Source organism: Papio anubis, chromosome 4, assembly GCF_008728515.1.
Source record: "Papio anubis isolate 15944 chromosome 4, Panubis1.0, whole genome shotgun sequence".
NCBI lineage: Eukaryota > Metazoa > Chordata > Mammalia > Primates > Cercopithecidae > Papio > Papio anubis.
This window is the reverse complement of record NC_044979.1, coordinates 114,679,097-114,749,435: the sequence shown is the minus strand read 5'-3', so window position 1 is coordinate 114,749,435 and position 70,339 is coordinate 114,679,097. Positions and strand designations below refer to the sequence as shown.

Genomic DNA, 70,339 nt, shown 5'->3' with positions numbered 1-70,339 from the left:
ATTACAGGCATGCACCACCACACCAGGCAAATTTTTTTTGTTTGTTTTTTTGAGATGGAGTCTTACTCTGCTGTCCAGGCTGTAGTGCAGTGGCACAGTCTCAACTCACTGCAACATCCACCCCCTGGTTTCAAGCGATTCTCCTGCCTCTGGAGTAGCTGGAATTACAGGCGCCCACTACCACGCCCAGCTAATTTGTGTATTTTTAGTAGAGACAGGGTTTTGCCATGTTGCCCAAGCTGGTCTTGAACTCCTGGCCTCATGTGATCTGCCCACCTCAGCCTCCCAAACTGCCGGGATTACAGGCATGAGCCACTGCACCTGGCCAAAATGCATGTGATATTTTGATACATGCATATGATGTGTAATAATAAAATCAGGGTATTTAGGATATTTGTCACCTGAACACTTATTTCTTTGTGTTGGGGACATTTCAAATCTCAGCTATTTTGAAATATACCATACATTGTTGTTAACTATAGTCACCTTATTCTGCTATGGAACATTAGAATTTAGGCTGGGTGCAGTGGCTCAAACCTGTAATCCTAGCACTTGGAGAGGCTAAGTTGGGAAGATCACTTGAACCCAGGAGTTGGAGACCAGCCCGGGCAATATAGTGAGATCCTGTTTCTACAAAAAATACAATTAGCTGGGCATAGTGGTGTGCACCTGTGGTCCCAGCTACTCAGGGGGCTGAAGTGGGGTCCTTGAGCCCAGGAGGTCGAGGCTGCAGTGAGCTGTCATTGCACCACTGCACTCCAGCCTGGGCAACAAACAAGATCTGTCTCACACACACATACCACACATTAGAAATTATTCCTTCTATTTTTTTTTTTTTTTTTTGAGACGGAGTCTTGCTCTGTCACCCAGGCTGGAGTGCAGTGGCCGGATCTCAGCTCACTGCAAGCTCCTCCTCTCGGGTTCACGCCATTCTCCTGCCTCAGCCTCCCGAGTAGCTGGGACTACAGGCGCCCGCCACTTCGCCCGGCTAGTTTTTTGTATTTTTTAGTAGAGACGGGGTTTCACCGTATTAACCAGGATGGTCTCGATCTCCTGACCTCATGATCCGCCCGTCTCGGCCTCCCAAAGTGCTGGGATTACAGGCTTGAGCCACCGCGCCCGGCCTATTCCTTCTATTTAGCTGTATGTTTGTGCACACTGACCAACCTCTCTTCAGCCCCCTACTTTCCCCCAACACACACCCTTCCCAGCCTCTGGTGTCGACCATCCCAGTCTCCATCTCAGTGAGATGAACAGTTGTTTAGTTCCCACATATGAGTGAGTAAATGCAATACTTGTCTTTGTTTTTTTGTCTTAAAAAAAATTTATGGGGATGAGGTCACTATGTTGCCCAGGCTGGTCTCCAACTCCTAAGCTCAAGCCATCCTCCCACCTCAGCCTCCCAAGTATTGGGATTACAGGCTTACATAATGACCTCTAGCTCTATTTATGTCGCTGCAAAAGACATTTTCATTTTTTTTCCTATGGCCAAATAGTATTCTATTGTGTATATATACTAACTTTTTTTTTGACATGGGATCTTACTCTGTCACCCAGGCTGGAGTGCAGTGGTATGCCAACTGCTCACTGCAGCCTTGATCTCACAGACTCAAGAGATCCTCCCACCTCAGCCTCCCCAGTAGCTGGAACCACAGGTGCCTGCTATCACACCTGGCTATTTTTTTTTACTTTTTGTAGAGATGAGGTCTCTATGTTGCCCAGGCTGGTCTCAATCCTCATGCCTCAGCCTCCCGAAGTGCTGGGATTATAGGCTTGAGCCACCATGCCCAGCCTTATTTTCTGTCTTTTGTTTATTTATTATTTTTTTTTTTAGAGACCGGGTTTCCCTCTGTTACCCAGGCTGGAGTGCAGTGGTGTGATCATAGCTCACTGCAGCCTTGAACTCCTGGGCTCAATGGATCCTCCCACCTCAGCCTCCTAAGTAGCTGGGACTGCAGGTGCGCCACCATGCTCAACTCTTATTTTTTGCCTTTTTGATAATAGCCATTCTAAATGCGGTGAAATAGTATCTCATTGTGGTTTTGATTTGCATTTCCCTGATGATTATGATATTGAGTATTTTTTTATATATACCTGTTGGTCATTTGTACATCTTCTTTTGAGAAATGTCTATACAGATTCTTCATCCACTTTTTCATGGGATTATTTGTGGTTTTTTGCTGTCAAGTTGTTTGAGTTCCTTGTATATTCTGGATATTAGTCCCTTGCCGAATAAATAGTTTGCAAACATTTTCTCCCATTCTACAGGTTGTCTTTTCACTCAGTTGATTGTTTCCATTGCTGTGCAGAAGCTTTTTAGTTTCACTTAATATAGTCCCATTTGTCTATTTTTGGTTTTGTTGCCTATGCTTTTGAAATTTTAGCCATAAAATCTTTGCCTGGATCAATGTCTTGAAGCATTTCCCCTATGTTTTCTTCTAGTAGTTTTGTAGTTTCAGGTTTTATGTTTAAGTCTTTAATCCATTTTAAGTTGATTTTTGTACCTGGTGAGAGAAAGGGTGCCAGTTACTAATTAAGTCCTGGCCTTTTGGGGCTGTTACAAAAGTTACTCCTGGATTGTCACTAGAGATAACACCTGGCTTCCTGGAAGTATGACTTATAGCAGGCTTGTTTCCTGGGCTGGTTGCTGCAGATAACAAATTGGTTTCCTGAAGAGGTTGCTGCAGGTTGTAGGTCAGAGTTCTAGTAGTACAAATGGTCCAGCCATTGTCTATTTGTATATTCAGTCTCTCATAACTGACACCAATGAGACCATTATAATGTAAAACAATCTTTTCTTCCTCTCCAGGTCACACCTTGGCTGTAAAATGTCCTAACAGCCACCTACTTCTGATTACTGCTTGCTTATCAATAACCTCCCCAGCTGTTTTGTAGCTCCTACATCTTGAACAAAAGCGACTGAGGTACCCAATTACTAAACTGCCCACACTTCATGAAAGCAACTTTATAACCATGATACTCACTTCCCCTTCTCCCCTCTTCAGAATTACTCAGTGCCAGCCCAAACCTTACAAAATCCTCTTCCTAGTCCCTCATAATGAGAAGTAGCCCTTCTTCCTCTGGGGTGCTCTCCCTGGTCATGGTAGGTTAGTAAACCCAAATCTTTCTGCCCAGCTAATTTTTGTATTTTAGTAGAGACGGGGTTTCACCATATTGGCCAGGATGGTCTCGATCTCTTGACCTTGTGATCTGCCTGCTTCAGCCTCCCAAAGTGCTGGGATTACAGGTGTGAGCCACCACACCTGGCTTAAACCCAAGTCTTTTAGATTGCTGGTGAATTTGGCTGTTGAGCTTTGTGACCCAGCTCAATAATCACATCTTTCACTACATTTCTGGATGCAATTTTTCCCTCCTCCAGTTTCCAGGTAACCTTATCTGTATGTCTGTGATGCTAGAGTTAACCATGTTTAGGACATTTCCTCTACCAGAATAAGCTCCTTTGGAGGTACGGACTGTGTGGGATTCCTCCTTGTATCTGAGAGAAACTCTAATAAGGGAAATTATGTACACCGAGCCAGACTGAGGTGGAGAGGCACTGGCAACATTACCTGAACATAGTTTCGCATAGATGCTTCCTAGCTAGGCCCTTGAGTTTTCAGAAAGCCCCTAAACACTGAAAATTTACACTTAATTGGCCTATTCAAAGACAGTGTTCCCAGATTTGCATTTTTGCTAGATTTCGGCCAATTTTTTTTTTTTTTTTTTTTTTTGAGAAAGGGTCTCACTCTGTCACCCAGGCTAGAATGTAGTGGAACCATCTCGACTCACTGCACCCTCAACCTCCCAGGCTCCAGCTATCCTCCCACCTCAGCCTCCCAAGTAGCTGGGACTACAGATGCACGCCACCACACTGGCTAATTTTTGTATTTTGTAGAGACAGAGTTTCGCCATGTTGCCCAGGCTGGTCTTGAATGCATGGACTCAAGCAATCTATATGTCTTGGCCTTCCAAAGTGCTAAAACAGGCACGAGCTTTTTTTTTTTTTTGTGAGACACGAGTCTTGCTCTGTCACCTAGGCTGGAGTGCAGTGGTGTGATCTTAGCTCACCGCAACCTCCACCTCCTGGGTTCAAGCAACTCCTGCCTCAGCTTCCCGAGTAGCTGGGATTACAGGCATGTGCCACCACACCCAGCCAATTTTTGTATTTTTAGTAGAGACAGAGTTTCACCACGTTGGCCAGGTTGGTCTCGAACTCCTGACCTCAGCTGATCCAGCAGCCTCAGCCTCCTAGAGTATCGTGATCACAGGTGTGAGCCACTGTGGCCAACCAACCAGCCAATTTTTTTAAGTGAATCTTTTCACTGTTCTTGAAGCTGACTGCAGTTTTTTTCTTATTGTGCCTCTCAGTCATCTGTCCTTGAGTCTATCAATTGTCTCCCTCATATGAGAACTAACTGACTTGCAAATAACTAACTAGATGTCTCTGAGTTATTCTTTTTTTTTTTTTTTTTTTTTTTTGAGACACAGTCTTGCTCTGTGGCCCAGCCTGGAGTGTGGTAGCACAATCTTGGCTCACTGCAACCTCCACCTCCTGGGTTCAAGCGATTCTTCTGCCTCAGCCTCCCAAGTAGCTGGGACTACAGGTACGTGCCACCACGCCCAGCTAATTTTTGTGTTTTTCGTAGAGACAGGTTTCACCATATTGGCCTGGCTGGTCTCAAACTCCTGATCCCATTTGTGATCCACCCACCTTGGCATCCCAAAGTGTTGGGATTACAGGTGTGAACCACCACGCCTGGCCTTCTCTTGAGTTATTCTTTGACGTATGACATGCAACACTTCGACTGTTGTGCATGTGATAAAACCATATAGACTTCATTAGTGAAGGAAAGACATTTTAGAGTTGATTAGAGTGAATTATCAGTGAATTTTAATACCCAGTTTCCAGGCCTATAAATCATGAAGGACCAAATCAACTCTGGATCAGAATGACCCCTCAGAAATACAGCCACACTGTGTGGCCCCCAACGGAAGCAACCTTGCAAGTTCCACTTTGACATCTCATTAACTAACACTGTTTATTCTTCTAGAGCCAAATTGCTAATTTTCTTTTCAGGCATACATCTGTAGGAGACCAGAATATGCCACCCCAAAATATGCCTCATTGGCATGAGGATTATTTTGAGCTGATAATTTTGAGAAACAGAAGCTATGAAAACAGCATAAGCTACCCCTTTGAAAGATAAATTTAGTCTTAGAAGAAATCGCTTACACTCTTCATAAGGGTGTCTCCCTCTCTGTACCAGGAAGAGAAAGATGACTCTAAATCACCAGAGACCCTTATCAATGGAGAAGGCAGCAACTTGTTTTCTGTGCTTCTTCGGGTCTTTTTCCCAAAACTGGCCTTCCTCGCTCCCTTATTTGTTTTTAGCTGAAGATGGTACTTAAACCTGAATTCTTTTTTTTTTTTTTTGAGACGGAGTCTCACTGTGTCTCCCAGGCTGGAGTGCAGTGGCGCGATCTCGGCTCACTGCAAGCTCCGCCCCCCGGGTTCACGCCATTCTCCCGCCTCAGCCTCCCAAGTAGCTGGGACTACAGGCGCCCGCTACCGCGCCCGGCTAGTTTTTTGTATTTTTAGTAGAGACGGGGTTTCACCATGTTAGCCAGGATAGTCTCGATCTCCTGACCTTGTGATCCACCCGCCTCGGCCTCCCAAAGTGCTGGGATTACAGGCTTGAGCCACCGCGCCCGGCCTTAAACCTGAATTCTAAGCCACTCCTTTGAGAATTACTCATTTTCTTGGGCATCTCACAGGTATATGCAAAGTATACATGTTAATATAGCTCCATTTGTTTTTCTCTTGTTAATCTTTTGGGCTGGGCATGGTGGCTCCCGCCTGTAATCCCAACATTGTGGGAGGCCGAGGCAAGAGGATTGCTTGAACCCAGGAGCTGGAGATCAGCCTGGGCAACAGGACAGGACCCCGTCTCTACAAAATAAAAAATTAAAAAATTAGGGCGAGGTGCAGTGGCTCACGCTTGTAATCTCAGCACTTTGGGAAGCTGAGGCAGGTGGATCACGAGGTCAAGAGTTCAAGACCAGCCTGGCCAAGATGGTGAAACCCTGCCTCAACTAAAAATACAAAAATTAACCAGGCATGGTGACAGGTGCCTGTAATCCTAGCTACTTAGGTGGCTGAGGCAGGAGAATTGCATGAACCTGGGAGGCAGAAGTTGCAGTGAGCCGAGATCACGCCACTGCACTCCAGCCTGGGCGACAGAGCAAGACTCTGTCTCAGAAAAATAAACAAACAAATAAATAAATAGCCAGGTGTGGTGGCAAGCTCCTGTGGTCCCAGCTATTTGGGAGGCTGAGGTGGGAGGATCACTTGATCCTGGGGGTGTGGAGGTTGCAGTGAGCCATGATAGCACCACTGTGCTCTAGCCTGGGAGACACAGTGAGATCCTGTCTCAAAAAAAAAAAATCTATCTTTTGTTACAAGGGCTCTAGCTGAGAATTTAGAAGGGTAGCAAGAAAATTCATCTTTTCTCCCCTAAATATGCTACTGATAGAGAAAGGAGACAGCCAAATGCCATCCAGATCATTATGTGCAGAGGGCTTGCCTAAACATGCCTATGCTGAAAAATTCCATCCCTTAACATATGTGTAGTAAGGGAAATAAATCAGCGTGGAGTGGCTCAGACTAGGGGCCCACGTGTGCACTGGGGGAATGGGGTGGAGCCACCAGGTATTCACGCTTTATGCAGGGGAGGAGCCGGACCTCTTCAGCTCCGGTGTGGTGGCCTGGTATTCAATCTGTGGAGTGGGAGACTGTTGGCAGGACTGCCTGTTTGCTAAGGGCTTTCTTTTCACTTAATAAATTCTGACCCTTCAACGTGTCCATGTGCCTAATTTTTCCTGATTGGGAGACAAGAACCCAGATTTTAGCTGAACTAAAGAAAAATATCCTGCGTCACTACTTGGCCTGGAAGAACAATGGAATTACTCATTTGAGATGTGGGTTTGAAGAAAGTTATTTTTAGTATTCTGATAAGCAGTTAACATACTGCTGTCATGTTTCTCTCTTTGTGCCAGTCTCATGTAGTTTCCCAGCATAATCACAATTAAACTGATTATGTGATTTTTGTGTTAGCATCCTTTCTAATTAGTTTTTTTTGTTTTTTTGTTTTGTTTTTGTTTTTGTTTTTGAGACGGGATCTTGGTCTGTCACCTAAGCTGGAATGCATTGCCACGATCACAGCTCATTGCGGCCTCAACCTCTGGGGCTCAAGTGATCTACCCACCACCTCAGCCTCCTGAGCAGCTGGCACTATCAGCGGACACCACCATGACTGGCTAATTTTTTAAGCTTTTTGTAGAGACGGGTTTTGTGATGTTGCTCAAGCTGGTCTTGAACTCCTGGGCTAAAGCGATCCTCCTGTCTGGGCCTCCTGAAGCACTGGGATTACAGGCCACCAAGTCTGGCCTCTAATTACTTTGATAATAAGTAAGCATCTCCCCTTCTCTTTTCTTTCTGAGACAGTCTCGCTCTGTTGCCCAGGCTGGAGTGCAATGGCACAATCTCGGCTCACTGCAACCTCCGCCTCCCGGGTTCAAGCAATTCACCTGCCTCAGCCTCCCAAGTAGCTGGGATCACAGGTGTGTGCCACCACACCTGACTAATTTTTTGTATTTTTAGTACAGATTGGGGTTTCACCATGTTGCTCACCCTGTTCTTGAACTCCTGACCTCAGGTGAACCACCAGCCTTGGCCTCCCAAAGTGTTGAGATTACAGGCATGAGCCACCACGCCTGGCTCTTTTTTGGTTGTTTCTGAGCCGGAGTCTCACTCTGTCACCCAGGCTGGAATACAGTGGTGCCATCTCGGCTCACTGCCACCTCCACCTCCTGAGTTCAAGCGATTCCCCTGTCTCAGCCTCCTGAGAGGCATGCACTACCACACCTGGCTATTTTTTGTATTTTTAGTAGAGAAGGGGTTTCACCATGTTGGCCAGGTTGGTCTTGAACTCCTGACCTCAAGTGATCCTCCCACCTCAGCCTCCCAAAGTGCTGGGATTACAGGCGTGAGCCACCGCGCCCAGCCGCATCCCCTCTTCTCTAGTGAATTTTTTGGGGTTATCACTCTGTTAAAAAGCACTTCTCTTTCAGTTCCTTAGGTGAGCCCACTTTTTTCAGTAACACACATTCTCTGGCCCTTCGTAACTATTTACTTTCCCAGTTCTCTTTCATCTTGAAACCACCATTGCAAAATTATAACTGCAACAGTGACAGGGATCTGATCGAACCAAGTCCATCTTGTTTCTAACTTCCAAGCTGTCCTTGTTCATTCCTGAGTGTAGGCTGAACTAACTTTGGGAAAAACTTATAGTTTAAAAGAAAGATAATAATAGCCCTTTGCCAAAACAAACCCCGATCTTGCCTGGGGACCAGACTGCCTTTGTAGGGGTAACAAATTAGCCAAAAGATTAGAAATTATGGTTTAGGAATCATGCAGCTGGAGGCTACAAGATTCTGACCCTCCCCAAATTGCTCCTGGGGATAACATCACTAAAGTCTAAGATCAGTGCTTGAGATATTTTGCAGACCTTGCACTGGATGGATCAGCTGGCACCACCCAGATCAATAAACTGGCTCATCAGATCTTGTGGCCCCTACCCAGGAACTCAGTCAAGCACAAGACAGCTTCAACTCCCTATGATTTCATCTCTGACCCAATCAATCAGCACTCCTGACTCATTGGCTGCCGCCCACCCTCCAAATTATCCTTAAAAACTGTGACCTCCTTGGCCGGGCGCGGTGGCTCAAGCCTGTAATCCCAGCACTTTGGGAGGCCGAGACGGGCGGATCACGAGGTCAGGAGATCGAGACCATCCTGGCTGACACGGTGAAACCCCATCTCTACTAAAAAATACAAAAAAACTAGCCGGGCGAGGTGGCGGGCGCCTGTAGTCCCAGCTACTCGGGAGGCTGAGGCAGGAGAATGGCATGAACCCGGGAGGCGGAGCTTGCAGTGAGCCAAGATCACGCCACTGCACTCCAGCCTGGGCGGCAGAGCGAGACTCTGTCTCAAAAAAAAAACAACAAACAAACAAACAAAAAAACTGTGACCTCCAAATGCTTGGGGAGACTGATTTGAGTAATAAAAGAAGTCCCAGTTTCCCGCACAGCTGGCTCTGCATGAATTATTCTTTCTCTATTGCAATTCCCCTGTCTTGATAAATGGGTTCAGCCTAGGCAGCAGGCAAGGTGAACCTGTTGGGCCATTACAATCTCATAGCGGAGTGGCAGAATGGACAGACCAGAGAACCCTGTGCTAGGACAATCTGCACCAGGCCCTGGCTGTTGTAGGAGGTCTTGAACAAACCACTTAACTTGTTTGGGTGAGCCTTAGTTTCCATGTTAGTAATCTGGAAGTAATAGTTCTGCCTTATCTGTCCGTTAGGGTTTTGACATTTAGTGAAGTATGGAATTTGTATACTGTAAGGTGATTGAATGTATTTAGTAGGTGCTATACGTAAAATACAAGTTTCAAGCACTACTCTGCTTTTACTTATAGAACCACGTTCTCACTTTTCTAGCCTGAACATTCAAGACCCTTGAACACATAGTCCTTATCTCCCGCTCCTCACTGAGACCCTTCCAGAACACTACAAACTGTAATACTTAGCTGTATCACCAGCAAACCATGTCCTTCCCAATTTCAGGACCTTTCAATGTGCTTTCCTCTGCCTGGGGGTGGGTGGGGGTGGACGGCAGTTTCCTCCCAACCCATGAAACTTCTCCACAAACGTAGAAGAGACAGAAAACCATTATTGAATAAGTATTAAACCAGATTGTGATGCCGTACATCACATGCAACCTGCTAAAGGCAACACAAAGACAGAAACTCACTTTTTGTATACAGCTAAGTGGAGATAGCCCATCGCATTATGTAGGTTTTGCAATTTGGAGTCAGGGGACAAGTTAAGGCTTTGTCCTCCTAAGAAACCGGACTCTGGGCCCTTTCGTCCCTTAACAATTACATTTCTTTCTTTCCTTTTCTTTTCTTTTTGTTTGTTTGTTTTTGAAACGGAGTCTCGCTCTGTCTCCTGGCTGGAGTGCAGTGGCGCGATCTCGGCTCACTGCAACCTCCGTCTCCCGGGTTCAAGCGATTCTCCTGCCTCAGCCTCCTGAGTAGCTGGAACTACAGGCACGCTTCACCATGCCCAGCTAATTTTTGTACTTTTAGTAGGGACAGAGTTTCACCATGTTGGCCAAGATGGTCTCGATCTCTTGACCTTGTAATCCGCCCGCCTCGGCCTCCCAAAGTGTTGGGATTGCAGGCGTGAGTCACCGCACCCGGCCAACAATTACACTTCAAGGAGATGGCTCCCAAGAAACATTCCTGAGTTGAACCTAGCCATAGAAGAAAAAGACTTGAGTACATTTGGAAAGGAGAGATGCTGAAATTTTGAAAGAAAAAGGGAGGGGGGATGGTTTCTCGTCCCTTATTTTCCGCAGGGAAAATTAAACCCTATGTATAATTTGTATTTGCCCTTCCACCTGCATCATCTTTCCCACCGGCAGGCTCCTGTTCATTCCCAAGGCTCCACATCCACTTCGTGCTTGGATTCCGCCCGGCCCTTCCTGTGCGGCCGCATCAGGAAGGCACCACCCATTAGGGGCTCAACGCGCCCCTCCAGGCCACGGAGTCAGACCTCCGTCCTTTCAGCGGCAGGGGCAGATTACGTAACTCCAGTCTTCTGGTCACTAAAGGAGGATAACAGAGGGCGGTCGAGAGACTCCGCTGACGCCTCAGGACGCAGCGCGGTCGAGCCCCAGGACCCTAAAGTCTACGGCCCAGCGCACCCCACCAAGCGAGCGCCCGCGGCAGCGTGACGTAATCTGCCCCAAACGCTGTGGCCCGGGCCGCGCACGGCTTCGGGGCGGGACTATGCGGTGACGTCGAGGTGCGCGGCGCAGCGCGCGGCGTCAGTTTTGGCTGTGGGCGTCTGTACTCCATAGTCCGTACTCGCCGCGGCGCGGTGTTCTGCAGCATAGTCATCCACCGCAATCCTGGGCCTCACGTGTTGCCTGACCATTCCTGAGCCCAGGTAGGGGTCGTGGGGGATCGGGTTGAGTGGCGGGCGGCGTGGGAGGCTGGGCCGCAGTGAGTGGGGGCACCAGTAGTTCTTGGAACCCAAGCCTTCACTACACGTGCTACTTCCTCGCAAGACGGGGTTGAGCGCGTTCGGAACATTTTCCCCGGAGGAGACTCGGGGGTTACATGATAAGTAACCTCGTGCTTCTCTTTCAGCAGAGAAATGGGGCTTCTCCTGCATGACGTGGGTGGACCCCAGTGGGCGGTATGAGACGTGTGGTCTGGAGGGACCTCACGGGAAGGCATGGGGTTGTGTGTAGACCTGCCTCAAGAGAGGCTGTAGAGTGGGCCAGGCGTTGCATGGAGCCAGAGCTGAATAATGGTTCAGAGGCACAAGCTGGAGCTAACTACATTTGTTCCCTTCTAGGTGGGAGCCTTGGCTGAGGTGATGGTCTCAAAGTGGAAGAGCTTACTGTCACAGCAACTGTTTTGCAAGATGCCCCGGTAAATCACGTTGCAAAGACCCCAACTCTGCCTTCCTGGAACTAGGCCTGCGTTTTCTCTGAACCATTATTTCATGGGGAAAATGAAATCTACTTCATGTGTCCTGTCTTACTCGTTCAGAAGTGATTTCTGAGCCGTAAGATACATGACAGAAAAATAAAGGGGAAAAGGCTGCATTTATATTAACTACATGATGATAAATAAGGACGTTTCTGGTCACAGTGAAGAGCCATGCTAGAATTGTAGTGTCATAGAATGTGGAAGTTTAGTTCGTGTTGTCTGATCTATTTAATAATTTAATAAGTTTATCTCTTCCAAGACACCTTCCCTTCTTCCTTAGCCAGAAATGATCTTTCCCTGAGAGTCATCAGTAGCTCTGGGCTCCTGGAACCAAGCTTAGGTGCCTAATTGAACTCTGTTCTCTTCCCACAGCCTCCAGCAGGGACTGGTGCTTAGTGAGAGTGGGCTGCCAGATTCCTTGAGTGTGGGGGATTTGGGTGAATGAGGGTAGCAAGCCTCCAGCGTGCTTGGGTCTGCGGTGACCCTATGCATTCCTTAAGTGCTTGCTAGAACAGTTTTGAAACGGTTTGAGGCCTTGCCCTGCTCCATCCAGAGCAAGGTTATAGAAATTTCAGACAATGACTGGCTCCCTCCTGGATCTGGTGTCTTGTATAGAGCTGGGCCTTATATAGATCTGCCCCATCTAATGTGGCAGCCACTTGGTATGCGTGATTAAATTACATTTAATTTTCACACTAACCACATTTCAGGCGGTCAGTAGCCACAGGTGGCCAGTGGCTACCATATTGGGCCGCACTGATTAGATGGCATTTCTGTCGCTGTGGAAGTTGTTTTGGACGATGCTAGTGTGAAAGGTAAAGGGAATTCTGAGTGTTTGCTATGCTCCAGGCTCAGTACAAATTTTATTTTATTATACACTTAAAGCAAAAGTCTTTTAAAAGTTGAGAATGAAGCCAAGAGAGGTGGTAAGGGTAGGAGTTGAAACAGTGGAGAGGAATAACAGGGAAGAGTCCTGCCCTGAGAGACTCATGAACAGGATATTTACAAGGCAAAGCAAAGAGAACCAAAGTCTCAGTTCTGCAGAGGGGCTGAGTGCCCCAGGAGCTAGTGGAGGGTGAGGTCAATGTGTACTCATCTTAAAGGAAAAACTCATGGAAGAGGAAGGTGCTAATGTTGAACACCTATTTTGTGCCAAATCTCTTAATTCTTGTTTTAAATATTTGAGGTATCACCATGAGGTTGTGTTTAAATTCAGTACACATGAGGGGCCCAAGGTCAGAATTATGTGTCCAGGGTTGCCCAGCCACAAACCAGCAGATCAGGTTTGATGCCAGGCCTCTCTCATCCTGCAGCCTGAGTGGAATATAGAAGCCGGTGGGAAGGAGATGGATGCCTTCAAGTTCTTGTCTTGGTGTTAGGTGTGTTAAAGAATTGACTGGGGGGGCCGGGCGCGGTGGCTCAAGCCTGTAATCCCAGCACTTTGGGAGGCCGAGACGGGTGGATCACGAGGTCAGGAGATCGAGACCATCCTGGGTAACACAATGAAACCCCGTCTCTACTGAAAAATACAAAAAAAAAAAAAAAAAAAAAAAAAACTAGCTGGGCGAGGTGGCGGGCGCCTGTAGTCCCAGCTACTCTGGAGGCTGAGGCAGGAGAATGGTGTGGACCCGGGAGGCGGAGCTTGCAGTGAGCTGAGATCCGGCCACTGCACTCCAGCCTGGGCTACAGAGCGAGACTCCGTCTCAAAAAAAAAAAAAAAAAAAAGAATTGACTGGGATGGGAAGAGTGTTGCTGGCTTGGGCATAGCACAAGCAGCACAGCTGTGTTCCTTTGGGTGGTGGGGTCGCCTCTCTTAAAGGTAGAGGCTTCCAGCTGATTCTGTCTTTTCAGGCCAGGAACAGTTGCTGAACACCCCAGGCCTGCTGAGGTCCCTCCTTGAGTCTCATGTTCAAGCAATCTTGTGAGTAAAGCACTGGCTACCCCTTTTCCTTATTATCTTTTCAAGGATGTTTGTGCAGCAGACAGCCTTGGAACATACGAGGTAGTACCTTCTTCCAGAGCAGAGAGCAGGCATTTTTTTTTTTTTTGAGACGGAGTCTCGCTCTGTCGCCCAGGCTGGAGTGCAGTGGCGCGATCTCGGCTCACTGCAAGCTCCGCGAGAGCAGGCATTCTTGCTGTGCGTTATGAAAGGGTAGAGTCCTGCACTCCTTTCCTGTAGTAGTCCAATGGCCTAGGCAGGTGCCTCTGACTTCCCTATGGGAACTGGGGCTTGGGAGGGTGGTAGAAAATGCTGATGCTCTGGCTATTGCTATTGCTTTGAATAATCAATGGTCCCTTGTCCCTAATCGAGGAATTTTGTATTTTCTACCAGTGTCCATGAAACTGGGAGGCGACCTTGTTAGCTGCCAGTTCCTGACAGCCACCTCTCACCAGTGGCTCCACTCTGTGTCCCTGACCCAGCACATGGCACAAGAGTACCTGCCATCCCTCAGTGTTTCTACAGCAGCAATCCTGAGATGCCGGAGCTAGAGGGGACCTGACCTGAGAGAAGATACCTTCAGTGGCTGCTAGGCTGTTCCTTGGAACCTGTGCAGGGGTAAGTGTGCAGGAAGGTCTCACCTAGCAAGTCACTTCACTCCTGTTTTATTTAGAATCACCTGGCTAGAAAAAGTTCAAAAACCATCACCTTATTTTGACCTTCCCGTATTGTAAGTCAGGTTATTGAATCCCAGAAAGGTTCATTGTCTTTGAGCTCACAAGACTATTTTGGGACAAACAGTTGTCTAGTGTTTGGACTCGTGAACCCTGATTCTTGGGGGTGGTATTTTACTGCTTTTGTGATTTGGTTTCAACATACATAGTCTTTTCTCTGGAGTAACCTTAGGTCAGTGGCCAGTGTTTCAGCCCCTGGAAAGGGCATGGGCTGCCACTGAGGTTGGTCACAGGCCTCTCAGCTCATGGTGGGAGTGGGTTCAGGAGTTGGTAAGTAGGGTTCAGTTCTGTTGTTGCCGCTGATGGCAATAGGGGTTTGTAATAATCCCTAGTTGTGTCAATTATGTCACTTAATTTTCACAACAGGTCTGTGAAGTGTTTCTCATTTTTACAGATGAGGCCTGCCTGTGTTAATACATCTGCTGATGAGTGGAGCTGAATTTGAATGCAAGTCTTGGCACCTTAATTGAGCAAGTTTGAAACCTTGTTTGCTGCCCTTCTGGAAGGAGTCAGGAATTTCCAGTTCTGGGCCTGGCCTATGGGTCTGACAGACCTCTGGCCCTAGGTTTGGGTGCCAGGTTCTCTGCTTCCAGAATGAGAAGCTTTGCTGTGCACCAGGACCTGGGCCCTTCTGGTATCTCCTAAATGAAAAACAAGGGCTATTTAATAAATATGGATTTAAATATGTGATTTAGACCTGCCTCTTCTTTCCGTAAGCAAAGATAAGGAAGACCCTGTGTCTTCTTGAAGGAGTTGTCAGCTAAGTCCAAGGGATCGCCAAATATTTCACCATTCTCAATGCTCATGCTTGTAGATAGCCACTTGGAACTCTGATCACCTTATGTGCATGTGCCACCAGTTTCAACTGACAGTGGCAAACTGTGGTGAGAGTTCACAAGCCAAGGCCAACTGCATTCTGCAGTAGGGTGGTGGTGCACAAAGGCACTGTCATCAGGAGCTTTACCTTGAGATCCTGAGTGGTTTCCAGGAACATTTGATGGTTGGCTCGATAAGACATTCTGTCTCTTTAGATCGTCTTAGGTATTGACCTAAGCATTCAAACAAGTTACAGAAGTAATACCCTTAATATGTGTGATGTGCCCCAGGTTGGTGTTGGTGATGTTGTCAAGGAATGTTGCAGCAGGCCAAGGCCTGACAAATAGAGCCATTAAAGTACCAGTGACTTTTTTTTTAATCTGAGACAGAGTCTGTTGTCCAGGCTGGAGTGCAGTGGCATGATCTCAGCTCATTGCAACATTCGCCTCCCAGGTCAAATGATTCTCCTTCCTCAGCCTCCCAAGTAGCTAGGATTATAGGCGCCCACCACCATGCCCAGCTAGTTTTGTATTTTTAGTAGAGACAGGGTTTCACCATCTTGGCCAGGCTGGTCTTGGAACTCCTGACCTCGTGCTCCACCCACTCAGCCTCCCAAAGTGCTAGGATTACAGGCGTGAGCCACTGCACCGAGCCCTTTTTTTTTTTTTTTTTTTGAGATGAAGTCTTGCTCTGTCATCCAGGCTAGAATGCAGTGACATGATCTTAGCTCACTATAACCTCCGCCTCCTGGGTTCAAGCGATTCTCCTGTCCCAACCTCTCAAGTAGCTGGGATTACAGGCATATGCCACCACACTTAGCTAATTTTTGCATTTTTAGTAGAAATGGGGTTTTACCATGTTGGTCAGGCTGGTCTCAAACTTCTGATCTCAGGTGATCCATCTGCCTTGGCCTCCCAAAGTGCTGGGATTATAGGCGTGAGCCACCACACCCAGCCTCCAGTGACTTACATTCAATTTACTACTGACAGTGAATGGAAAAGCACCCAAAGGGGCCTGCAACAGGAGGCACAGCATCTACCCTTGTTGAGGAGCCAATTCTAGACTGCAGCTGAGCAGATTGTCTAGTCTGCAGCTATACCATGGGAGGAGTGGGGTATGAACCGGAAGCCTCACATCCCTGCTTAGAAAAAAATCCCAGGAGACAGCAATTCCTGATAGCCTCCCAAAGGGATGGAACAGGGAGTGGAGCTGGCCTTATGGCAGTGCCTCCCAGGCCTCCACCCTCAGTTCCAGAAGGTTTTGGGAAACCCTTCAAAAGCACCAGCCCAACAGCCTGGAGGTGGAGAGGAGACCACACTTGTCAGAGCTTGGAAGGACTGAATGTGAATTTGCCTAAGAGGAGCCCCAGGTCTGGCCCAGGGTGGAGCCAGAGGCTGCCCACTTACAAATTTGGGGATTTTTCAGGCTCAGTTGAGCTGTGTGGCCTGTGGCCTCTGAGAGTATGCGCCTTGGTAGAGCCATTCCCCTACAACTAGCCCAATGGTAGCACCTCAGATGAGGTAAAAAAATTTTAAATACAAATACTAAGTTATGGTACATTGTGTAGAGCTGAAAAAGCAACTCCCCTGAAAGGGGACATTTTTCTGGGGCTGGGGATTTGCTGCAAGGTCAGCACCAACAGAGCACGCCTGGGATGTGAAGATTGCATCGTGGAGGGTGAGGGCAAGGGGACTGTAGATGCAGCAGTAGGAGCCTTGGTGTTGGGAGGTATCGTGAAACTGATCCGGATGAGATAATGAGAGTGAAACTCACCAGGGCCAGGATGGTTTCCTCAGCCCCCGCCAGGCTTGAGTTGGTGGTGGCCCCTCCTTGCTGTCCTTCCATTAGGAGCCTCTGCCTTTGTTTAGCTACCTGTTTTACCAGTCAGACCCTGTAAGGAGCATGCCCTGGGGATGCCCTAGCAGACAGAGCTACCACTTGTCCTGCCTTCTGAGGACCAGGCCGTGACTCTGACTGACTGGCTTTCCCTGGGGTTTGAGTAGGACCCACTGAATTCAGTGCTAGAAGGGCCCAGAGGTCTGTTGACCCAGGAGGGAACTTCCTTTGCAGTGATGTCATCTTGGCCTCAGTTTTTTTTTTTTTTTTTTTTTTTTTTTTGAGACGGAGTCTCGCTCTGTAGCCCAGGCTGGAGTGCAGTGGCCAGATCTCAGCTTACTACAAGCTCCGCCTCCCGGGTTCACGCCATTCTCCGGCCTCAGCCTCCCGAGTAGCTGGGACTACAGGCGCCCGCCACCTCGCCCGGCTATTTTTTGTATTTCTTAGTAGAGACGGGGTTTCACCGTGTTAGCCAGGATGGTCTCGATCTCCTGACCTCGTGATCCGCCCATCTCGGCCTCCCAAAGTGCTGGGATTACAGGCTTGAGCCACCGCGCCTGGCCGGCCTCAGTTTTAATAGATGTAAAACGAAAATAACAGTAACTCCTACAAGGGTCATGAGAATCAAATGAGGCAATGCATGGCAAATTTGTGCAAACTACCAAGGAAGGACCAGGGTCCCAGCAACCAGCAGCGTCTAAAGCAAGGGCGGGCAAACTCCTCCCGCCGGCGAAATCTCTGAGCTAGGAGTGGTCTTGACATTTTTAAGTCATTAGTGGCAGGGGGGAAACCCAAAATAGTATGATTACGTGACAGATGAAAAGTTTGCAAAGTTCACATTTCGGTGTCCTTAACGTTTTCCTGGAACACAGCCATGTTGGTTCCATTGGTTGGCTTGACTCCCTGGGGGTTGGGGAAGTGAAACTGAAAAGGGAGATGAGCTGGCAAGAGTCTGGGTGAGAATTCCCAGACTTGAGTGTAGGTTTGGGAAACCCTTCAAAAGCACCAGCCCAAGAGCCTGGGGGTGGAGAGGAGACCACACTTGTCAGAGCTTGGAAGGACTGAATTTGAATTTGCCTAAGAGGAGCCTCAGGTCTGGCCCAGGGTGGAGCCAGAGGCTGCCCACTTACAAATTTGGGGATTTTTCAGGCCAGTGGTCCCTTATCGCAGATGGTGCATGACTCAGTTTTATTAGGTACTTGGATACTTTCAGTTTTATCAGGAATACGTTCACTTTAAGGTATTTGAGAGAAAAAAATAACCTTAACTTGCCTATCCATTACTTCGAAGTTTGAAAAATGGGATGACTGAAAGACAATAGTTAAAATAGTGCTTACGAGTACAACAAATCTCAAAGGCATCATATGAATGACTGAAGTTTGGGAATTCTGGAGTCCAGTCTCTGACCTCCCTGTATGAGGGCAGGGGTAAAAGAGAAATGTTCCCAGTCTATTTGTAGGATGAGAGAGAACTGTGTCCATTGGACCTTTGATGAGAGAATTGCCCCAGTGTTCTTAGAGGACCTTTGATGAGAGAATTGCCCCAGTGTTCTTAGAGGATGGGTGTGACCTGCCCCAGTCTGTCCTGGGATGAGAAAGAACTTTCCCCAGTCTGCCTAGAGGCTAAGAGAACTGCACCCCTCCCACTTCTTCCAGGAGACGGGCACCGAGTGTCAGGAATGCAGTGTTTGGAGATTTTGGCCACTCCCCAAATGCAGCCACTCCCCAAATGCGCTGCCTCATCTTCAAAGCGCAGGGACAGCAGCTCTGAGATGAGGTCCCCAGGGCTCCAGGCACGTGCCTGGTCCTCACTGGGTTTATGGGGGATCAGCTGGATGCAAGTACAAGGCAGAGGACAGTTAGGGGTCCCACTGAAGGCCAGCCCTATGCAGAGGATGCTCTGGGGTCCTCCGTCCCTCCCCCGTGGTTGGGGTGGGGAACTGCAGTGCTAGGACCACTGGTCCTTGGCAGGTTACACAAGAAGCTTTGCTCATCTACACCCCAGTGTGGCCTTCACACTTCAAAGAAGGCTGTTGCCCCCACCCCAAAGGCCTGGATATTAGGATCTTTTTTCATTTTTGTATTAATGTACAATGTACATACAGTAAATTGCATCTAGTGTTCAGTTCTGACTTGACAGACACGCACAGCCGGGTAACCAAGATCACGTCAAGAAATCCTTCTTTAAACTCCCACAAGTGACTCTAACGTGCTACCAGGGTTGGAAACCAACCCACAGAGTCTTGTCTCCTGCTTGTGGGTGGAAGGGAGCTTCCGAAGGAGGCCAGCAAAGAACCCTCCAGAGCAGGGAGGACCCAGCATCCGGCCCCTCGGCCCTGGCGTGCAAGCGGGTCAGACCGTTAGGCACAGCCTCCCTGTGGGGCGCAGTGACAGGAAGCAGGGTTTAGAGCACCTCGAAAGGGAAGGAGTGGCAAGTGGGGAGGGCAGCCCCTCCCAGGACCAGAACCCACTTCCTACTTTACACCAGCACTGGAGGAGGCTGGTGAGGCAGGGCGGGGGCGGTGGGGCCTCCCCAAGCCTTCCCTTCCCCTTCCCCTCTCCTTCACTGTCCTGCCGGCAGGCACAGGAAGGTGAGGCAAGGTGTTTCCAGCCGGCAGGATGGAGGACGAGGAAGGCCCTGAGTGTGGCAAACCTGACTTTGTGCTTTTGGACCAAGTGACCATGGAGGACTTCATGAGGAACCTGCAGCTCAGGTAGGCCCAGGGCAGGAGGCGCTGGCTCCCCTCCTCCAGGGTCTCCCACCTTGCATCCTCACAGAGACCTGAGGGAAAAAGGAAGGCATGCTGCTGTCCAAGGGAGGGGGCAGTGGCACACACCCACCCAGACCCGATGGGGCCGAAATGAGCGCCTCAAAGCACGGCCCCAGGGGACGGGAACAGACAAGGAAGCAACTGTCCCTGTCAGGGCCGGCAAGTCAGCACTGGATCTGCCCACCACCCCAACCCACCCCTGCCTCCCACACAGTCCAGGTGTCTTCTGCCCCTTCTTTCCTGCCCGAAGGGGCCAGGGCATGACACTTCTTGGACAGATAGGTACCAGGCACTCTTTCCAGCAGGGACCAGGGGCACCTCTTTCCAGCCACTTCCCAGCCAGTTTTTGATGTTCCCTCAATGCATCTCATGGGGCCAGGCCATGGGGCCTGGCCTGAGCCCTGGGGACACTGAGATGAAGCAGGCAGCCTCCACCCTAGGGTCCAAACATTCCCACCAGGTTGAGGTGACATTCTTTTGGGGTGCATGGAGTATCACAGGACACAGTTGGTAGAAGCAGTATCAGAGCTCAATTTACCATCAAGGAGGGCAGGTGGAGGGCAGGGAGAAGCCCGGGAGGTGGGGGCATGGCACAGTAGGGTGGCCATGCAGGCAGCTGGGTCTCATGCCAGGACTCTCATGGAGGGGCAGAAGGCTGCCTGCTGTGTGCTCGGGAAGCTCCCTGGGGAGAGCCTGGGGACCAGGAGCCCCACTAAGCACAGAAGTCAAGAGACCATGAGCCTGGCCCAAAGAGAGGAGGGCCAGCCAGGAAATGAGCTAAGCCTTTGTGTGCATTGTTCTACCTCATTCTTATAAAATGAGCTTATGAAACACTGTCCTCTCCATTTTGGTGATGAGAACACTGAGCCCTGGAGATGTGGGTGACTTGTGCCCTCATCCCCAGCTTGTAGGAGGACAGGAGCTGGGCCCAGGAAAACCCATGTCAGAGGTGGTGAAGAAAGAGGAACCTCAGGACAGGCCCACCCAGGACAGGCTGCTGGGAGACAGGGCCATCCAGGGAAGGGTGGGTACCACACACAAAGGGGAGATGGGGCTGAGGGGCAAGCCTGCCAGTCCTCCTCCCAGGGGCAGAAAGGTCGAGAGAAGGGCAGACATCCACCCACACTGGTGACCAATTTTGTGAAGGGAAGGGTCAAGAAGTCTGAGGCTGTGCCAGGGGAGAGGCAGCAGCCACTGGCCACAGGCTTGGGGGTGGGGGGTGCAAAGACAATGACATCAGGTGCTGGGCACTGTTGCCCCAACCCCCTCCCTGTCATCTGGGTGGGGCTGGGTGGGGTCCCCTTTTGTCTCTGGGTTCCCGCCCAGGCCTTGAGACAGGAAACAGCCGAGGAGGCCCCTCCTTTCCCTCCCAGCCCAGTCACTCCTCAACCCCATCTCCCCATCTGCCCTGTGGGGTTCACCCCAGGAGCCAGCTCTGACTCACAGCGCCCAGTGCAGTCTTGGGCAAGTCTGTTTCCTTTGCAAAATGGGTGGTCATGTTTCCAGTGACCTTGGGACCCCTGGGGAGACCATTGTGGACTCTAAACTCTATACCACAATGGGGACAGTCTCTGAGTGGCTCAGCTCACCCAGGACGGCACCAGGGAGACACAAGGTCAACACCTGCTCCCTTCTTGCTTCTCCTCTCTCAGCCCCTTGGGGTGGGAGTGCTGGCCTACTGGGGCCAGGCCCTGATATGGGCTCTGGTGAGAGGCCTGTGGGTGCCTGTAAGCCTGTCAGTGCTGAGGCCTGTCTGCCCCTGCTGTGTCCAGGTTCGAGAAGGGCCGCATCTACACCTACATTGGTGAGGTGCTGGTATCCGTGAACCCCTACCAGGAGCTGCCCCTGTATGGGCCTGAGACCATTGCCAGGTACCAGGGCCGCGAGCTTTATGAGCGGCCACCCCATCTCTACGCTGTGGCCAATGCCACCTACAAGGCGATGAAGCACCGGTCCAGGGACACCTGCATCGTCATCTCAGGTACCTGTCCCTGCAGCCAGGCTCCCACCCTCAACATCTTCATTTGTGAACATTTGGGAGGGCCATTAGAGCATCTCCTGTGCCCTGTGTCCTGATGGGGGCCCTAGCACCCCATCTCACCAGTCTTAGGGGTGTGAGTGGGCATGGGGAGCTGGGCTAAGAGATCGAACCTGGCTGATTCTGTCAACTCTGGTCTTTCCGGCAGGTGAGAGTGGGGCAGGGAAGACAGAAGCCAGTAAGCACATCATGCAGTACATTGCTGCCGTCACCAACCCAAGCCAGAGGGCTGAGGTGGAGAGGTGAGCAGCAACGGGCAGCCCTGGGCCTCAGCATGGCAGGCCAGGGACCTTGGTGTGGCAGGAAGGACTGACCCTGGGGAGCGAGAGATGGCAACTGGAGTCTAGCTCAGGTCAAGTTCAGCGGGAACTTGGGAAGTTTCCAGATAACGCCAACACACCTGGAGGTGAGACAGGGTGACCCATGCCAAGGACCTCTCCTTGGGTGGATGAGACCCAGCCAAGGGACCCAGGCTACCAGCTGGGAGGAGGCAGCAGCCACAGGTAGGATAAGGAGAAGTGCAGCAGAACCCAGAGATGCTTGAAATGGCTCATGGACAGGGCAGCAGGCGGATTCCATGGAAACTTGGAGAAGCTGGCAGGCCCTGGCCAAGATGGCCAAGCATGCCAGGTGGCTGTGTGGGTGGTGGCCAGGAGCCTTGAAACCAGTAAACCTGTTCCTTATGGAAGCAGCTTCCTCTGTCAGCGCCTGTCTCTTCCTGTCAAGAGGCAGTGAGATGGGATTCAGGGGGACAAGCAATGTCGGTTCCTGAGCACATATGGCCAGCATCACTGCCCACCCCTGCAGCTGGAGGTCTAAGGCCCAGTGGTCAGAACGGCCCCTCCTCACCAGGCTGCAGCTGAGGCCTGGGAGGGGAAGAGGTGGCTGTGAGAAACAAGGACCTCAGTGCTACACAGACCATGCCAAACACAGCCAGCCTGGCAAGTGCATTTCCCAGCCTCTCAGAGGTGAAGTGACCATCATACAACCTCAGAGGCAACACTGGGCGAGGCCAGGCCATTGGCTCCCTCTCAGCAAGTTCAGAGGAACCTATCCTGAGATGCTGTGATTTCTGTTGGGAAGACTCGGGGGCAGGGACAGCCTTCCCCAGATAGGAAGTCTTTGCCTTGAGCCCCAGCCCCTCTGCCCCGACAGGGTCAAGGACGTGCTGCTCAAGTCCACTTGTGTGCTAGAGGCCTTCGGCAATGCCCGTACCAACCGCAATCACAACTCCAGCCGCTTTGGCAAGTACATGGACATCAACTTCGACTTCAAGGGGGACCCGATCGGAGGACACATCCACAGCTACCTACTGGAGAAGGTGGGCAGCTGGGCTGAGAAGACCTCCATGGGGAGCTCTGGCTGAGAACCATCCCAGGCCTGGGAAGGTACCCATCCCAACAGTGCAGCCTAGGAGGGCTGAGCTCTCTCTCCCTGTGGCCCTTCTCTGGGCCTCAGTGTCCTCATAGTCAGGACTCTCTGACCTCCACCTGGGAACGCTCAGATGGGGTCCCCAGGGTCAGACTCCTCCCCAGGCCTGAGTCCATCTGCCCCTCTCTCCTCAGTCTCGGGTCCTCAAGCAGCACGTGGGTGAAAGAAACTTCCACGCCTTCTACCAGGTAAGCCCTGAGGGTAGGGGGAGGAGGAACAATGGGGTGGGGAAAGGGAGGGCAGCAAGTTGGGCCAGCTTGTGATCCGTCTGTCACTACCCCAATTCCCCCTCTCTGCCCACTCAACCCCACCTAGCCCATCATCCTCACTCCCCACCACACTCACCCCAACTAGTACCCCACACCCCACAAACAAGAGGGTGTGAGCTTATGGGGAACGAAAGCAGGATGTCCCCTTTATCTGAAACACTTCCAGATGAGGGCTCTCTGGGGCCCATAAAGTGTCTCTGTGCACAATAAGCTCCCCACTGAGGTGGGCGTCCCCACAGGCAGTGTCTCTAGTGGTATCAGAGCTCAACACTGAAGTGATGCTCCTGGGGACACGGGTATTGACTCTGAGCACCTCTCTGAGATAAGTGCTCCCAGGGACTGTCTCCACAAACTCTGACACCCCACTGAGGTGGGAGCTCCCTGGAAACAAAGTGTCTCTGCAGTCTCAGAGCTTGACACTGAAGTGCAGCTCCCTGGCACACCAGTGGTGTGTTCACAAACTGTGGGCTGCCCACTGTGTCCTCTGGGACACTGGCAGTGTTTCCACAGATTCCGAACTCCCCCACTGAACTGGGAGCACCCTGGGACTGGGGCAGTGTCTCTAGGGACTTGGAGCTCCCCACTGAGTTAAGAGTTCCCTGCAGCACAGACATGGTCCCCACAAACTCTCAGCTCCCCAGTGCAGTGGGAGCCCTCTGGAACACAGCAGTTTCTCCACAGAATCTGGGCTACCTTCTGAGGCCCGAGCTCCCTGGTACACAGGCAGTGTTTCCATGGACTCTGAGCTTCTTACTGAGGTGGGAGCTCCCTGAGACAAGCACAGTATCTCATAGACTCTGTGCTCACCATGAGACAGGAACTCCCTGAGTGGCAGGCAGGGTATCCAGGGACTATGAACTGCCTGCTGAGGTGGGAGCTTCCTGGGATGCAAAGAGTGCCTTTAAGGACTCTGAGTTTCCATGGCGTGATGCTCCCTGGGACACAGCAATGTCTCCACGACTCTGACTTCCCACTGAAGTCACACTCTCTGGGACATGGCAGTGTCTCTAAGGACTCTGAGCTCCACTGAGGTGGGAGCGCCCTGGAAACTGCAGTGTTACCAGTGAGTCTGCGCTGAGGTGGGAGCTCACTGGGAAACCAGCAGTGTCTCTGTGGACTCTGAGCTTTCCTTGAGGTAAAAGCTCCCTGAGACACTGGCAGTGTCTCCACAGACTCTGAACATCCCCCTGGTGGGAGCCGCTGGGAACACAGAGGGCATCTCCACAGACTCTGAGCTCTCACTGAAATGAAGCTCCCTGGGACTCTGGCAGGATCTCCACAGACTCTTACCTCCCCACTGAAGTGGGAGATTTTGGGACATGGGCAGGGTCTCCATGGACCTGGAGTTCCCCCATTGAAGGGGAGGTTCAGTGGAACATGGGCAGTGTCTCTAATGACTCTGAGCTCCCTTGGACGTTGCCAGGGTCTCGGCAGACTCTGATCTCCCCATGAGATGGGAGCTCCATGGGATTTGGGCAGGGTCTCCATGAACTATAAAGTCACCACTGAGGTGGGAGCTCCCTGGGACACAGAGAGTTTTTTCAGACTCTGAACTCCCATGAAATGGAGCTCTTTGGAGCATGGACAGTGTCTTTAAGGACTCTGAGCTACCCACTGAGGTGGGAGCTCAGTGAGACACATGAAGCAGTTCTCCACAGACTCTGGAATACCCACTCAGGTGGGCCGTGTCTTGAACACAGGCAGTGTCTCTACCAACTCTGGGCTCTGCTCTGAGGTAAGAGCCCCCTGGGACAGGGGCAATATCTCCTTGGATTTTGAACTCCCACCAAAGTGAAGCTCACTGGGACAGTGGCAGCGTCACTCCACGGATTCTGAGCTCCCACTGAAGTGGAGCTCCCTGACCCACTGAACAGCTGAATGGGGAGCTCGCTGGCACACAGAAAGTGTTCACACTGTCTGACCTTCCCCCATGTTTGTTGGTTCAATGCTGGAAGGAAGCACAAGTCTGTTTGTTCTCCTGCCCCTGTGTGTGTACGGGGGAACATCTTGATAGCTTATTTGTCTAAAGGATGTCTGTGTCCTCTAGTTGCTGAGAGGCAGTGAGGACAAGCAGCTGCATAAACTGCACTTGGAGAGAAACCCTGCTGTATACAATTTCACGCGCCAGGGAGCAGGACTCAACATGATTGTGCACAGCGTGAGTGTGAGGGGCACCAAGGGCTCAAACTGGGCTCAATGTCAGGGCCTAAGTGTGGTGGCAGGGAATGGGCAGCACTCAGCACAGGCCAGGGTAAAATGAACTGCTTGGGTGAGTGGGGAGGGTGCTCGGGGTGGAGGAAAAATGGCTGATGGAGGGGACAGAGTGCAGGGGTGAGCAGGTGCCTAGGCCGGAGGAATCAGGGTTCAGGAAGGGGACAGGGGAAAAGGGTGAGCAGGTGCCTAGGATGGAGGAATCAAGCCTCAAGGACAGGTGTCCTGGGCCCAGTGTGGTTTTGGAGTGATGAATCCCTTCTACCCTAGGCCTTGGACAGTGATGAGCAGAGCCACCAGGCAGTGACCGAGGCCATGAGGGTCATTGGCTTCAGTCCTGAAGAGGTGGAGTCTGTGCATCGCATCCTGGCTGCCATATTGCACCTGGTGAGCCTGGCTCAGAAGCCTGGGAGGGCTACCTCCCCACAGGGGTTTCCCAGCTGGGAGGCACCCAGGGAGGAGGAGGAGACTGGCTGGAGATTCCCCAGCAATGTGCTAGGCTGACTGCCTCTCCTGCAGAAGCTGAGATGCTTGAGTGATGAGCTCAGTTGGTATGTGGTCCAGACCCCACTCTTAGGGCCAGGGCAGCCAGGCACAGTAAAAGCTGAGCATCATGCAGACTGCCTCTTAGTGCAGTCATGAGCTGTGTGGCTTTGGGTGCATTTACTGAGTGCCTCTTGGCCTCAGTTTTCTCTAAGGGGCATGAGGAGTAAGTTATGCAGGGTTCCTCTAGCTGCTGGGAGGATGCAATGGGGTCGTTTACATACCATTTGGACTCGAGACCTTGGCAAAGACTCTGGTGTGCCCATGCCCCCTTCCCCCAATCTCTGGCTGTGTCTGTGCCCATGATGAGCAGCTGACCACGCCGGTCTGAGAAGGAGCTATACTCTACCACATCCATGTCCCCTGTTTTCCTTCCTCCTTTCTGTCCAAAGTTGTCCAGGCTCCTTTGGGACATGGAGCCTGGACTGTTTATGGTTTTCCCACCACCAGGGAAACATCGAGTTTGTGGAGACAGAGGAGGGTGGTCTGCAGAAGGAGGGCCTGGCAGTGGCCGAGGAGACACTGGTGGACCATGTGGCTGAGCTGACGGCCACACCCCGGGACCTCGTGCTCCGCTCCCTGCTGGCTCGTACAGTTGCCTCAGGAGGCAGGGAACTCATAGAGAAGGGCCACACTGCGGCTGAGGCCAGCTACGCCCGGGATGCCTGTGCCAAGGTACTTTGGAACAGGCACAGGGAGGGAAGCCCAGGAGGCCTTCATGGGGGAGGCCAGGCCAGAGGCAGCAGGAAGTAAGGTGTTCCTATCTCCTAGGCGGTGTACCAGCGGCTGTTTGAGTGGGTGGTGAACAGGATCAACAGTGTCATGGAACCCCGAGGCCGAGACCCTCGGCGTGATGGCAAGGACACAGTCATTGGCGTGCTGGACATCTATGGCTTCGAGGTGTTTCCCGTCAACAGGTGGGTGGCCAGCCAGCCACATCTCCACCTCTGATGCTCAGCGGCTTTGCCCACTTCGTACTGGAAAGCTCAGCTGGGGCTGGGCAGCAGGAATGTCTGGGTTTCTCCCAGCTAGTCCCTGGGCCCAAGGCTCATGCCTCCCAGGCCTGCCTCACCTGCACCATCTGGCCATTGGTGCCCTGATGGAAGGCAGAATTACAGGGCATGAGTAATTCCTGGTTGTGACTCCTAAGTCCACTCCAGAACGCGCGTGCAGGAGGTGTGGGTAGGGTAAAGGAGGAGTCCAGCGCAGGGATGCGTAAGCCACAGGGAAGCCATACGGGGTGCTGGCACCAGAACCCTTGATGAACGTTAGCAGAGATGTTTGGGGGAGTAGCCATCCATTACCATGCACACCACAAGCAGCGACCTCCCCTCTGAAAGGCCCACCCACCCCCAGCTTTGAGCAGTTCTGCATCAACTACTGCAACGAGAAGCTGCAGCAGCTGTTCATCCGGCTCATCCTGAAGCAGGAGCAGGAGGAGTACGAGCGCGAGGGCATCGCCTGGCAGAGCGTGAGCACTGTGGCCTGGAGGGAGGGCAGGCGGCAGGGTGCCCATGGGGAGGGGCCCGGGCTGGCCTGGCAGGTGGCTGAGTGTGGGGCGGAGGAGGGGAGGTGCCCTGAAAGGCTTTGGGAGCCTCCCTGCTGGCTGCCTTTGCCCCAGGTTGAGTACTTCAACAACGCCACCATTGTGGATCTGGTGGAGCGGCCCCACCGTGGCATCCTGGCCGTGCTGGACGAGGCCTGCAGCTCTGCCGGCACCATCACTGACCGAATCTTCCTGCAGACCCTGGACACGCACCACCGCCATCACCTACATTACACGAGCCGCCAGGTGCCCCCGGCTGTCCCAGCACCACCACAGTGGGCTGGTGGGACCTGCCCCACAGGCACCACACTGCCCATACCTCGTGGGGACTGGGTGGGGACCCAGCTTTGGTACCATTGTCGTCACTGTGGCGACCTTCTCTGTCCTGGAGGTGGGGAAGCAGGGCTATCCCCTCATACAGACCCCCGACACACCTTTTGTGCCTTGACCTCAGCCTGTCCCCATAGCTCTGCCCCACAGACAAGACCATGGAGTTTGGCCGAGACTTCCGGATCAAGCATTATGCAGGGGATGTCACGTAAGGGCCCTCTCCCCCCCACATCCCTGGCCTTCCCACAGGCACCATGGCATGTGTCATGGAGCAGGAGTGCTTCAGGAGAGTGGTTGGTAGACAGGTGTTATGGCCCCTTCTGCCACCCCCACCCCTTTAAGACACTGAAAACATGCCAGACAGCAGATTCACAAGTGACAAACCGGAAACAGGGTTTGAGGATAGTCGTTAACCATGGCTGCATTCTTCTGGGAGCCTTTAAAAAATACCCACGTCTCATGTCTGGGCCCAACCCTATGCCAGCATCTGTGGGGTGGGGGCCGCAGGCTGGTGAGGTGGGAGTGGGGAGGGAGCAGAAGGTGCAGAGTGGGCCAAGATTCTACATTTCTAACAAGCTCCCAGGTGAGGCCTCGCTACCATACTTGGACCACGCTCCCAGTGCCAAAGCCCAGGTGTCCTTCAGAGGTTGTCATGATGGCTATTAATTTATGTGCTGCTTGCCGCATCCCAAAACGATTTAAGGTGACTCACAGCGAGGTACAAGTGTTTCATGAGAACTTCTCAAGGAGGGGAAATAGAGTAGATGATGGCGACAAAGCAGCCCAATATCATCTACCTGTATCTGTTTGCAAAATCTACGCCCTGCCTGCATGAGGTGGCTCATGCCTGTAACCCCAGCACTTTGGGAGGCTCAGGTGGGTGGATCACCTGAGGCCAGGAGTTTGAGACCAGCCTGCCCAACATGGCGAAACCTCATCTGTACTAAAAATATAAAAATTATCTGGGCATGGTGGCACATGCCTGTAATCCCAGTTGCTCGGGAGGCTGAGGCACGAGAATTGCTTGAACCTGGGAGGTGGAGGTTGTGGTAAGCTGAGATCACACCACTGCACTCCAGCCTGGGCAACAGAGTGAGACTATTTCTCAAAAAGAAATAAAATAAAATAAAAAATAATAAAAATCCAGTCCCTGAGGCTTCACAGGTGCTGCAGTTGGAGCCAACATTTAGCACTGACATTTCTAGCAGTCCAAGAACTAGACAGTGATTCTGAGGCTCTCAGTGCCCACAGATCAAAATAGGCCCAGGACTCAGGAGTTCCTAGTTCATAGTTGTAGTCGCTGATGTTTATCAAAACTCGGTAGGCACTGTTCTGAGCGATTGATGTATGCTGAGGCACAGAGAGGTTGAGTGGCTTAGGCAAGGTCACACAGCATGCATGTGGTAGATGCAGGACTCAGTGCTAGAACATTTGACTTCGGAGTTGGGGGCTTAACCACTCAATTCATCTTCCAGGAGAGAAATGTCTCCTGAGGGAGGGAGTCTTAGGTGATAAAAGAGAAAGCAGGTGTGAGGGGGAAGGAGAGGAGCCAAGGCAGAGGGGGGAAGAGAGACTGACCTATGGGAACAAAGGCAGATGGGAAGAGAATCATCTCTGCCCTGGGGGCTGCTGGGGTCATCAGTACTTTGGCCTGGCAGCCCCCGCCCCTGCTCCCTCACCAGCCCTGGCTTCTGGCAGGTACTCCGTGGAAGGCTTCATCGACAAGAACAGAGATTTCCTCTTCCAGGACTTCAAGCGGCTGCTGTACAACAGGTGAGCATGGCTTGCTGGGCACCATAGGGAGGGCCAGGGCCCTGGGGCCCCAGACACTCTAGGGTCAGGCATTGACTAGCATCACAACAGGGGTGGGCGGGGCTGCTCTCCCTGAGGATGGCTGGGAATTCGGCCTGTGTCTGCAGCACGGACCCCACTCTACGGGCCATGTGGCCAGATGGGCAGCAGGACATCACAGAGGTGACCAAGCGCCCCCTGACGGCCGGCACACTCTTCAAGAACTCCATGGTGGCCCTGGTGGAGAACCTTGCCTCCAAGGTATGTTCCACCCCTCTCCCACTCTGGCTGTTCTGGATCCTTCTCTCTGTGCCCTCGGTGCCAAGTAGGGTCCCAACCACCTCTGTACACCATAGTGGTGGGGGGAGGGTTCTTGTCCTGTCTGTATGAGCCACATCTGCTCCAGCAGGGGACCCCGCCTACTGCACAGGTGAGATGTGGGGCCTCAGGGGCTGGACTGAGGCTTGATCAATCATGGGGAACCCAGGCTTCTCCTTGCCCCATTGTCTCTTGAGCAGGGAGGCGTTTGAGGAGACCCTGTTGGGAGACTGGCTTGACCCAGCCCAGCTCTTGGCAAAAACCCAGGATTCTTCTGGCACGTGGGGCCAGAGAGACAGGAAACACAAGCTTTCTTGGGGAGCTTTGGGTCCAAAGTCAGAGGGGGAATAGGTGAAGGGTCGGGGAGAGGACATGTTAGCATGAGGTGAGCTTAACAACAGAACATCCAGAGATGTCAGCCCCTTTTGGAAGGAGAGAAGGAAGGCAGATGTGGCCTGCTCCTGCCTCTGCCACACCCACCTGCCCGACCAGGGGCTGGAACCTGGCTCTGAATCTGGCCTTGCTGGCCTCTGCCCAGCACTTAGGACTTCCAGGGCCCTTGTTCTGCTGATTACCCTTGTTTGTTCCTGACTCTCCTCCTGGCCTGGGACCTTGAGGGGTTGATGTGGGGCAGGGTACACAGTGCTGCTGGCGCAGACCCTCTCCAAGTCCCCTCTGTCCCCGCAGGAGCCCTTCTACGTCCGCTGCATCAAGCCCAATGAGGACAAGGTGGCTGGGAAGCTGGATGAGAACCACTGTCGCCACCAGGTCGCATACCTGGGGCTGCTGGAGAACGTGAGGGTCCGCAGGGCTGGCTTCGCTTCCCGCCAGCCCTACTCTCGATTCCTGCTCAGGTACTGGTACCTGACACCCATCACTCCATGGGCCGTAGTCCGTATGTGGAGTCCAAGGGGTAGGAGCAGAGGGTCCCCAGTCAGCACGTCGCAAACATCGATACAAGCAGGAACCAGCACGCTGCTGGCCTCAAGACACCAAAATATCTGGGAGAACATGTGTGTGAGCACACGCATGTGGGGACACACAGGTGGGAACATGGGTATGAGAGCTGTGTGAGGACATGTATGTGAGGACATGTGTATGGGAAGACACATGTGCACAGGTGTCATAAGTGCTCCAGGAACACACTGTGTATCCCTGCCATCTCCCCAGGTGTGGGGTGGGCAGGGTGGGCTCCATGATCTCTCCCCGAGGCCTGGGTCACACTGTCCTGTCCTGTGATGACAGGTACAAGATGACCTGTGAATACACATGGCCCAACCACCTGCTGGGCTCCGACAAGGCAGCTGTGAGCGCTCTCCTGGAGCAGCACGGGCTGCAGGGGGACGTGGCCTTTGGCCACAGCAAGCTGTTCATCCGCTCACCCCGGACACTGGTCACACTGGAGCAGAGCCGAGCCCGCCTCATCCCCATCATTGTGCTGCTATTGCAGAAGGTGAGGTGGGCAGGGCAGGCAGACATCCACTATGGGGGTGGGGAAAGCTTGTGTCCCAGGGGCTACAAACACACTTGTAAGTTTCACAGGCGTCTCTGCTTGATGGAGACAGGCCAGAGAGTGTTTAATAAATGCTTAGGGCCAGGTTTGGGGCTAAGGGTTAGGGCCTGGCTGAATTTGACTGCGTATCCCATCTCGCCTGGCCCACCCAGGCATGGCGGGGCACCTTGGCGAGGTGGCGCTGCCGGAGGCTGAGGGCTATCTACACCATCATGCGCTGGTTCCGGAGACACAAGGTGCGGGCTCACCTGGCTGAGCTGCAGCGGCGATTCCAGGCTGCAAGGCAGCCGCCGCTCTACGGGCGTGACCTTGTGTGGCCGCTGCCCCCTGCTGTGTTGCAGCCCTTCCAGGACACCTGCCAAGCACTCTTCTGCAGGTACTACTCTCAGTCCATCACACTTTCCATTCAGCCAGCATCCACTGAACACCTTGACCCATTATCCCTGGCCTGCAGTGCCTGGACGGGAGACACACCAGCCCCCTTAATAGGTGGGAAGGTGGATTCTGTGCCACATTAGCTGACTGCCCGTGTCCCCCAGTTGGTGCAGAGTCCTGACCATGTTGGGTACTGTGGTGGGCATTCAAAGTCCAGGGCTGCAGCCTGCAGGGGGGAGCCCGTCAGGGCTGGGAAGTAAGGGGATTCTGCATCTGAGTGGGGTCTTATTGAAGGCCAAGCAGGAGTTCTCCAGAAGGATGGGCACAGAGCATGCTCAGAACAGGAGGGCGCTGGGCGGCTGCTGGTCTCTGGGTCACCTTCCAGGAACAAGCGTTAGGCACAAGGGTCTGATACCAGAGAAGCCGGCAGAGGTTGGGACATAAAAAGGTGTCAGCGCCAGGCTGAGGTCTTGGCTTCCTCCATGGAGAAGGGGCTCAGCGAGCACATGAATACATGGCCAGCATCTGTCTGACTGCATGCCCTCTCCCAGGTGGCGGGCCCGGCAGCTGGTGAAGAACATCCCCCCTTCAGACATGGCCCAGATCAAGGCCAAGGTGGCCGCCATGGGGGCCCTGCAAGGGCTTCGTCAGGACTGGGGCTGCCGGCGGGCCTGGGCCCGAGATTACCTGTCCTCTGTAAGTGCCAGGCGAGTCCAGGGCTGCCGGGGGAGGTGGGCTGCCAAAGAGGGCTCTTGGCTAACGCTGTGACCAGTTCCCCTCAGATGTCCTCTCCCAGGCCTGGGGTTGTCTGAGGCCCTGCACCTCAGCCCCTACCAGAGCTCTGCAAGGTATCAACCTGGATTTCAGGAGCAGTGGCCTTCCGGGGTTGGTGTGGATGACAGGAGGGCCGGGCTCAGATGCAGCCTAGAAGTCAACACAAGAGGGCTCTGCGCCCTCAGGAAATCCAGGGCTGCTCAGCTCACGCACATGTCTGTGTGACTCAGTTTGCTGAGATGAAGGATAGCTATGCTGATTCACAGAGAGCTGCCATCAATTGAGTCTGGTCGCATGACTCAATCCCAAGCAGCGCCCCCTCCCCTCCATCTGTCCTCAGGCCACTGACAATCCCACAGCATCAAGCCTGTTTGCTCAGCGACTAAAGACACTTCGGGACAAAGATGGCTTCGGGGCTGTGCTCTTTTCAAGCCACATCCGTAAGGTTAGACAAGGGACAAGGATGGCTTCAGGGCTGTGCTCTTTTCTAGCCACCTCTGCAAGGTTAGAAGCTGGTGCAGAGTTCTGGGGGGGCACTTGGGAGAAAATGGAGGCAATCCCAGCCCAGGCCCAGCTGCTCTGACACTCCCGAAACTGTGGACAGCGGGGAGGGGAGGCAGTAGGGACTGCCGGGGCAGCACCAGCCTGGGCCAAGCCACCTCTCGCACAGGTGAACCGCTTCTACAAGATCCGGAACCGGGCCCTCCTGCTCACAGACCGGCACCTCTACAAGCTGGACCCTGACCGGCAGTACCGGGTGATGCGGGCTGTGCCCCTTGAGGCGGTGAGCATCGTGGGTTGGGGGTAGCGTGCAGCATCTGTGAGCGGCACTGCTGGGCTTCTCAGAGTCCTGCATCAGTCTTCTCCCCACTGTCTACCTGTGATGGCCCAGACCATCCTAAAACTCAGCGATGGTGGCTCCCGTGCTGAAAACCCTGCAGTGGCTTCCCACGCCCACAGAGTGAAAGGTCTCGTCCTGTGATCCCCACCAGCCCAGCCACCGTCCGCCACACTCTCACACTCTAGCCAAGCCAAATGGTCCCTTCTCCCAACTTGTGCCCAACTAGGGGTTCTCCCACCTGGGCATTCTGGGACCTGAGTCCCCCCCGCCACAATGTCAGGACCTCCTGTGGGATACGGTCCCGGCCACTCTGGAACCTTCTGCTGAGCTCTGTGGCCTACTTGCTCCCTTCATTAGCAGTTGCTGTTCCCATAAATTCTCTTTCCCACAGGACGGGGGCAGGGATCAAGGCCAGGCTACCTCGGGGTCTCCCACAGTTTCAGGGGTCCCATGACTGTCCCAATAGAAAGGGCGGTGAGTGCCTCTCTGTCTAATGCCGCAGCCCAGAGCCGGAGTGGTTGTTTAAATGTAGTGAAAGTGACCTAGAACTAAAAACAGCTCCTCCAGGCAGTAGCACATGCAGGGGCTCAGCATCCACAGGTGAGCAGCGGCGGCCCTGTTGGACAGCAAGGATCTAGAACTATCGGTCCTGGAGAAAATCCTATTGTGCAGCGTCCCGCCCAACCTTCCCCCGTCAGCAGGGTCCTGAGAGGGAGGAGAGGGTGGTGGGGGGCTGGTGGCCCTGGCGAGGGCGGCTCTCCCCGGGTGCGGTTGGGGGTTCGGGAGATGCTTCCTGGGGAGGGGGTGAGTCCGGTTAGGCTGGGGTGCGAGTTGAGGCGGCTGCACCCTAACCCCGCGCTCCGCTCAGGTGACAGGGCTGAGCGTGACCAGCGGAGGAGACCAGCTGGTGGTGCTGCACGCCCGCGGCCGGGACGACCTCGTGGTGTGCTTGCACCGCTCCCGGCCGCCGCTGGACAACCGCATTGGGGAGCTGGTGGGTGTGCTGGCCGCACACTGCCAGGGGTGAGTGCGGGCCGGGCGGTGGCGGGCACGAAGCCCCGACCGCGCGGCCGCCCTGACCTCTCCTCCTGCCGCAGGGAGGGCCGCGCCCTGGAGGTTCGCGTCTCCGACTGCATCCCGCTGAGCCAGCGCGGGGCCCGGCGCCTCGTCTCGGTGGAGCCCAGGCCGGAGCAGCCAGAGCCCGATTTCCGCTGCGCCCGCGGCACCTTCACCCTACTCTGGCCCAGCCGCTGAGCGCCCGCACCCGCCGCGCCCCGAGGCCGCCGATTGTCCGCCCCGCCCGCGCTGCAAATAAACCCTCTGAATCAACCCGCCTGCTCGCCGCTCCCGCCTCACCCGCAGGGTCTCCGGCCGCCTCGTCGGTCAGGTCCACCCGCGCCCCACTCACCCGCTGGGGCCCCGACTACAAGAGGCCCGGCGCGCCGACGGGGGATAGAAGCCCGAGCTCTCGGAGTAAGCGCTCTCCAGAGGAAGCAGTGCCTTTGTGCCCCAGCCTGCCCCGTCCACGCAGTGGTCCCCTGTTCCTCTCCACAGGGCTCCTGGCCTTGTTCCTACCCGGCCACTGGGGAAGGCTTAGGGTTCATCTTTAGGCAGGGCTGGGGAGTACGCCTGGAGACAGAGCAGCCCCGAGAGCTGTCACGGGATGTGCTGCTGAGCCGCCGCCGTGGCCCAGGGCTGACGCTATCCCAGCCTCGAGCTGTCCCTGTCCCTGTCCCTGCTGGAAGTGGATGTCTGAGGCGCTGGGACCGACCTCTGGAGCCTGGTAACTGTGGGACAGGTCGAAGAATCTCCTTATTTTCCAGCCGAAGACCTTGCCTTTGAGATAATTTGCCTCATGATCTACCTTTTTCCAGGGTTAACCTTAGTTTCGGTTTTCAGGCCTTCCAGTTCCTTTTGTCTTTATGGAACTTGTTTCATTTTCTTGTCCTTTAGGTCTTTAGTTTTAGTTTCTTTGTTTCCTTTAGTTCTTTTATTCTTTTAGCCTTTTAGTCTTTATAGTTCTTTTAGTTTCTTTTAGTTTCAGGTGCACCTTTAATCCCTTTAGTTCTTTACTTTGTTTCCTTTATATTCTTTTTAGTTCTTTTTTAGTTTCTTTTACCTCTTTTAGTTTTCTTGTTTCTTTTAGTTCTTTGCATCTTTTTTATCCTCCTTTTTTTGTTTTATTTGTTTGTTTTAGTTCTTTATTCTTTATTTTTGTTTGCCTTTTTATTTTCATTTTTTGCCTTTAGTTTGTTTGTTTTTAGTTCTTTGTTCGACCTTTAGTTCTTTAGTCTTTGCCTTTTGACCTTTGATCCTTAGTTCTTTAGTTCCTTTGCCTTTAGTCTTTGCCTTTAGCCTTTTAGTTCTTTAGCTCCTTTAACCTTTAGTTCTCTTTGTCCTTTTGTCCTTTGCTCCCTTTAGTTCTTTGTCCTTTGTTCTTTATCCGATCTTATTCCTTTGTCTTTATTCTTTGTTCTTTTGTCTTTTTTATCCCAAAAAAGAGTCTTGTCCTTTTTGTCCTTTAGTTTTTGTTTTTATCCTGAGTCCACGATCCTTATTCTTTTGCCTGTTTTATCCTGTTTTGTCTCTTTTAGTTTTAGTTTTTATTTTTGTCTTTATCCCTTTTGTCTTTGTCTTTTATTTTAGGATCTCTTTTTATCCTTTTATTCCTTTTATTCTTTTATCCTTGCCTTTGTCCTTTTATTCTTTGCTCCTGAATCCTTTAGCCTTTATTCTGATCCTTATTCTTTTTAGTTTTGCCTTTAACCTTTATCCTTGCCTTTGTCCTTGATCCCTGATTCTCGGTTTTATGACTTTATTTTAGATTTTATTTTTTGTTTTTTATTTTTATTTTATGATCCCCGGAGCCTTTATCCTGGTTTCTTTATCCTTTTGTTTTGTTTTATTCTGCTTTTGATTTTATTTTGTTTGTCTTTTATTCGGATTTTGATTTTATTTTTGTCGCGACTTTATTCGGTTTTGTTTGATTTGTCTTTTGTTCGACTTTTGTTTTGTCGATATTTTTATCTTTATTCTCTCTTTTTGTCTTTTTATTTTGTTTTTTGTTTGAGCCTGGATTTATGACTTTGATTTTGTTTTTGTTTTTATTTTTGTTTTGTTTTTGTCGATTTATTTTGTTTTGATGATGAGCGGATCCTTTGTTTTTATTTTGTTTTTATCTTTGATCTCGGATTTTTTATGATTTTGTTCTTTGATCCTTATTCTTTTGTTCCGGAGCCTGAAATTTTTGTTTTATCTTTATCGGTTCTTTGTTCTTTCGATTCTACGATCCTTTTTTTTGTCTTTGTCTTTACCCTTTTTTGCTTTGTCTTTGCCTGATCCCCTCGACCTTTGTCTTTGCTTTTGCCTTTGTCTCGAGCCTTAATTCTCTTTGCCTTTATCCCTTGATTCTTTTATTTCTTAATTTTGTTTATCTCTCTTTGCCTTTGTTCTTTGTTCTTTTGTCCTTTGCCTTTGTCTCTTTTATTCTTTGCCTTTAGTTCTTGTTCTCTTTGTCTCTCTGGCGACTTTGTTTGTCTCCTCAGCCCCCTCAGACCCCTCAGCCCCTCAGCCCTCAGCTCCTCAGCCCCTCAGCCCTCAGCTCCCTCAGCCCCTCAGCCCCCTTAGCCCCTCAATCCTCAGTCTCAGCCCTCAGCCCTTTAGCTCCTACCTCTTTTCCATCAGTTGGTGTTCTCTGTGCCCCCAGAGCTGTGCTCTCCTCCTTCGTATGTGTCAACCTAAATTCAGAGAGCACCCTGGCTTGATTTGCCACTGTGTTGTGTGGGCAGGTTCACGTCTTCCAGCAGGGCCTTTGTGTGGCATATGACAGTTTGCGACTGTCAATCTCTGTACTTTCTGGGGCCTCTCCTGTTGAATGGCCAGGCATCTGCAGGTGCGGGGGCTCAGGGTCACCTCCGGCCTACAGGTCAACGTCTGGCTGCTCCTGCCCTGGGGAGGGCAGCTGACTCCTAGCCCAACCCAAAAGCCCCCAGAAACCTCCACGCAGCCAACTCCGGAGTCTGTCCCTGGCTTAAGTGAATTCAGGATGGGCCAGGCACCTCCCTCACAGAGCAATCAGACATGAAGGGTACCTTTCAACCACACAATCCTACACAGTCCTAGACATTAGGTGGGTCCTCTGCCCTCTGCAGGTCACCTCATCAGACAGCCCAGCAGTATCTGCCTACTTCCTGTCCACATTCTCCTCCCTAGTGCACTGGGAGTGAGAGGAGAGCCCAAAGCTCCCCCAGATCTTTAGGAAGCCCCACTGTCAGGCTGAGCGGAGGGCCTTAGTGACCAGTGATAACTTCAGGGAAGTCCAGAGTGGGAGACACATTTGGGGTCCAGCTTGCTGGTGGGCACTCCCTGCTCATGCCCACAGCCTCGAGGGGAAAAGGTCATAATTGACAGGTGGTTCCTGGGGTCCTGAGATCCAGCCCAAGAGATGGGATGACATGCTAGGAAGGGGAAGGTGACAGAAGGTTCACCTGCATCACACACCACTTTGACAAACCCATACATAGCATTCACTATAGTGAATAGAAAAACTCACAAATTACCGTAGTTCTAGCACTTTGCAAAAATCCCCCACCCAATACCTTTGAGGTGAGAGTTACCATCATTGCCTAGTTACTGGTAAGAAAACAGAGGTTCCATGACTTGCCTGAGGCACTAAGCAGGGTGAGGTCAGGACTTGTGACCGCGGCATGCAGGCACACGCCCTCCATGTCACACCAACACACTCACTTTGCAGATGGGGAGTGATGCCTAAGCACTGGGATGGCATCATTGGCTTGTGTTGGACAGCGCCTATATTGGAGTCCACCTTCTACCCACTTGTTCCAGTCTATCCATATTTCCTACCAACAGAACGAGTTTACTAGAACCCTTCCCTCAAATTGGTACGAGGACTACATGACATGGCATGCAATGACATGCACACAGAGGAGATCCTTATTCCAGGATGCAGGAAGAGGAGATCCTACACATGGGCTTGGGGGATGGCTTCTCTCACTGTAGTGTCCAGTCCCCCAGCAGCTCTGGGAGCAGGAGTGACTGTCTCCGTTTTGCAGATGAAGAAACAGAACCATAAAAGTGACCTTTTCTCTTTTTGTTTTTTTACATTTGAAGTTATATTGGTCTCCCCTCAAAAAATGCTTAGATGTAATTGTTTTAATTATCCTCACTTACACTCCTCCTGCTTCTTTATTGAAGTGTAATTTACACACCATGAAACTTACCATTTGAAAACATGCAATTCAGTAATCTTTAGTATATTCATAAGGTTGTGCAACCAACCAACACCATTGTCTAATTTTAGAACATTTTCATCACCCCAAAATGAAACCCATACCCACAAGCAGTCACTCTTCATTACTTGGTAGTAATTACCTACCCCTATCCTCAGCCCTTGGAAACCACTAATGTACTTTCTGTTTCTTCGATTATGCCTATTTTGGATATTTAATATAAATGAGATCATACAATATATGGCCTCATCTGTCTGCCTTCTTTCACTGAGCATAATGTCTTCAAGGCTCAACCATATTGTAGCATCTGTCAGTACTTCACTCTTCTATGTACAAATAATATTGCACTGTGTGGAGACACCACATTTTGTTTATCCATTCATCAGGTGATAGACATCTGGGTTGGCTATTATGAACAGTGGTGCTAGGAACATTTGTGCATAAGTTGGCTTTGGCCTTTGTCTGTTGCGACCCTCTCCCTGCCTGGCAGTGTGGGAGAGGAGGGGCAAGCGCTCTGGGCAGACAGCACGTCCTATAGCCATGTGGGTGCATATGCACCGCAGGTGGGCATTGACGAACTCATCCTCTCCAAAAACTGCTCCTGAGCCCCAGAAGGGACAGAGCTTTGCCCACACCAGCCCCTCCCCTAGAATGCAGCCGTGTCTTCTGGAAGCTCTGTCCTGGTCTAAAGTGATGCTCAGCCCCCGGAGCTCCTGAAGAACAGATGGAGCAGCAACCCCTGGCTTGCTGTCACTCTGCTGCAGGCTCACAAGATACTTGAGCTGGAGGCCACAGAGAGCACTATGACACACTGTCCCTCCCAGGAGCCCAGACCCCACCTTGATGCGTGAGACGGATCTAGGGAAGATGCTGGGAGGGGCTGGAGAGAGGCGCTGCAGGCCAGGGTAGTCAGAAACAAAACTGTCATAGTATCCGTTCTCTGTGTAAGTAGGAAAAAAATATATAACATTGAGAGTGCTTTGTGTCCAGCTGGTGGTATTGCAGGGGGTTTCTACCCTGTTTTTGTAGGTGTTTTCCTATTTTCCCCCAAATGGCTACAATGAATGCTGCCAAGTCATGCCAGTTTATCGGTGGCAGGGCACAGAGTGGCTGTAGGCCAGGGGTTGTCTGTGCTCCCATGGTTCCCCCATGTGCTGAGCTCTCAGCAGGAGGGCAATATTTCATCAGGGGGTGAGGCCAGCTCCATCTTGGACTAAAATAAGCAGCCTTGGACCAAGGCCACTCAGGGCCAAAATAAGCCACAGGGTGGGGGTAGGCAGCTTTCTGTTGACCCTTACCTGCCCCTTAAGCTAACCAAAACAGTTGCCTCCATCCCTGTCAGTTGGGAGATGGTATTTTTTGAGGCTGGACCTGGAAAATTCAACCTGGCTTTGGTCAACATGCATATAATGGGGTGGGAATAGGCCTCATCGGTGATGTGAGGCCTCCACCTCCAACACCTAGTAGAGAAGTCCAAGGGTACTGTCTCCCACAGAGCAGGGGCTGGGAGAAGTCCTAAGACTCAGAGACCTGCAGAGATCACTTTTGTAACACCCAATGCAACCAAGATATACTCTTGCTTTTACTTTTGCTTGGAGAAAAAAATCCTTACAGGCTAAAAAAGGTCAGAATATTCTAGAAAGAAAATCTGAAGGAACATGACCATCTGTTCAGTTTAAATCTTCATTGAGCTGAGCAAACAGAAGAACAATCCTGCACATGGAGAAATGCTGCACATCACAAGGTCTATATCATAGCAGTGTGGGGTTAGCTTCCTCAGGTCCAGTTCCCATACACCATCCATGCCCTGTTTACCAGAAAAATGTGCCACCAAGCAATCAATACATTTTCCAAGTGAACAAAACAGGACAGAAACCTCCCAGCTCTTCCTTAGCAATAAGCTATGCTGAGTGTTCCTCCCCACACAAGGCTGACCCCACCACACTGCTGTGACCCCAGCCTGAGCAGAGGGAGACAGAGCAGAAAGGAATTGGCCACAGCTGCTGCAAGGACAGGCTGGGTGTGGAGGTGAGAGCACAGAGGCAGCAGGCAGCCTCTGGGTGTGAAAACCCATTACTCTCATGAATGAGGCTAGTGACAAGCCACATGGATGGATGGGACAGGAGCAAGTGTGGAGTAGGAGGCTGAGCACCAGAGAATGGCACAGAGGCTTGGGAAGGCCAGGCCAGTCTAGGTGATTGTGACCACCCAACTGTTCAGGGCTTGTCTGGAAAATATGCGTTCTTAAGAAAGTGATAGTGCCATGGTTTGACTGTGTCCCCTCCGAAAGTCAGGTGTTGCCAATGCGCTGGTGTTAAGAGGTGAGGCCTTTAAGAGGTTGGCCGGGTGCAGTGGCTCATACCCGTAATCCCAGCACTTTGGGAGGCCAAGGCAGGGGGATTACTTGAGGCAAGGAGTTCGAGACCAGCCTGACCAACACGGTGAAACCCCATCTCTACTAAAACTACAGAAAATTAGCCGGGTGTGGTGGTGGGTGCCTGTAATCCCAGCTACTCAGGAGGCTGAGACAGGAGAATCACTTGAACCCAGGAGGCGAAGGCTACAGTGAGCCAAGATCACACCATTGCACTCCAGCCTGGGCACCAAGAGCAAAACTCTGTCTCAAAAAAAAAAAAAAAAAAAAAAAAAGAGGTGATTATGCCATGAGGACTTCTTCGGTATTAATGGGATTAAGGCCCTTACAAAAGAGGCTTCATGCAGCATTTGGCTGGTTTGCTCTCTTGCCCTTCTATTTGTTGCCATGAGATGACACGGTAAGAAATCCCTTACCACATGCTGGTACCTTGATCTTGGACTTCTTAGCCTCCAGAACTATGAGAAGCAAATTTCTTTTCTTTGTTAGTTATCCAGCCTGTGGTATTCTGTTTTAGCAACACAAATGGACTAAGGCAGAAATTGGTACCAAGAGTGGGGTGGTACCAAGAGTAGGGTGGTACCAAGAGCAAGAGGCTGAGGCAGGCAGATCACTTGAGGTCAGGAGTTCGAGACAAGCCTGGCCAACATGGTGAAACACTGTCTCTACTAAAAATACAAAAATTAGCCAGGCGTGGTGGCGTGCACCTTTAGTCCCAGCTACTCAGGAGGCTGAGGCAGGAGGATCACTTGAACCAAGGAGGCGGAGGCTGCAGTGAGCTGAGAGTATGCCAGTGCACCCCAGCCTGGGCAACAGAGCGAGACTCCATCTCAAAAAAAAAACTTTTTTTAAATAAAAAATTTGTTTAAAAATTGGGGGAAAGGCCATCCTTGTTATACAATTGCTAAGAACTTTGCAGAATTGTGTTTGTGTCCTAGGACTTAATGTATGGAAAGCAGAACTTGAGAGCTATGAACTAAGGTATTTGGCAGAAGAAATCTCTAGGCAGCAAAATGTTTAGGATGGCACATGGCTTCTCTTACCTGCTTATGGTAAACTGTGAGATAAGAGGAAGACAGAGAAACATGAAAAACAGAGTTTTTTTGTTTGGTTTGTTTGTTTGTTTGTTTGTTTGTTTTGAGACAGAGTCTCGCTCTGTTACCCAGGCTGGAGTGCGGTGGTGCGATCTCAGTTCACTGCAAGCTCCGCTTCCTGGGTCCACGCCATTCTCCTGCCTCAGCCTCCTGAGTAGCTGGGACTACAGGTACCCGCCACCACGCCCGGCTAACGTTTTGTATTTGTAGTAGAGATGGCTTTTCACCATGTTAGCCAGGATGGTCTGGATCTCCTGACCTCGTGATCCGCCCGCCTCAGCCTCCTAAAGTGCTGGGATTACAGGCGTGGGTAACCGCGCCCAGCCAAAAGACACTGTTTTTAATTAAAAGAGAAGTAGAATGTAAAGATTTGGAAAATTCCCAGCCTGGTCAGAATAGAAAGAATAAAAAAGTGTGTTTAAGAAAGAAAACTAAGGGTAAAAGTGTGTTTAAGAAAGAAAATTAAGGGTGTGACCAAGCAACCATTTAATCAGAAGATTAGTATGGCTAGAAGGAAGCCAGGTGCTATTCATCCAGACAATGGGAGAGTAACTTTGAAGGCATTCCAGATATCTTCAGGGCTGCCATACCCGTCACAGGCTTAGAGTGATAAGGCCTTGAGGGCAGAACAGTTTCAAGGGAGGGGTCCAAGATGCCCAAGGGACTTTGGGGCTTGCTGTCCAGGGCCACCTCAGGTCTCTGTTCCCCACTCTCGCACAGCAGTCCTTGGCCACCCCAGCTGTGGCTCAAGTGGGCTCAGGTGTGGCTGAGTTGCCACACCACAAGTGGGCTGCCACTCAAGAGGACACAAGCAGTGAGCCTTGGTGGCATCAACATAGTGCTTACTCTGCAGGTGCGCAGAGTGCACAAGCTGTAGAAGCATAGCTACCTCCACCCACATTCCAAAAGATGCCTCAAACAGCCTCAGGGTCCAGGCAATGACTTGCTGCAGGAGGAGAGCCACAGATGAGAGCATCCACTAGGGCAATGCTTAATGGAGACATAGGAGTGGGACTGCCCCCAAGATCTCAGACCTGTGAAGTCACCAGCAGGGCATGAAAATTCAATGCATGAAACATGAACGTGTTCTGTGGTCAGCAAAGTCATGGAGTCAGGGCTGCCCAAGGCCTTGGGAGCCCAACCCCTGCCCCACTGTGTTCAGATGGCAGGACATGGAGTCAAAGAAGATGATTATTCTTTTTTAATTTTTAAGAAATATTTTTAAATTATACATTTATATTTTACTTAACATTTATGTATTTATTTATTTTTTAAAAGTTGTATTTGAAACAGAGTTTCCCCTCTGTCGCCCAGACTGGAGTGCAATGGCATCATCTCGGCTCACTGCAACCTCCACCTCCCTGGCTCAAGCGATTCTCCTGCCTCAGCCTCCCAAGTAGCTGAGATTGCAGGCGCCTGCCACTATGGCTGGCTAATTTTGTTCTGTTTTATTTTGTTTTGTTTTGTGACAGAGTTTTGCTCTTGTTGCCCAGGCTGGGGTGCAATGTGTGATCTCTGCTCACTGCAACCTCTGCCTCCTGGGTTCAAGCGATTTTCCTGCCTCAGTCTCCTGAGTAGCTGAGATTACAGGCATGCGTCACCACGCCCTGCTAATTTTGTATTTTTAGTAGAGACAGGGTTTCTCCATGTTGGTGAGGCTGGGCTCGAACTCCCAACCTCAGGTGATCTGCCCACCTTGGCCTCCCAAAGTGCTAGGATTACAGGTGTGAGCCACTGCACCCAACCTATTTATTTTTAAGGTAGAGGTGGGTTCTCGCTATGCTGCCCAGGCTGGTCTTGAACTCCTGGACTCAAGAAATCCTCCCACCTTGGCCTCCAAAATGCTGGGATTACAGGGGTGAGCTGTCACACCTAGCCAAATATTATTCTTGAGTTTTAAGATTTAATGTTATTTATTCTGTTGGGTTTTGGACTTACTTGGGACCTGTTACTCCTTCCTTCTTTCCTACTGCACCCTTTTGGAATGAGAATGTTTATGCTATGCCTATTCCACTGTTGTATTTTGGAAACATGTACTTGTTTGATTCCACAGATTCACAACTGGAGCACAATTTGCCTCCGGAAGAATCACACCTTGAGTCTCACTCGTATTTGATTTACATGAGACTTTTGGTTTTAGACTTTTGAGTTGATTCTGGAAGGAGTTAAGACTTTAGGGGCTACTGGAATGAAATTAATGCATTTTGTACGTGAGAAGGACATAAGTTTTTGGGGGGATGTGGAGCAGAATGCTATGGTTTGGATGTATCCTCTCCAAAATTCAGATGTTTCCAGTGGGCTGAGGTTAAGAGATGGAATATTTAAGAGATGATTATGCCATGAGGGCTCCTTCCTAATGAGGGATGAAGACACAAATGGGATAAATAAGTGAATGGGATTAAGGCTCTTATAAAAGAGGCTTCATGCAGCACTCGGCTAGCTTGCTTGCTTGCCTTTCTGCCTTCTGCCATGAGATGACACAGCAGAGGGCCCTCACCCGATGGTGGCAACTTGATCTTGGACTTCCCAGTCTTCAGAACTGTGACAAATAAATTTCTTTTCTTTATAAATTATTTAGTCTGTGGTATTCTTTTTTTAAATCGATATATCATAGTTGTACATATTTGGAGGGTACGTATGATATTTCAATACATGTGTATAATTTTTTTTTTTTTTTTTTTGAGATGGAGTCTGGCTCTGTCGCCCAGGCTGGAGTGCAGTGGCCGGATCTCAGCTCACTGCAAGCTCCGCCTCCCGGGTTTACGCCATTCTCCTGCCTCAGCCTCCCGAGTAGCTGGGACTACAGGCGCCCGCCACCTCGCCCGGCTAGTTTTTTTTGTATTTTTTAGTAGAGACGGGGTTTCACCGTGTTCGCCAGGATGGTCTCGATCTCCTGACCTCGTGATCCGCCCGTCTCGGCCTCCCAAAGTGCTGGGATTACAGGCTTGAGCCACCGCACCCGGCCTTTTTTTTTTTTTTTTTTTGAGGTGGAGTGTTACTCTGTCACCCAAGCTGGAATGCAGTTGCACTATCTTGGCTCACTGCAGCTTCCACCTCCCTGGCTCAGGTGATTCTCCTGCCTCAGCTTCCTGAGTAGCTGGGATTACAGGCACCCACCACCACGCTTGGCTAATTTTTGTATTTTCAGTAGAGATGGGGTTTCACCATGTTGGCCAGGCTAGTCTCAAACTCCTGACCTCAAGTGATCCACCTGCCTCCGCCTCCCAAAGTGTTGGGATTACAGGCGTGAGCCACCACATCCAGCCAAGTATACAATATTAATCATCAAATCAGGGTAATTGGGATATTCTTCACCTCGACCATTTATCTTTTCTTTGTGTTTGGAAGTCTGTGATATTCTTTTATAGCAGCACAAATGGACTAAGACAGAAGCTCTTCACAGATCTTAAAAAGAGGAGTTAAAAATAAAAATTTGGCAGTAGCCTCTATAGAATACAGTATGTCAGTTCCTCAAAAAAACATTTAAAAATTATCATATGATCCAGCAATCCTAATTCTGGGTATATGTATAAAAGAATTGAAAGGGATCTTGAGGAGACATTTGTATATCCATACTTATAGCAGCATTATTCACAATAGTTAAAAAGTGGAAGCAAGCCCAGTGTCCATTGATGGATGAATGGACCAACAAAATGTGGTATATACGTGCAGTGGAACATTATTCAGCCTTAAAAAGGATGAAATTCTGACACATGCTACAATATGGATGAACCCTGAGGACATTATGCTAAGTGAAATAAGCCAGTCACAAAAAGAAATCCTGTCTGACTCCACTTATATGAGGAACCTAGAGTCATCAAATTAATACACACAGAAAGTAGAATGGTGGCTGCCAGGGGCTGGGGGAAGGGAAAAGGGGAGTTAGTGTTTAATGGGGACAGATACTCAGTTTGGGAAGATGAAAAAGTTGTGGAGATGGATGTAGTGATTACACACCAATGTGAATGTACTTAACACCACTGAACTGTGCACTTGAAAATTGTTAAGATGCTAATTTTTTTTTGAGACAGGGGCTTGTCCTGTTGCCCAGGCTGGAGTGCAGTAACACAATCATAGGTTACTGTAACCTTGAATTTCTGGGCTTATGTGATCCTCCTGCCTCAGCTTTCTCAGTAGCTGGGAGTACAGATAAGCATCACCACACCTGGCTAATTTTTAAATTTTTTGTGGAGATGGGGTCTCGCTATGTTGCCCAGGCTGGCCTTGAACTCCTGGTCTCAAGAGATCCTCCACCTCGGCCTCCCAAAGTGCTTGGATTACAGGTGTGAGCCACCGTGCCAATTACTAGCTTCCTGGATTGTCACTAGAGATAGCACCTCACTTCCTGCAAGTTTGACTTATAGCAGACTGGCACCCGGGCTGGTTACCATAGATAAAAGAGGTTGTGACTGGGCACAGTGCCTCACGCCTGCAATCCCAGCACTTTGGGAGGTCGAGGCAAGTGGATCACTTGAGCCCAGTAGTTCAAGACCAGTCTGGCCAACATGGTGAAACCCCATCTCTACTAAAAATTCAAAAATTAGCTAGGCATGGTGGTGGACACCTGTAATCCCAGCTACTCAGGAGCCTGAGGCAGGAGAATCAATTGAACCCAGGAGGCGGAGGTTGCAGTGAGCCCAGATCGCGCCGCTGCACTCCAGCCTGGACAACAGAGTAAGACTCTGTCTCAAGAAAAAAAAGGTTGTTAGGTTGTTTTCCTGGGTAGGTGGCTGCAGGTTGTGCTTCAGAGTTCTAGTTGTACAAATGGGCTGGTTGTCTATTTTGTATACAACTCTACAAAAGGTAACCCAGTAAATTAATAAATTGGTGATTTGCATTATACATTTGTCTGATAGGTTTGGGTTAGTATGAATTACGGCCCCAAAGTCTGACCAACTCTGCAAATACTCAGGATAAGTTCCAGAAATGACAAGGAGCAGCCTAGGATCTGGTAATGAGATCCAGGTGTCAGAGAAGGGGCCTAAAATCTCTCCTTTCAGAGAGATTAATAGACATTAATCTCCCTGAAAACCATCATGTGATTTCTCTTTAGAATTTTAACATTCATAGCAAATTAGGGGGAAATACGCCTGTCAGATGACACAGTTCTTTGAATCTGATTAGACAGTAGAATATAAAAAACAGTGTCCGGGTGCGGTGGCTCATGCCTGTAATCCCAGCACTTTGGGAGGCCAAGGAGGCCAGATCACGAGGTCGGCTGTTCAAGACCATCCTGGCCAACATGGTGAAACCCTGTCTCTACTAAAAATATGAAAAATAGCTGGGTGTGGTGCCAGGCACCTGTAATCCCAGCTACTTGGGAGGCTGAGGCAGAAGAATCATTTGAACCCAGGAGTTGGAGCTTGCAGTGAACCGAGATCAAGCCATTGCACTCCACCCTGGGTGACAGGGCGACACTCTGTCTCAAAAAAAGAAAAAAAAACAGTGACAGATTTCGAGTTGGATTATTTATTTAAATTAGAGTTCTGTTTCTTGTTGGGGTTAGTATTAGGTTTCAGGATAAATTTAGTGCTAAAGTTGGCATTGGGCTTAGGGCTATTAAAATGAGCATTAGGACTAGAGTTGTTTTTAGTTGTAGAATTGGGGTTAGAATCAGAATGAGAGTAAGGGTTTACATTGGAGTTTTGTTAATCCGGGGTTTGTTTAATGGTAGAGTTAATATGAGGGTAAAGATTAGTGCCGAGGTTTAGTGATATTATTAACAGTTAAATTGAAGGTTAATGATAGTGTTGGAGTTAGGGTTAGAGGTTGCAATGTGGTGAAGTTTATTACTATAGTAAGGTTAATATTTGGGGTTAGTTCAAATATCAGAGTTAGAATTAGTATTCGGTTACGGCTAAATTTGGTGTTAGAGTTAAATTTGAATTAGTTTTGGCAATATGATTATATTTATGATTATGATTAGGCTTAGTATTTGGTTGGCGTGAGGATTACATTTAGAGTTAGGGTTGGAGTTAAGGATATCGTTAGTGTTTAGGTTAATGGGGTGGAGTAGAGGTAAAGTTGATTATCAGAGCTGGAGTTAGAGTTAGGGTTACAGTTAGTTTAGGGTTCAGTTTAAGGTTAGGGTTAGTTTTAGGTTTGAAGTTCAGGTTAGGATTAAATTACATTTGGGTTAGGCTTAGTGTTATGGTTTAGAATTAATGCTAATTTGGGGATTGGGTGTGGTTAGAGTATTATTAGTGACACATTTTGTTAAATTCAGAATTAAGATTAGAGTGGGTCATTGTTGGATGTGGTCATTGTTGGAATTAGGGTAAAGTTTGTTAGTAGAGCTGTTTGTTGTTAGGGTCAGGAGTTAGGTTTAGAGAGAGCTCTTGGATTAAGATTTGTATTCTGTTTTGGTAAGGTTATGTTTTATTTAATATAGGTGCTAACTTTGGTGTTTGACTAGGGTTAGGTTTAAGGTAAAAGTTAGATTAGACTTGAGTCAGGCTTAATGTTATGGTTAGATTTATGATTAGAGATAGAAATAGGGTTAGGATTAAAATCAATGACAGACTTAGCTTTTGGGTTGATGCTAGTTAGGGTCTTGTTAGGCTAGAATTACAGTGAAAGTTAGGTTTAGGATTAAAATTGTGTTTGGAGAGTCAATGATAAAGTTACTGAGACAAAAGAATTCACTAACATAACTGGGATATAAAATTAACACACAGTTCAGTACCATAAAACAGAGTGGAAAACTTTAAAAATAAATAAATAAAATTAACACACAGGAATCAATAATGCCCTACATATACACAAATCTCAACCAGTCAGAGTATACAGTGGTAGCAAACATTCTATATGTAACAGCACAAAAAAAGGTCAAATACTTAGGTCAAACCTAAAATGTGCAAAACCTGGCTGGGTGCAGTGGCTCACAACTGTAATCCCAGCACTTTGGGAGGCTGCGGCCGGCAGATCACTTGAGGTCAGGAGTTTGAGATCAGCCTGGCCAACATGGCAAAACCTGTCTCTACTAAAAATACAAAAATTGGCCTGGTATGGTAGCAGGCACCTGTAATCCCAGCTACTCAGAAGGCTGAGGCAGGAGAATCACTTGAACCTGGGAGGCAGAGGTTGCAATGAGCCAAGATTGTACCACTGCACTCCAGCCTGGGTGACACAACAAGACTCCATCTCAAAAAATAAATAAATAGGCCGGGCGCGGTGGCTCAAGCCTGTAATCCCAGCACTTTGGGAGGCCGAGACGGGCGGATCACGAGGTCAGGAGATCGAGACCATCCTGGCTAACACGGTGAAACCCCGTCTCTACTAAAAAATATGAAAAACTAGCCGGGCGAGGTGGCGGGCGCCTGTAGTCCCAGCTACTCGGGAGGCTGAGGCAGGAGAATGGCGTGAACCCAGGAGGCGGAGCTTGCAGTGAGCAGAGATCTGGCCACTGCACTCCAGCCTGGGCGACAGAGCAAGACTCCGTCTTAAAAAAAAAAATAAAATAAAATAAAAAATAAATAAATAAATAAATAAATAAATATACAATAAAATAAAATGTGCAAAACCTATATCAGCCTGTAAAATACAAGGCTAGGTGTGAATAAATGGAAGATATTTGTCCCTTGTTCTCAGACAGACAAGTCAACATCATTATGATGTCAGTTTTCTCTAAGCAAATTTATAAATTTAACACAATTCCAGTGAAAACACCAATTATGAATATAAACAAGTTATACTAAAGTTCATATAGAAAAATTAGAAGGAAACAGCAGCCAGGAAATCACTGAAAAAGAGACGCTACAAGAGGTCAGGAATTCGAGACCAGCCTGACCAATATAGTGAAACCTCATCTCTACTAAAAATACAAAAATTAGCTGGGTATGTTGACATGCACCTGTAATCCCAGCGACTCAGGAGGCTGAAGCACGAGAGTCACTTGAACCCAGGAGGTGGAGGTTGCAGTGAGCCAAGATCATGCCACTGCTCTCCAGCCTGGGTGACAAAAAAAAAGTTACCATTGCCAGAAATAGAGTAAAGAAGACAATAGGATCTCTCTTGGTTATTTCTTACAATTACATGTGAATCTACAATTATTTCAAAATAAAAAGTTAATTTAAAAAATTCTTTTTGAGACAGGTCTCGCTCTGTCACCGAGGCTAGAGTGCAGTGGCATGATGGGCTCAAGCAATCCTTTCACCCTGCCTCTCAAGTAGCTGGGACTGGGACCACAGGTACATGTCACCATGCCTGGCTAATTTTTAAATATCTTTGTAGAGGTGGGGTCTCCCTGTGTTACCCAGGCTGGTCTCAACCTTCTGGGGTCAAACAATTCTTCCACCTTGGCCTCCCAAATTGCTGGGACTACAGACATGAGCCACTACGCCCCCCACCTTAATTTATTTTTATTTATTTATTTATTATTTATTTATTTATTTATTTATTTTTTTTTTTGAGATGGAGTCTAGCTCTGTTGCCCAGGCTGGAGTGCAGTGGTGCAATCTCAGCTCACTGCAAGCTCCGCCTCCTGGGTTCACGCCATTCTCCTGCCTCAGCCTCCCCAGTAGCTGGGACTACAGGCACCTGCCACCACACCCGTCTAATTTTTTGTATTTTTAGTAGAGACAGGGTTTCACCGTGTTAGCCAGGATGGTCTTGATCTCCTGACCTCGTGATCCGCCCGCCTTGGCCTCCCAAAGTGCTGGGATTACAGGTGTGAGCCACTGTGCCCAGTCTCCCACCCTTAATTTAAAAATTAAAAAGTAGGGCTGGGCATGGTGGCTCAGGCCTGTAATCCCAGTACTTTGGGAGGCCAAGGCGGGAGGATAACTTGAGCCCTGGAGTTCAAGACCAGTTTGGGCAACATAGGGAGATCCTGCCTCTACAAAAAATTTAAAAATTAGCCAAGTGTGGTGGTGCATGCCTGTGGTTCCTACTACTCAGGAGGCTGAGGTGGGAGGATTGCTTGAGCCCAGGAGGTTGAAGCTGCAATAAGTTGTGATTGCACCACTGCACTGCAGCCTGGGCAACAGAGTGAGACCCTGTCTCAAAAAATAAGGAGAAAATAAGACCAACAATCTGATAGAAAAATGGGCAAAAGCTATAAACAGACAATCCACACATACAAAAAAAGCCATAAATATGTGAAAAGATGTTTGATGTCATTCAAAATTAAATAACTGCAAATGAAAACTACATTCACACATGAGATTAAAAATTGTAAAAATGGCCTGGTGCGGTGGCTCACGCCTGTAATCCCAGCACTTTGGGAGGCCGAGGTGGGCGGATCACGAAGTCAGGAGATCGAGACCATCCTGGCTAACATGGTGAAACCCGTCTCTACGAAAAATACAAAAAAAATTAGCCAGGCATCCTGGCGGGTGCCTGTAGCCCCAGCTACTCCAGAGGCTGAGGCAGGAGAAAGGCGTGAACCCGGGAGGCAGAGCTTGCAGTGAGCCCAGATTGTGCCACTGCACTCCAGCCTGGGCAACAGAGTGAGGCTCTGTCTCAAAAGAAAAAAAAATCGTAAAAATATGACAGTGCACTCTGTCGGTGAGGCTCTTGGGAAAGAAGTACTCTCATATGTTGGTGGTGAGAATACAATTTTTTTTTTTTTTTTTTTTTTTTTTTTTTGAGCAAGATCTTGCTCTGTCACCCAGGCTGGAATGCAGTGGTGGGACCATAGCTCATGGCAGCCTCAAACACCTGGACTGAAGCAACCTTCAAGCCTCAGCCTTGGAAAGTACTGAGATTACAGGAATGAGCTACAGTGGCAAGCTGATATTTTGTTAATAGATTTTCTGTTTTAGGTTTATAGAAAAAATGAGCAGGTAGTACAGATTTCCCATGTATTCCCTCTCCCTACTACACATATGGCTTCCTATTTGTTAACATCTTGCATTAGTGTGCTACATTTGTTACAACTGATAAACCAATATTGATACATTAGTGACTAAAGTTCGCAATTTACATTAAGGTTCACTCTGTGTTGTATGGTTCTATGGGTTTTAACAAATACATAATGTCATGTATCTACCATTACAGTGTTCTATAGAATAGCTTGACTTCCCTAAAAATCCCTTTTACTCCACCTATTCATCCCTCCCCTCTTCTTTCTAAACCCCTGGCAACCACTGAGTGATCTTTTTACGGTGTCCATAATTTTACCTTTTCCAGAATGTCATGTTGTTGGAATAATACAGTATATGTAGGCTTTTCAGACTGGTTTCTTTCAATTACCAAAATGCATTTAAGTTTCCTCCATGTCTTTTCACGGCTTTGTGTTATTTCTTATAATTACGTGTTAATCTACAATTATTTCAAAATAAAAACTTAAAAAAATTTTTTGAGACAGGGTCTTGCTTTGTCACCCAGGCTGCAGTGTAGTGGCGTGATCAGCCAGGTTCTTGGGTGATCAAAAGCTTAATCATGGATCTTGATTAAGAGCCATGGCTTGGTGGCTCTTTTTTTCTTTAATAGTTGAATAATATTTCATTTTATGGATGTATCGCAGTTTGTTTATTCATTCACCTACTGAAGAATAACTTGGTTACTTGCAGGCTTTGGCAACTATGAATAAAGCTGCCATAAACATTTGTGTGCAGGTTTTTTGTGTCTGGACCTAGTTTTCAATTCATTTGGGTAAATACTGAGGAACGCAGTTGCTGGAACATATGGTAAGAATATGTTTAGATTTTAAAGAAACTGCCAAACTGTCTTCCATGTGGCTGTCCCATTTCACATTCCCACTAGCAATGAATGAGAGTTATTGATGCTACACATCCTCGTCATCATTTGGTATTGTCAGTGTTTTGGATTTTGCCCATTTTAACCGGGGTGTAGTGGTATGTCATTGCTGTTTCCATTTGTGTCTCTCCAATGATATATGATGTTAAGCATCTTTTCATATGCTTATTTGACATCTGTATATCTTCTTGGTGAGGTGTCTAGATCTTTTTCCTTTTTTTTTTTGAGACAGAGTTTTGCTCTTGTCGCCCAGGCTGGAGTGCAGTAGCGCGATCTCAGCTCACTGTAAGCTCCGCCTCCCAGGTTCACACCATTCTCCTGCCTCAGCCTCCTGAGTAGCTGGGACTACAGGCGCCCACCACCACGCCCGGCTAATTTTTTGTATTTTTTAGCAGAGACGGGGTTTCACCGTGTTAGCCAGGATGGTCTCCATCTCCTGACCTCGTGATCCACCCACCTCGGCCTCCCAAAGTGCTGGGATTACAGGCGTGAGCCACCACTCCCAGCCTATATTATATTTTATTTCTATAGAAGTTCTTTCTATATTTTGGATACAAGCCCTCTATTATATATGTGTTTTGCAAATATTTTCTCCCAGTGTATAGCTTGTCTTTTCATTCTCTTAATAATGGCTTTCACAGAGCAAATATTTTTAGTTTTAATGAAGTCCAGGTTATTAATTATTTCTTTCATGGTTCATACTTTTGGTGTTATATCTAAAGAATCATTACCATACCCAAAGTCATATAGGTTTTCTCCCATGTTATCATCTAGGAGTTTTATAGTTTTGTGTTTTATATTTAGGTCTATGATTCATTTTGAGTTAATTTTTGTGAAAGGCATAAGATATCTGTTTGTCTGGATTCTTTCTTTTTTTCTTTTTGGCATATGGATGTCCAATTGTTCTAACACCATTTGTTTTTGTTTATTTGTTTGTTTTTTGAAACGGAGTCTCGCTCTGTTGCCCATGCTGGAGTGCAGTGGCACAATCTCAGCTCACTGCAACCTCTGCCTCCCAGGTTCAAGTGGTTCTCCTACCTCAGCCTCTTGCTGGGATTACAAGCGCTCGCCACCACGCCCAACTAATTTTTGTATTTTTAGTAGGGACAGGGTTTGTCATGTTGGCCAGCTGGTCTCAAACTCCTGACCTCAAGTGATCCCCCTGCCTCGGCCTCCCGAAGTACTGGGATTACAGGGGTGAGCCACCGTGCCCCAACACCAATTATTTAAAAGATTTCTTTGCTCCATTATATTGTCTTTGCTCCTGTGTCAAAGATCAGTTGACTGTATTTGTGTGGGTCTATTTCTGGGCTCTGTATTGTGTTCCATTGATCTATTGTCTATTCTTTCACCAATACTGTAGCTTTATAGTAAGTCTTTTTTATTTTTTATTTATTTTTTTATTTTTTTTGAGAGAGTTTTGCTTTGTCACCCAGGCTGGAGTATGGTGGCACAATCCTGGCTCACTGCAACCTCTGCCTCCCAGGTTCAAGTGATTCTCCTGCCTCAGCCTCCAGAGTAACTAAGATTACAGGCACACACCCAGTTAATTTTTTGTATTTTTAGTAGATACAGAGTTTCGCCATGTTGGCCAGGCTGGTCTCGAACTCCTGACCTCAGGTGATCCACCTGCCTTGGCCTCCCAAAGTGCCACCGCACTTCACAGGCATGAGCACAGGATTACAGGATTACAGGCATGAGCCACCTACCTTTATAGTAAGTCTTGAAGTCAGGTAGTATCAGTTTTCTGACTATGTTCTTCATTTTCAATACTGTGTTGGCTATCCTGGGTCTTTTGCTTTTCTGTATAAACTTTATAATTAGTTTGTTTATATCTAAAAAATAACTTTTGATTTGGATTGCATTAAATGTATAGCTCTAGTTGGGAAGGACTGACATCCTGACAATAGTGACTCTTTCTGTCCATGAACATGGGATGTCTCTCCATTTATCTAGTTTTTTTATTTCTTTCATCAGAGTTATATGGTTTTTCTCATATAGAACTTGTACATATTTCTTAGATTTATACCTATTTCCTCTTTTCCCTTTTTTTGTGCTAATATGAATGCTGTCTCTTTAAAAATTCAGGCCAAGTGCAGTGGCTCACATCTGTAATCTCAGTGCTTTGGAAGGCCTAGTTGGGAGGCTTGCTTGAGGCCAGGAGTTCAAGATCAGCCTGGGCAAATAGCGAGACCCTGTCTCTACAGAAAAAGTTAAAACTTAGCTGGGCGTGGTGGCGTCCACCTGTAGTCCTAGCTACTTGGGAGACTGAGAGGAGGATTGCTTGAGCCAGGGAGTTTGAGGTTACAGTGAGCTATGATCATTCCAGCTCACTGGCTGGAATGTTGTTGCATTCCAGCCTGGGCAACAACAAAGCAAGACCCTATCTCTTAAAAAATTCAATTGTTCATTACTGGTATATCAGAAAGCAATTGACTTTTATACATTAACCTGGTATCCTGCAACCTTGCTATAATTGTTTGTTAGCTTCAGGTGGTTTTGTTTTTGTTTTGTTATTCACTACGTAGACAATCATACCATCTTTAAAAAGTTTTATTTCTTTTTTAGTTTTTATTATTTATTTATTTTGAGATGGAGTCTTGCTCTGTTGCCCAGGCTAGAGTGCAGTGGCACGATCTCGGCTCACTGCAACCTCCACCTGCCAAGTTGCCAGGTTTCTTTTTTTTTTTTTTTTTTTTGGAGACGAAGTCTCACTCTGTCACTCAGGCTAGAGTGCAGTGGCACAATCTCGGCTTACTACAAACTCTGCCTCCTGGGTTCATGCCATTCTCTCGCCTCAGCCTCCTGAGTAGCTGGGACTACAGGTGCCCACCATCAAGCCTGGCTTATTTTTATTTTTATTTTTATTTTTGAGATGGAGTCTTGCTCTGTCGCCCAGGCTGGAGTGCAGTGGTGTGATCTCGGCTCACTGCAACCTCCGGTTCCCGGGGTTCACGCCATTCTCCTACCTCCCTACCTCAGCCTCCCAAGTAGCTGGGACTACAGGCGCTCGCCACCATGCCCAGCTAATTTTTTGTATTTTTTAGTAGAGACAGGGTTTCATCATGTTAGCCAGGATGGTCTCGATCTTCTGACCTCGTGATCCGCCCACCTCGGCCTCCCAAAGTGCCGGGATTACAGGCTTGAGCCACCGCGCCCAGCCTCTTATTTTTTGTATTTTTAGTAGAGACGGGGTTTCACCGTGTTAGCCAGGATGGTCTCGATCTCCTGACCTCGTGATCCGCCCGCCTTGGTCTCCAAAAGTGCTGGGATTACAGGCGTGAGCCACCACGCCCGGCCAACACCTGCCAGGTTTAAGCGATCCTCCCACCTCAGCCTCCGGAGCAGCTGAGATTATAGGCGCCCACCACCACGCCCGGCTCATTTTTGTATTTTTAATAGAGACAGGGTTTCACCATGTTGGCCAGGCTGGTCCCGAACTTCTCACCTCAGGTGATCCACTCACCTTGGCCTCCCAAATTGCTGGGATAACAGGCGTGAGCCGTTGCACCCAGCCTTATCTCTTTTTTAAAAAATCATTCTGGCCCAGCACAGTGGCTCATGCCTGTAATTCCCAGCACTTTGAGAGGCTGAGGTGGATGGATCGCGAGATCAGGAGTTCAAGACCAGCCTGGCCAACATAGTGAAATGCCATCTCTGCTAAAAATACCAAAAAACTTAGCTGGGCGTGGTGGTGGGCACCTGTGGTCCTAGCTACTTGGGAGACTTAGGCAGGAGAATTGCTTGAACCCGCGAGCTGAAGGTTGTGGTGAGCCGGGATCACGCCACTGCACTCCAGCCTGGGTGACACAGCAAGACTGTCTCAGAAAATAAAAAATAAAAAAAGTCATCCTGTATACTTAGCCAGGTTGTCCAGTACAGTGTTGAAAAAGAGTGGTAAGAAGGAACATCCTTGCTTTGTTCCTGATCTTAATGGGAAAGCTTCAAGTTCCTCATCATTAAATATGGACAATATTCATTTCTATTTCTGCCATCTATTGGGTCTACATATATCATTAACTTTAAAACATGACACAAACCACAGCTTGTGTTGATTAATTTCCCTAAACATTACACATTTCTTATATACTAGATTCTGTTCAACAAATGCATTGTATTTTTAAATTTTGTGTCTTCAAAAGGTCATATTGATCTATTTCTTTTGTCACATGGATATACATGCACAAATATATACATGCAATATGTATATATGATCATATAGACATATATAGCAACATAGACATAGATATAGATGTTACATACGTATAACCAGTTTAGCTGAAGAGCTCCAGCTCATTGGCCCCTAATGCAGAGTTTCTGGCAGGTAACCAAGTATGTCTATTCCAGACATGTATGAAGAATTTGGGAAATAACCGAAGGTGGGTTTGCAGAACACTGGGCCCGCTACAGCACCACCTACCTCAACCTCCACCTGCTCCTCTCTGATTTGTGGTCCACAGAGGTTTCTCTGGGTCTTTGCTCATTCCCCTTTCCCCAGAGCACAGCCATCTTGCAAGTACCTCTGGAAACACCTAGGAGAGAGAGTCACAGCTCATTCCTGTGGACATGTCCCAGGGTCACCTTGCTTCAAGGGATCCCACTTTGTGACGTGGCTCAGATTCAGGAGTGGAGAAAGAAGTCTCCAATTTCCATTTTAGTAACTCAGAGCAGGGTAAGAGGTTTTGTTTTTACAGTGTAGATAAGACCCTTGTGGGATGCCCAACTCACTCAGTCCTAGGATTGATACCATAATTATTTTAGTCATTGTTCTAATGGCTTCTAATAACGCTTTTATTGGTCCAATACCTGCTAAGAAATTTATAGCAGATGGTATCATTAGGTAATGAGAACACACATATCTCTAAGTCATGGCCATTGCTTTTTCGTCATTTTCACTAATCCAGACAATTAAGAAAATCCATTTTTATACTTATTCAGAGGTCCCCACTTCTGCTCCCACTGCTGTTCAGCTCAGACTTGTGTCTTGTAGAAGAGTTAATGTGCATGTGTCTGTGAGGGGTGATATGCCATCTCATCCCCTCTATCTTTTATCCAATGTCTTACCCCCTCAGGGTCTCTCATCCACCTGGGACCCAGCAATGTTGTGGCTGAAGAGGGGATGATTCTGGTTCCTGCCTGGTTGTGCCCCATCTGTCACTGACGCTGTTAGAGGGTGGGAGATGCAGCAGTCTCAGCTGGCAGGGGGCTTGCTATGTGACCATGCATAGTTTTATTTGGGGGGCTGACATCTCTCATGTGGTGGACCCCTTCACCAGAATGGAGCAGCCATGGCCCATTAGCCCCTTGAGACATGTGTGCCTCCTGCTCTTTTCCGTTTGGGGAGCCCTTTGCTCGGCCTGGAGGCCCTCCATGGGGCAGCAGGTCCTCTGCCCCACTGGCTACACCCTATGCTCCATCATTTTAGGCCAGAGGAGCACCAGAGCCTCTTCTGTGCCCAGTGAGAAATGCAAGACTCAAATTGAAGTGAGTCCTTGTCTGTAGGGAAGAGTTCTTCCCATTCTCTTTGCACTCTGCCTCGATTCTTACCCTGCTCCTGCCTTCAGAAGTCTCCAAATGATCAATGCCTGTAAGTCTCACCCTCCTGACTTCATGGGACAGGTGTGCAGGGGAGGGCTGGGAGAAGGGCATTATTCTTTTTTTTTTTTTTTTGAGGCGGAGTCTCGCTCTGTCACCCAGGCTGCGGTGGCCGGATCTCAGCTGCAAGCTCTGCCTCCGGGTTCATGCCATTCTCGGCCTCGACCTCCCGAGTAGCTGGGACTACAGAAGCCCGCCACCACCGCCCGGCTAGTTTTTGTATTCTTAATAGAGGCGGGGTTTTCACCGTGTTAGCCAGGATGGTCTCGATCTCCTGACCTCGTGATCCGCCCGTCTCGGCCTCCCAAAGTGCTAGGATTACAGGCTTGAGCCACCGCGCCCGGCCTGAAGGGCATTATTCTTAAACTTCTAGAAAGACTTCTTTCCTACTCTTGCAGGAGCCTTCTTATAGAATATAGTTACAAATCTCAAATCAATTTTGGAATTTCTAAAATATGGAGAGAGCCTGGAGTATTGACATGGCATTCATGAATGTGCTGGGGAGGCTGCCAAGCACCAGCCCAGAGAAAACAGCCTTCAGAATTTCAACTTATTTTGCCACACGTAATTTTATAACACAACCACAAAGTTTCCTTGGCTATTCAAAGAATCAATCCATCAAGTTTTTTACATTTTTTTATTTGCAAGACTGTTGTCTGTTAAGAGATGATGCTCATAAAACTTTTGAACTATGATAGATTTCAGTAAAATCAATGAATACTAAAATATAATAAAACATTAGGGCCAGGCACAGTGGCTCATGCCTGTAATCCCAGCACTTTGGGAGGTTGAGGCGGGCGGATCATGAGGCCAGGAGTTTGAGACCAGCCTGACCAACACGGTGAAACCCTGTCTCTACTTAAAAAAAAAAAAAAAAAAAAATTAGCTGGGTGTGGTGGTGCGTGCCTGTAATCCCAGCTACTTAGGAGGCTGAGGCAGGAGAATCGCTTGAACCCAGGAGGCAGTGAGCTGAGATTGCACCATTGCACTCCAGCCTGGGGGACGAGAGCGAGACTTCATCTAAAAAAAAAAAAAAAAAATTAGACTATAAAAAGCAATCAAACTCAATGCTCCCAGAGAGCCTGCTCTCTGACAGTGAGTGAAGAAGCCCAGAATGTCTGCTTTGAGCTGCAGACCCCACAGTCTACTCTTTCCAAGCAATGAGCTTATTGGAGCTTATTTGAATAAAAGGCTGCTGCATGTTCCTGGGGTCTCCCACAATTCTCAGAATGACTGCCAGGACATGGTGCAGCCACAACAGTGCTGTGACCCTGACTCTGTTCTGTGAGGTTGCATGGGGGACACCAGGCCAGTCACAGGCTGCCAGACCCAAGGACAGGGGACAAGCGGTCCCGGGCTGTCTCTCTGCAAGGACTGCTGTGCCAGTGTCAAACCTGAGAATTCCTAAAGCTGCAAAGAGGGCTGCAAAGCACAGATGCCAGCCCCAGGACTTACAAGAAAGTATAACCTCTTTTCTAAAACGGCTCCCCCAAAATAAACAGGGAAGAAGCCAATCCAACAAAAGCATCCATTTCTAAAGATTCACCTTGGGAGAATGGTATCATGGGAGTAAAAACAGCTATCGCCATTCCTTAATTCATGTCCCTGTTTGTACACACATCACGTTTGAGATCACAGTCATTGATAACTGTCATCTTGTCAATAAAAGCATAACACAGTTAACAACTATTTCAGGTAACAGTTACCGGCTTGACACTAGGCCCAGGTGTAGACAGAGAGATATCTATTTGCATATACTTGTGATCACCTCCATCAGAGACGGTTCACTGTCGTGGACAGCAGGCTTCTTGGCGTCAGGAATTTCTTGGCGAATTGGCTGAGTTCAAATGTGGGTCTTATGTTTCCCTCTCTTTGTGCCCTGCCAGAACTCTGTGGGAGGGGTCTGTGGTCAGTATCCTCTTTGCGTCCTTCTTTCCCTGCCCCTTAGGGAGTTGATGGCGGGGTTTCTTGCTCAATCAGGCCACTGTCATCACCCAGTGTAGCTCACCACCTGCAGACTCAGAGGGGACAGTGGAAGCTGCAATGTCGCTGCATCCAAAGGATCTGTGCTAAGGATACCCCCACAGCAGCAGTGGGATCCCCAATTACTGGAGCATCTCCCATGAAGGCACACAGACCCCAGCACCAACCACTCTCAGCACCAGCCCAGGGTGTGTGAACACTGGTGGGTCCATCTTCCTAGCTCCTTGGGGTCAGGGGTCTCCAGGGAGTGTCCCTGCCACTCAACATCCCTGTCCACTCTCCTCAGCCCCCTCCATGCCCCAGACCCTTTAGTCTCATGTGAAGACCCTCTCCCAGGGAAAGATATGCCAGTCTGTCTCCTTACAAGTAACCCAATTTTAGGAGTGGTTTTCCTGGTGGCTCCCTGCTCCCTTGCCCTCAGGGAATGCCCATTTCCTAACCACTAGGCTTCTTCCATGGTCAGCCTGTCTCATGCCCCTTGCCTATCATTACAGAGAGGAGGATGGCTCCTTCTTGGCTATGGTTGGCTGCAATGGTGGCTCCCAGTAGGTCCTGGAGGAGGGTGGCTGATCCTAGGGGTAGTTTTAAACTTGGAATGTGTTTTTACCTTTGGGCTCTGATTGGGAACAAGGGAGTGTCCGCTGGGCAGCTTCAAAGCATTATCTTTAGCCAGTACCTCCCAGGGTGTCCCTCATCCTTATCTCTTCTCTGTCCCCTCCTCATTCCTCCCTCCCCTTCTCCCTGAGCGCTGACCTTCCCCAGCAGACCCTGTGCCCATGGCACTCTCCCAGGGACATGCAGCTCAAAAAACATCTTCCTTGGTGATGATTTCCTCCAGCATTTTATTATGAAAATGTTCAAGTGGGGTGCGTGGCTCACACCTGTAATCCCAGCACTGTGAGGTTGAGGCAGGTAGATCACCTGAGGTCGGGAGTTCGAGACCAGCCTGGCCAACATGGCGAAACCCTGTCTCTACTAAAAATACAAAAATTAGCTGGATGTGGTGGCACATGCCTGTAATCCCAGCTACTCAGGAGGCTAAGATAGGAGAATCACTTGAACCCAGGAGACAGAGGTTGCAGTGAGCTGAGATCATGCCACTGCACTCCAACCTGAGCGACAGTGAAACTCTGTCTCAAAAATAAAATAAAATAATAAATAAATAAAATAAAAATTGCATCCAACAACATCCTCCAATCATAACTGTACCACTCAGGGGCATCTAATGAGCATGTTCCCCTTTGATCTGGAAGGCTTCCTCATGCTCCATCTCATTTATACCCTCCACGCCACTGGCACCCACTGTTCTGATTTTTTCCCACCATAGATTAGTTTGGCCTGTCCTTGAGCATTATTCAAATAGGCTCACCCAGTAGGTATCCCTGTGTGTGTGGCTTTTTTCACTCAGCTGCCATTTTTTCATATTCATCAATGTTGTGGTCTCGAACTCCTGACCTCAGGTGATCCACCTGCCTCAGCCTCCCAAAGTGCTGATATTACAGACTCAAGCCACCGTGGCAGATGTTTTCTGTATCAGTGTTTCTTCCTTTTCATTGTCCAAAACTAGTTCATTGTATGGGTGGATCACAATTCACCTGTTGATGGAAATTTATTTGGGTTGTTACCTGTTTTTGGCTACTGTGAATAAAGCCGTGATGCATTCTCAGTACATCAGTTTGTGTAGATGAGTTTTCGTTTTTCTCGGGAAAGGAATTGCAGACCCATGGGCTAAGTCTATATTGTTCGATAAGAAGCTGCCAGACATCTTCCCACAGTGGTCTCCACTGGTCCCACAACTGGAGAATCGGTGGGCCCACCCCCTTGCCACCTTTGTTCTCTTCATTATCCATGATTTTTATTGTTATTTTTCTGATGGGCTTGATCAAATCTTTTGCTCATTTTTCAGTTGGTCTGCTTGGCTTTTTATTATGTAAATGTGGGATTATTTATATACCCCAGATACCAGTCCTTTGTCAGACACATTTTCTGCAAATATTTTCCTTTAAGCTATGGTTCAGTGAGGAGAGGTTTTAATTTATTATTATTTTGGCAGTGCTGGAGTCAGTCTTGTGAAGTAGAGGGTTTCTTCTTGGCATCCAAGAGCTTTTAATTTTTAATGGGTTCTGATTCATCACTTTTTTTTTTTTTTTTTTGAGACACAGTCTTGGTCTGTCGCCAGGCTGGAATGCAGTGCCACAATCTCAGCTTACTGCAACCTTTACCTCCCGGGTTCAAGCAATTCTCCTGCCTCAGACCTCCAAGTAGCTGGGATTACAGACATGTGCCATTGCACCCAGTTAATTTTTGTATTTTTAGTAAAGACAGGGTTTTACCATGTTGGCCAGGTTGGTCTTGCACTCCTGACCTCAGGTGATCCACCCGCCTTGACCTCCCAAAGTGCTAGGATTACAGGTGTGAGCCACCGTGCCTGGCCTAACTCATCACTTTTTTTTTCTTTCATGGGTATTGCTTTCTGTGACCTAACTAGGAAAATTTTGCTGCCCTCAACTCATAAAAATACTCACCTCTGTTATCTTCTAAAAGCATTATGGTTTTAGATTTTTTATTTAGATCTATGATCCATCTCAAATTAGTTTTTGTAAATGGTGTGAGGTGAGCATAAATGTTCAATTTTTCCCATGTAGACTTCTAATTATTTCAGCATGATTTGTTTAAAATATCTTATTTCCTCTATAAATTGCATTCAATTTGTTTTTTGTTTTTTTTTTGTTGTTGTTGTTTTTGAGGCGGCGTCTCCCTCTGTCTCCCAGGCTGGAGTGCAGTGACGCGATCTTGGCTCACTGTAACCTCCATCTCCTGGGTTCAAGTGATTCTCCTGCCTCAGCCTCCTGAGTAGCTAGAATTACAGGCGCGTGACACCATGTTCGGCTAATTTTTGTATTTTTAGTAGAGACGGGGTTTCACCATATTGGTCAAGCTGGTCTCGAACTTCTGACCTCATTATCTGCCCACCTCAGCCTCCCCAAGTACCGGGATTACAGGCTTGAGCCACTGCACCTGTCCTCTCTTATTTTTATCTATTGTGTTTTAAATGTAACTGTACCTGTATATCTACAGATATATGTTTCATGGTTGCTCTGTATATTATAATAAACATATATAACTTACCACCATTTACTTTTTACAACACTTTGAGTAAGATAATAGTGAACTTTTGGCTATTTCTCTTAGGTTTTTCTGGTATAAAGCCTTATCTAATGTAAATAGCACTACATTTATCTTCTCCTTCACGATTTTAATACCTCTCTTTTATTTCTCTCCTGTGTTTTTACTCTCAAGATTTTTAGAATACTTCCAGCAGGAAAAAGCTTAATAACCTGGCTAATGAGAACCATTATCTCCTTCTTGAATTTAAGGGGATTAACGTATAATAGTATTCTAAAATCGTAAGGAAGAAATGAACATATAGTGATAGCCAGGGAACTACAAAGTCAAAAGATAAATTAAGGGACACGCCCTATTGATGTTAACACATTGCTGTAATTTTGAGGTATCGATACTGACCATGAAGAATAAATCCAAATATGAAGAGCAGATTAATGAAACATATCAGGATGCCAACAGACAGAATTCCATTATAACATCTGACATATGATAAATACAGCAACAAATAATTTCTGCTTTCTAATAAATGTTATTGAGCTAAATTGCTAGGCATCTGAGAAAATGTTTCTACCTCACATCACATACCAAAATTAATCTAGGTTGATTAAAATTTTTAACGTAAAAGAAAACAGGGCCGGGCGCAGTGGCTCAGGCCTGTAATTCCAGCACTTTGGGAGGCTGAGGCGGGTGGATCACAAGGTCAGGAGATCGAGGACATCCTGGTTAACACTTCGGTGAAACCCTGTTTCTACTAAAAAATACAAAATTTAGCCGGGCGAGGTGGCGGGCGCCTGTAGTCCCAGCTACTCGGGAGGCTGAGGCAGGAGAATGGCGTGAACCCGGGAGGCGGAGCTTGCAGTGAGCCGAGATCGCGACACCGCACTCCAGCCTGGCCGACAGAGCGAGACTCCTCCTCAAAAAAAAAACAAAAAAAAAAAAAAAACGGAAAGAAAGAAAAAAGAAAACCGTTGGCAGGGCACAGTGGCCCGTCTCTACTAAAAATACAAAAATTAGCCGGGCGTGGTGGCGCATGCCTGTGATCCCAGCTACTCAAGAGGCTGAGGCGGGAAATTCGGTTGAAGCCAGGAGGCGGAGATTGCCGGGAGCCAGATCGCGTCATTGCACTCCAGCCTGGGCGACAAGAGCGAAACTCCGCCTCAAAAAACAAAAAAACAAAAAAACAGTTAAATAGTAAATATCTAAAACATCTTTATAAATGGAAGTTTTTTAAAGCATAAGAGCGGGGCATAAAAATAGAAAAATGCATGTGTGTGTGTATGTGTGTATTGTGTGTATATGCATAAACATATATATGTATATGTATATGTATATATGCATACAACTACATGAAAAGTAAAATTCTCTCTGACCCCGGTGGCTCACACCTGTAATCCCGGCACTTTGGGAGGCCAAGGCGGGGTGGGTCACCTAAGGTCAGGAGTTTGAGACCAGCCTGGCCAACATGGTGCAACCCCATCTCTACTAAAAATACAAAAATTAGCTGGGTGTGGTGGCACACGCCTGTAATCCCAGCTACTCGGGAAGTTGAAGCAGGAGAATCACTTGAACCCAGAAGGTGGAGGTTGCAGTGAGCCAGGATCATGCTACTCTACTCCAGCCTGTGTGAAAGAGTGAGACTCCATCTCAAAAAAAAAAAAAAGTAAAATTCTCTCATCCAAAGAAAAACCATAAGTTAAATTATATAGCAAATGACAAAATGAAAAATTGTAACATATACATAAAGTCTTTTATATTTATAAATAGTGTTCTTACAAATAATTATCATTGGCAGACTTCTGGAAAACTGAATAAAGAACACATATAGTACATTCGCAAAAAAGAAATATGGTCAATAAATTCATGAAAAAATAGTAAATATGGAATGTAATAAGACATGAAAATGTGAAACACCACTTTAACATAACTTATAGTAAGCACTGACAGTTCCTAGGAAAATAAAACATAGCACATTTCAGTCAGGTGCAGTGACTCACGCCTGTAATCCCAGCACTTTGGGATGGCGAGGTAACTGGATCTCCTGAGGCCAGGAGTTCAAGACCAGCCAGAGAAACATAAAAAGACCCCATCTCTACAAAAATATAATTTAAAAAATTAAATTATAAGTAAAGAAAGAAAGAAAATATCAACAAATGTATAGCAATATTGACCTAGCAGAAATATCAAGTGCTGTGGTCTGAATATTCATGTTCCCCTAAAACTCATGTATTGAAATCTTCGCCCCTAGTGTGATAGTATTAGGAGATGTGGCCTTTGGGAGGTGATTAGGTCATGAGGGTGGAGCCTTCATGAACTGGATTAGTGCCCTTATATGAGAGACCCCAGGGAGACTCCTCTTCCCTTCCACCATGTGAGGACACAGTGAAATGCCATCTATGGAGCAAAGAGCAAGCTCTTGCCAGACACCAAATCTGCCAGTGCTTTGATTATGATCTTCCAGCCTCCAGAACTGTGAGAGATAAATTTCTAATGTTTGTATGCCACCCAGTTTATGGTCTTTTGTTATAGCAGACCAAGTAGACCAAGACATCAAGACACTATTGTACAGATGGTCCCTGACTTCTGATGGTTTGACTTAATGATTTTTCAACTTTACAATGGTACAACTACAAGGTTTCAGATTTTAAGCACTAGTGATTATCTGACCAAAGACTCTCTGGGCTACTTTTCTTTCTTCTTCTTCTTCTTCTTCTTTTTTTTTTTTTTTTTAATTTAAGAGATGGGAGTCTCACTCTGTCACTCAAAATCATTTCAGGCTGGAATACAGTGGCGTGATGATAGCTCACTGCAGCCTCAAACTCCTGGGCTCAAGTGATCGTCCCCGTCAGCCTCCCGAGTAGCTGGGACTACAGGTGCAGACCATCACACCCTGCTGGGCTGCATTTTCAATTTAATGATATTTTCAATTTAGGATGGGTTTCTTGGGATATAACCCCCATTGTAAGTCGAAGAGCATCTGTATTTAAATTTAAGATCTTGGAAAATTTCAAAATGTTTAAAAATGAATTCAATAAATTATGGTTGATCATACAAAGAAAGAGATGCTATCATTAAGATTGTTGAAATAATATTTAATGACAGAAATATGTTCACTCAAGCAAAATGAAATAAGTGATTATTTTAAAATTACTGCTGAAAAACAGTCTTTAGAAATGTAAATGCACATATGTGTATGAGAGGGGAAAGGACAGGGTAGAAATGCTTTCAACTGTGAATAGTGGCTGTCATTTTGGGTGATGTCATTTGTGTTTATTTCTTTTTCCTCACCTCTATCTTCTGAAGTTTCTACTCTGGAACACACTGTATGTTGCAAGAAGAAAAAATATTTTGCGCTCACATGATACCCTTGCTAAGAACTACCTGATTGAGCCCGTGGGTCTCTGTGTGGAAAAGCAGTCTTCCCTAGCTCATGTCTCTGTGTCTAAGGAGAGAAGACTGTGTGCTGCAGAGAGTAGGGGCAATATTGGGGTTCCACAGCCCCAGCCAGAGTCTGCTCCTTCTGCTGGGGATCCCCCTGTCCAAGTCTCTGCTCACTTTTGCACAGTGGGGCTGGCACTTGCTCACTTACCCTTAGGGGCAACTTTAAGGTTGGTGTGACATCCATTGACAAGGATCAGCCACGTGTCTTTTACTATTATGCATACAGTGACTATAGATCTATTATTATTGTTGCTTTAGTTTCTCAGTGTCTTTTCCTCATGGTATCTTCAAATAGCTACCCTCTGTGTCAAGCCTCTCTCTGCTCCCTGGGAAACTCTTACACTGTAGAGAAGCTTCAAATATTATGAGAAAGGAGGAGCACTTGGCCCTCCGTGGTCTATCTGGTTTGATGCCCTTCATGGGAAAGCTGGTTTTTCAAGATCTGCCTTTTCCCAGTCCATGGCCCAAACACCAGTCCAGCCTGTCTCAGTCTCCCCAGCCCATTTTTCTTTTTCTTTTTTGATATTAGGTTTAACAAATACAAAGAATATAGAATTCTTTTTCAGCTTTGTAGGTCTTCTGATCATGCTATTTATATACTGCCTTTTTGTTACATTGCTTCTTTCTTTTTCTTATTTTTGTAAACAGCTTCATCCTTCCAAAAATACCCAATGAAAGCTCTTCTAAAATATTCATCGTTTCAGGCCAGGCACGGTGGCTCACACTTGTAATCCCAGCACTTGGGGAGGCTGAGGCAGGTGGATCACCTGAGATCAGGAATTTGTGACCAGCCTGATGAATATGGTGAAACCCTGTCTCTACCAAAAATACAGATATCAGCTGGGCATGGTGGCATGCACCTGTAGTCCCAGCTACTCGGGAGGCTGAGACAGAATTGCTTGAACCCGGGAGATGGAAGTTGCAGTGAGCTGACATCATGCCACCACACTCCAGCCTGGGCAACAGAGCGAGACTCCATCTCAAAATAAAATAAAATACTAATCTTTCAGTGGTGAACCAGAGTACAGAGCCATCTTTACCTTTGGTCATTAAAAGGTTAACATTTCTATGTCTAGCAAGGGCTGTCTTGCCATGGAGAGAATATAACTGCATCAGGCCAATCTGGTTCAACTTGTATGCAACAAAGTTGTGAGCTGTTTTTTAGTTGCCATGGACCCCCAGGTTGAAGGTCATATAACCTGAGCACACCTAGATGAGTCAAGTGTACAACAACAGGGGGAACCTAAACTCTCAGACCAAGGAGTAGGGACTGAATTAAGAGTGGACACCACATGGCAGGATTCAAGATCCAATCAGATGGAGTTGTGGTATCACTCTATGGCAGGATCCAGTCAGACCATGCCTTCTGGCATCACCTCATTGCAAGATCCAGTCAGATCACACTTCACACTTTATGCTAATAAAACCCTACCTAGCTTCCAACTCCTTTTCTCAAAACCAATGCCTCAATATTGGCCTCTAGGCACATGGGACAGCAAGCCCATTGACTGCTTCGTAACAAGAGGAGGAAGGATAGTTTGCCGTGCTCTGACACTGCTTCAGCACCTTTTTCTTTCTCGCTTTATGCTCTGAAATAGATCTTCTGCTTATGAAGAATGGGCCCTTTCCTACCACCCTAGGAAGCTGGGAATGGGTGAGTCTGCACTCTGTTACTAAGATACTCAAATGTGTGACCTTAGCTGACAATCACTGTAGCCCTACAAGGTAGGGCATGGTATCCTTACTCTCATTTTATAGATGGAGAAACAGAAACCAGTGATATATTTCCATCTAGGTTCTTGAATGACCATTTGGAGCAAATCCTGCCAGTGCTAATCATCAGAAACCTTACCTTTTATTTGTATGAGCAAAAAAGGACTCCTGTTCTGAGGAGGTATTATTCCTTCTAGAGTCAATTAGTCATAGCAGGTGGCATTTTCCTAACTAAGACACTAAAGATGATTGAGAACAGGTAACACAATTAAATTAGGATCCAGGTGAAACTGTGAAGGAACATTACTTGTTTTCAAAGTATATTTTAAACAAATATTTTCTGTATTGGCAGGTGTCTGGGAAAGCAGGCTCTCTGAGGCATGGCTAGTGTGAGTATAAATTGATTTAGTCTTTTTCTGAAGGTAACGAACAACATCTATAAAAATCAAGAATTCCCATAGCTTGATTCATCAGCTACTCTTTAGCAATTTACTTTGTAGGCATTCTCTAAAAGTATTCCAGAAGGACATGTTTAAAGGTATTTATCATGATATTAATGATAAAATTTGGAAAACACATCATTTAGGTACAAACATCATAGCTGTTATGGATAGCAGTAGTTGGCCTATTTTCATAGTATAGTATTCCATTGCATGATTATTTTATTTCATTTTTTTCATTATTTTATTTTCGTTTTCATCATTATTTTATTTCATTTTTCTCCTTTGGCTATTTCCAGTCTAGGGCTCTGGTAAATGCTACTGCACATCACATGAGCACATGTTTCTGTTGGGTGGAGTGGTGAGGTCCTAGCACGTGTGGATATTTATCTACTAAAGATCCTGCTGGGCGGTGCAGTGGCTCACACCTGTAATCTCAGCACTTTGGGAGGCCGAGGCAGGCAGATGACCTGAGGCCAGGAGTTCAAGACCAGCCTGACCAACATGGAGAAACTCTCATCTCTACTAAAAATATAAAAAATTAGCCAGGCATGGTGGCGGGTGCCTGTAATCCCAGCTACTCGGGAGGCTGAGGCAGGAGGATTGCTTGATGTCGGGAGGCGGAGGCTGCAGTGAGCCAAGATTGCACCGTTATACTCCAGCCTGGGCAACAAGAGCAAAACTCCATTTCAAAAAAAAAAGATCCTGCCAAACAAACTACTTGCAGAGTGGCTGCACCAATTTACATTCCCATCAGCAGCGGGGATGTTACTCCTGGTATTGTCAGTCTTTTTCATCTGATGGGTCTATGGGTCTGTAGTGGTATCTTGGGGTGTGTGTGCGCGCACGTGTGTGTGTGTGTGTTTGAAACAGGGTCTCACTCTGTCACCCAGGCTGGAGTGCAAGTGGTGCAATCACTGCTCAC

The 70,339-nt window shown here is 48.4% G+C and overlaps 1 protein-coding gene, 1 long non-coding RNA gene and 1 other non-coding gene across 5 annotated transcripts; all 3 read left to right on the top strand.

Moving 5' to 3' along the window:
- The first annotated feature begins 10,641 nt into the window (after window positions 1–10,641).
- On the top strand, window positions 10,642–14,989 carry LOC101002551. 2 transcript variants are annotated; one of them, XR_644816.4, is made up of 5 exons: window positions 10,642–11,075; window positions 11,490–13,005; window positions 13,478–13,547; window positions 13,959–14,183; window positions 14,694–14,989. It is a non-coding gene; the product is annotated as an uncharacterized LOC101002551 (long non-coding RNA). The 2 variants fall into 2 exon arrangements; XR_160323.4 differs by having other exon boundaries at window positions 10,660–11,075; window positions 11,490–11,566.
- Window positions 12,075–12,207, top strand: LOC116274779. The gene has a single exon (XR_004183554.1). It is a non-coding gene; the product is annotated as a small nucleolar RNA SNORA9 (small nucleolar RNA).
- Window positions 14,990–19,327: 4,338 nt separating the features above from the next.
- Window positions 19,328–35,032, top strand: MYO1G (myosin IG). Of its 2 annotated transcripts, none has more exons than XM_009202994.4 (23): window positions 19,328–19,453; window positions 19,562–19,664; window positions 21,494–21,702; window positions 21,908–22,001; window positions 22,915–23,080; window positions 23,325–23,378; window positions 25,507–25,617; window positions 25,941–26,057; window positions 26,664–26,888; window positions 26,985–27,130; window positions 27,570–27,684; window positions 27,835–28,005; window positions 28,227–28,297; window positions 29,788–29,862; window positions 30,009–30,141; window positions 30,886–31,052; window positions 31,444–31,651; window positions 31,864–32,087; window positions 32,638–32,782; window positions 33,201–33,305; window positions 33,531–33,644; window positions 34,570–34,724; window positions 34,799–35,032. In XM_009202994.4, the coding sequence occupies exons 2-23, from the start codon at window positions 19,570–19,572 to the stop codon at window positions 34,953–34,955; spliced, it is 3,057 nt and encodes a 1,018-aa protein (XP_009201258.1). In that variant the 5' UTR covers window positions 19,328–19,453; window positions 19,562–19,569; the 3' UTR covers window positions 34,956–35,032. The 2 variants fall into 2 exon arrangements, with proteins under 2 accessions (XP_009201258.1, XP_009201259.1); XM_009202995.3 differs by lacking the exon at window positions 19,328–19,453 and adding an exon at window positions 20,626–20,745 and having other exon boundaries at window positions 19,551–19,664.
- Window positions 35,033–70,339: the final 35,307 nt, after the last annotated feature.

Excerpts from the sequence above, each read along its gene's own strand:
- MYO1G (XM_009202994.4), top strand. The coding sequence starts at position 19,570 with ATGGAGGACGAGGAAGGCCCTGAGTGTGGCAAACCTGACTTTGTGCTT. Across the intron at positions 25,618-25,940 it reads TCAACATGATTGTGCACAGC|GCCTTGGACAGTGATGAGCA; the intron begins GTGAGTGTGAGG and ends CTTCTACCCTAG. Across the intron at positions 33,645-34,569 it reads GGGCTGTGCCCCTTGAGGCG|GTGACAGGGCTGAGCGTGAC; the intron begins GTGAGCATCGTG and ends CGCTCCGCTCAG.